The following is a 62,243-nucleotide window of genomic DNA, read 5'->3' on the forward strand; positions in this document are numbered from 1 at the left end:
CTCAGCACCTAGTCTTTCCTCTAGTCTTTTGATCACCTTTGTAAACTATTATTGCTGTTAATCAACATGAGGACCAGAGTTGTGCCAATGAAAGTTAAAGAAGCTATTATGAGACTGAGAAACAAAAATAAAACAGTTAGAGTGAGACATTGGCCAAACCTCAGGCTTCAACTGTTTGGAACATAACTGAGAAGAAATAGAGCACTGGTGAACTTACTAATCGCCAAAAGTGACTGGCAGGCCTTCTATGTTTTTGGAGAGTGGTACAATTTCTGTGCCCTCTTTCTTCTTAATGATGTTCTAAAAATGTATTTTGGTAAGCCTATTGTTTGTTCTATGCCTCTGAATGTTTTTGTCATCGTGTTTCTCAGCCTCAGAATGGCTGACTATTATCACAACTCTAGTCCTCATGTTGACAAGCACCAATAACAGACTCCAAAGGCAATCATAAAACTAGACTCAAGACTAGATACCGAAACGCAGTCTTAATCCTGCACTAAGGAAGCAATTGAATACACCTGACTAATCAGAAACAGCTGAGAAAACAACCATCCAATTATTTTTGTCACCCAAAATGGGGGGAGTATGTATAATAAGGCACTGCTCCATAGGTAGGATAGTATAGTATATAAGACGTTTTATTAGAAAAGCTTTGTGAATGGAAAAACACCTATAGTAGGTTCACATGTTGCTAAGGAAGTCCAGCACAATGTGGGAAGGTCTTATAAACTGCTGCAGACGAAGTTCCATAACACAGCATAGTAAGTCCATTAAGCACAGTGATGAATTTAAATACAGACTATTTCACCAACAGAAAACATTCCAGGTAGAGAACAATGCTTTCCTTGCATTACACAGTAAACATGTTTCATCCCAGGTGTAAAGGTAATTTTTTATTCTGATGTCTGTAAATGATAAAAGCATAAGAGTATCCAAAGATGAAAAAGATAAGGACAATAAGATCCATTGTCCTCTGGACTAATTCCGCCCTTACGTGCAGTAAAGGTGACTTCTGGCCGGTGACATGCTCCGGTGAGTTGGCAGTACTGGAAAGTATCAGCAATATGTCAGTCATCAGTGATTTAGAAATATTTAGACAATTTCTGACAGAACCGCAGCACAAAGAATGCTTTTGGGAGGCGTATTTCCTCCAGGTTAGATGACCTCGTAGGACGAATAGGCACTGGATAAAGTATTTTTATCGTCCTTTGGCAATCCTGTCCACAGATTCTACCCAGATTCTCTCAAATGCAGTTGACATTAGGCTTAGGATTTGGTAGGGACAGATTCTGGGTAGGGGATGGGGCTCTGTTCTTAACTACTGTTATTTAACATCATACGTAAATCTGTAACAGCAAATATCTAGGTTTCATGTCCTTGAAAAATGAGATTTATTTCATATGAATTTTAGTGAGTATATAATGATTTAACCAGGATTTTTACATTTTGATATTGTGTTTTGGTGCCAAAAGTACTATATGTAGCTTGTGGATTGTTTGTGTGTGTCCCTGAAGTCTCAAGTCTGAAGTCTCATGGGTTAACAAGTAATATGTGGTGATAATTCCTGATTGGCCACTGAAGAGTGAAAATGAAACAACCGTGAACATCCTTGTTTCTTTGGAGTTCAGGATTCTAAAGGGAAAAAAGACACACAGTGAAAATGCCCAGAGGCCACGGCACAGACCAAAGCCCTACATCACCAGTCAGTGGCTCAAACAGTCGTTTCTATGCAAATTAGACGACAGTGTCAGCCTGACTACAGTAGACACAGGGAGAGAATGGCTCTTTTTTTCCAAGTTGTCTAATGAAATCCATCTTGCGCTTCCTCATATATCGTATGATATTCAATCACTGGACCAATATCTCTCAAGTTTTCTGTTTGTAACTAAGCAATGAAGACAACGCAAATAGTACGCTGACGTAATGGCCTTGACCACCTGCACACATTTGATATTGGCATATATGATATTGTACACTGTTCCTGCCATGAAAATAAAAAAGACAAAATAAAAAGGACGATTTGGGAAAAAAAAAGTGATTTATGAAAAAAAAAAAAAAATGATGATGTCCATTGCACAGTAATCTGCATCCAGTCACTTCATTGACCCAAGTACATTGGTTTTCAAGAGTTAATTTTTATGGTTGTAATTTTTATTCATGAAATAAAATGACAGTTTTTAATTGCATATGGCAACAAGAGAAATGGATGGCTGGATTAGATAGATCAGACCTAGTTATCAAAGAATATTCTTGGTGCCCTCCGGTGAAGAATTACCGGTGAAGAGTATGTGAATAGCTAATAGACAGGATATAATAGCTGACAATGACAGGTACTTTGATATATTTCCCAAGTGCATGTTAATTGTAAAGGTCAAATGTTTTCAGTGGGAATTACTTTCCTCAGGGGATTCTCAGCATTAATTGCTGAATGCTGCCCTCTGTTGTTTCTAGAGTGAAAATAAAGTTTTACAAAAAGAAAAACGCTAGAGGGCAGCAATATACAAGCAATATACAATTAACATGCACTTTAGAATTTAGCAATAGACAAAGAATAACATCTAAGAGAAAGAGCTCACGGTGACTCTTTGTGTACTCAAAGTGAACGGTAAATGGTTGGCATTTATATAGCGTCTTTATCCGAAGCGCTGTACAATTGATGCTTCTCATTCACCCATTCATACACACATTTGCACTCCAACGGCGATTGGCTGCCATTCAAAGCACTAACCAGCTCACCAGAAATTATTTAAAAAACGATGTTGCAATACATTGTCAGACTGAAAATTTTAGGCTGATATTGATGGGTACATACACCCATATGAATAATTCAGAATAGGCCTAATAGCATTAAAAAAAAGGCAGATAAATTGAGAATGGATGTTAGGCAACAGTATGTTTACCACCACATAGTTTGTTTGAAAGATATTAATTGAAGGAGTTCCAGCAACCTTATATTACATTATATTATCCATCATATCCAGAGCGATATAAATAATAAAGTGCAAAGCATAACCTTCATATCATCAGCCTTATGCTTATGCTTATGCTTGTTGCTCATCCCAATCCCTTGTTTTTCTCCTCTTTTTCCTTTTCTTTTCTCCTTTCCTTGTCTATCGGGAGAGGGCAGGAAAAGATGAAAGAAAAGGAAGTAAAGACGGGGAAGTCCAGAACGTGAATTAGGCAAACGGAAAGTCAAAACTCCATCCGCTCCGTCAAACGTCAGTTGGTCAAACTTCAGTTGGTCAACCGTCAGTTGGAACCCGCTTCAGTTCCATACGTGGCAGACGCGTGGCAGATGGGGAGAGCTGGATCCACAGATTGATCGTCAAGCTTTAAAAAAAATAATAAATACTTCCACAAAAGATATTTCCTTGCTCAAAAGAAAGATTGGCAGTTCTTAACTTCTCCTGGAAGGAACATTTAAGGGCTTGGAATGTCCTTAAAGATGGCGGAGCTCAATCAATTACTGGGTCGGCAACAAGGAAAGGAGAAAAGTGGAGAAAAATAAGGGATTAGAATGAGCCAAAACTTCTCAGGGGTCCTTTGAAATATAACCTTTGACCTTTAGCACTGTGACCTTAAAGTTTTACTTCTGGTGGAGGACAAACACAGCACAAACGTCTCGATGCTGCCACACAGACCTGTCAGTCAGTAGCCCGTGCTGAATCCTTTCAGGTTTAATCAAAACTTTAATCAATCTTCTCATCAATAATGAGAATGAGGAAAAAATATGATCTCACTGTGACAGGCTGTATTTCGGTATCTGCTGATCTCCTTGGATTTCCACGCACAACAGTCTCTACAGTATACGGAGAATGGTGCGAAAACAAACGACAGGGTGACAGTAACGCAAATAATCATGTATTACAACAGTATGCAGAAGAGCATGTCAAAAGTGGATGGGCTACAGCAACAGAAGACTTAATAAGTCTATAAAATAAGTCTAATAAATAGCTTATAAAGTGCTCACTGAGTGTATATAAGATAAGAGACAGCTTCTGTTTACTGGTTTCATAGTTTCCAGTGGGAGCTGCACAATGGTGCACGAAGCCAGTTCATGGAAGGTGCCATGTTTGACTATGGGGTTTTGGCATCAGAGCATGCACACTGGCTCCCGAATTGTGAAGGGAATATGAATTTAAATAATCCCATATGTTCTTCTGTGTGGCTCAGAAAAAAATGATCCGTGGAGAGGAATGAGTTCAGTGTGAAGAAATTTTCAAATTTAAAAGTATTGTCCAAAATAGTATAATTTCACCAGGGTAGATTAATTCATTCATTTTGATTTCAAAGGCTAAATTTGCTTTTTGGCACCAGGGCTTAATAAACTGCAATACCTCTGCAAATCGCTGGAGTTTGCAAGTGTCTGGGGAAATGTCAATCCCTGGTCCCCACTTCAAACTGCTTTATTAGGCAAATGAATGAGCAAAGGACGTTCCATTTGCCTAATAAATGATTTCACGCTTCCTTTCCCCGCCTACTCCAATGTGTGGAGCTAGGAGCCAGGAAAGGAGGCAAGGAGGCAAGGAAAGCAAACGAGGAGGTGTGATTGGAAAGAGCCCTCGGGCCTAGTGCTTGAGATCCAGCCACCAATCAGACCCCTCTCATGTGTTAAACTGTTAGGGAGAAAGAGATTCAAGCTTATAGTAGCTAATGGGCATACAAGGTTTTGCATACAATCCATTCCTGACTTCCAGGCCTTTTCTTAAAGAGCACAGGGGTATGGCGTTCTAATCACTATTTGATAAACAGTGCAAGAGCCCCACCTGGTGGCCATTGCTATAGTTGCTTGTCTATGCAATACTGCTCATTTCTCACAGGGAGTTACAATTCCCTGTTTCATAACATACATAGAAAATTGTACTGTTGCTAAGGATGCCAACAAATAATTACCAAAAACATTGTGCCATTTACTTGGCAGACTGCCTCAGGTTAAACCCATCCTTTTAAACGGCTCTGCTGAAGTAATTCATTTTAATAATCTTGCTTGAGGGTACAAGGGGAGTTGCCCCAACTGGAAATCAAACCAGAAACCACCTCCCACGGCCTGAGCCCGACTCAATAACCACTCTAACCACTCTCGTTAAAAACTAACGTGATTAATTTTCGGAGGGTCACGCTCGGTTTGCATTTCACGGAAAACAAAACGAAATCGTTTCCATTGCAGACTTCCCAGACACTCCCTGACACGCATAAAAAAAGAAAATAATATTGTTTGAAAGTCTGCGCGTACAGCTAATGAAATAAACACTGTGGATAGAGTCTTGTGTGGGGGAGGAGGAAGAGAGACGGATGTGAGTGAAATTCCCAGTAAACTCCCGGCTTCTGGAGGGTGCGTACAGATGGCGGGTGACGCAGAACACACAGTGATGTCACACCAGTATTCTGCGGCTCTATCTTCGCAGCACACAGAATAAACGTTGCCCCTCTCGCTCAAAATGTCGCTTATGCTCTTAAGCGTACCGTCTCTGGAGGAAAACGATCGGTTAAAAGGAAAGCCAACACATTTTTGCCCTGCAGTGCAAAAAGAGACTTTTATTCTGTCCGCTCAGGACAAATAAACATTTATATATATAATCGTACAAATTACTTCATATTTCTGTAATCACTCTTCACATACTTTTTTTTTTTTTACAAGACATTTTATACAAAAATATGTTTATCCGTGGTCTGTGAACAAGAGCAACATGTCTCACGTGTTTAAGGCACTTCCCATAAACAGAACGGTTAGTATATATTTTTTGTTCCCAGAAGACTGCTTTTTGCCTTTTTTGGTTTGACAATATATAAAAAAAACACATAGACAAAAACAAAAACAAACAAACAAAAATTCTGATCATCAAAAATGATCCCAAGACAAATTAGGAAAAACAGAAATGAAATGATACATTTTTTTTATATTTCTTTAGTGTAAGTATTCTGTTACGCTATAAATGGAGACATAGAGTTCTAATCACCATGTGAAAATCAATACATTGTGAAATTATTATTTCCCTGCTGGGTGACTACTTGATCCTGCCTGAGACATAGTTTCTGTTTACAATCTTCTGCAACAGAAAAATACGCAAAAAACTTCAAACGCTCAAAATAGTATGTAGTGGGCTACGTGAATTACAAAGGACACCATACAGACAACACTCTTCATGACAAAGCATCTTCAGTTCTTAAACATTATCTCCGTTCAATCTATGAAAGAAATGCCTTCAGTCTCAATCACACGGGCACAGCAACAAGCTTGTTTGTGGCAAAACTGAATGTGCCGTATTTCTTGCAGTCGGCACCACCGATAAGCTGAGCGTTTTGCTGGCACAAAGTCCTAAAGCTGCTGTATGGCTGCTGGTTGTACACCTGGGACAGCCAATTGAGCAAAAGGAAATTAGCGATAAACTTAACAGTGCACATCTAATGATGAAGGCTTTGCATTGTACTGGCGACAAGCTGAAAAGTAGAACGGTGGCATTTTCTCTACAAAAATCCAATTCGGGTAGAATCGGAGGAATTCTGGGGTGCATGTGTGTGGCTGAGAGACCCTGCGTGTGCAGACGTGAGCACAGGACCTAATGCAGTGTCCGTGCTGCCGTTTCCAGGAATGTTTCCTCAGATGGCGGTTAGTAAGAATGCGGATTCATGCAGATGGCATTGGCCAGCCTTATGAAGGAAATGACAATGTGTCTGGGAACGGGGGAGAGGATTATTCTGAAGACTCCCGGTTTATTACAAACCCAGCTCTGAACTGTACCACTTGGACAAGTAACAGGTAATTATTTGGACAGGAAGTGACCTCATCTGGTGTTCCAGGTGCACAAGCGAATGGTGAACCTGACACCTCTAGGACACTTGGCCAACAGGCCCAGACAGGCCTCTGTTGCAGCACAGCATTGTGGGTATTGAAAGAATAGGTGTCCCTCAGAGAGCAGAGCAACATTACAGTATGTGGGGCACCTGCAGAACACAAGGTGAAGCTGACAAGGAAGACACCGCCATTAAAGAAATGTAAAAATGTGATCCAAAATAGGTAAGAATAAGGAAAGGGCATAGTACATTGCGTAGTCTTACTGGAGCAACATGCAGCCATTTTGGCTCAGTCACCATTAATCATTCCTCAAGGGAGAGCCAGTTGGAACACATGCTCAATGCCCTTCTCAATCCCCTTACCTCAGTACATGAGGTCTGGCATCTGAACATGGGATTGTGACATAACAATGGCAGGACTTGTGATTGGTTCAGAAATTGTGGGGTTACAGTTCACCTGGACAGACAGACGCCATCACATTACAGGCCCTGTTAGACCACATACTGACTAGTCTGATACTAAAAACGGGTACACCGTTACTATGGATACCCACGTTATTCACCTGGCACGAACACAAACCAGTCTTTCGTGACTTAACAATGTTTCAGAACAAAACCACTTGTGTTAATACTGCACACGAGACAGAAGATCAACCCAGGCCAGCAACGGAAATGCTTTGCGAACTACAGTTAGGGGAAGGTGATATATTTACTTTGTTAAACGTGTCACTTCAGAATACCCTGGCACGTAACTGGGGTAAAATAACACAGACATTGCATAAACAATCATGTTGCTGGCCACGGTCATGTCCAGACAAGCTAGGGGCACTCTCACGAGACACAGATTTCCCAGAGCCAACCTTCTCTCAGCACAATGAGCCAGAGTTTTTATCTGAATGAATCCAAATCCAAATTGCTGTAGTTGTACTCAAAAGGTTAGCACTTCACTAATTATCTTTCCCGGCTCTCTCTTTTTCTCTTTCTCTTTCTCTTTCTCTTTCTCTCTCTCTCGCACACACGCACGCGCACGCGCACGCACACGCACACGCACACGCACACGCACACGCACACGCACACGCACACACACACACACACACACACACACACACACACACACACACACACACACTCCCTAGATGTATAAACATGACAGTCAGACCACTGGGCAGACCTGCTTGATTAATTCCTTGAAAGCATTTGGTCCAACACAAGACAGGTGACTGGACAGCGCCCAAGACTGGAATGCAACAAGCGGAAGACATGGTTAAACCAATCAGCATGAAATGTATGATCATGTGACCGACACCTACTATGATATGCAGCTGAAATAGCCAAGCAAAGTGAAAACGTTTGACTTTTTCAGGAATCAGCGTGGACGGACCCTCCAACCTGGCTATAGAAGGTACAGTCTTAACACAAAGCTGGGCTTATTACACACACATACCGTAAAACAAACATCTCAATCACATTAATGACAACAAAAACAACAGAACAATTTCAATTAGCAAAAAAAAAAACAAAAAAAAACAAACATTTCTTTATAGATGATACTATCATTGTATTCGGTGTTAAAAAAATAAATAAGACCTGAATTAGAGAAGCTTTAAGGCAAATTACACTGAGAGAGAGAGACAAATAAGAGCAGGATTTAGCTTGGTAAGTTCAGCTTCCGTTCCTGCTGGACTGACCACCTGGTACCCCTCACCTGTTATTCTCCCCCCTCTCTCAGAACACACGGAACCTTCCTCTCTTTTGTGGCTCTGGGCGAGTGTGTGTGGGGTACAGACCAAAGGCTCTGCCCTTTGCACCTGCCCTATGGGAATGTCCTACAAGAACAGAACCAAGTCCATTCATGTTAAGCAGTTTCACATACAAAACACAGGGTGGTTAAAAAAAATAATTGAGAAGTGACATTTCAGTAACATCCAAACACAGCGGTTAAGAAATAGCCAATGGGAAAGCTTCTCTGATGGAACTCGAGGAGGTAAAATGCAGCCAATAGGAACTTTGCTCTACTGGAACTTCAGGAGGTACTGTAGGCTAAAAGAAAATGGCACAGTGGCTCCAATGGAACTGATGGCCAAACGCAGCCAATAGGGACAGTTTCTCTGTTGGAATGCAAAGTCAACATCAGCCAATGGTGAAGCAGCTCCCCAGCAATCCCAACACTAGGGGGGAGGCGTCCAGCCCCAGTGAGGGGCGAGTGGCTGTAACAGGGGTGGGGGGGTTGGCCTCTCGTTCTGTACCGACCGTCACTGAAGGCGAGTGAGAATCTCTGTCGATCTGACTGGAGTCAGCACTCCCCCTGAGACGCCCCCCTCCCCTCCCCCCGGACGTGGCTACAGAGGGCTGCCCTCGCCCCGCACCGCGCGGTCTGGGAAGGCGCGCGGGGGAACGTGGAGACGAGGACAGGAATACGAACAGGCCGGTGGGGGTGGGTGGGAGCAGGGGGGGAGGGAGAGGAGGTGCCGTTAGGTCTCCTCGTCCCACAGGCACAGCTGACGGTGGGGGACGTAGTACTGGAAGTGGTAGCCCTTGCTGCAGCTCTTGATGCCGCACTTGTAGGGGCTGCTCTTGCCGGCGGGCTCCCGGCTGCGGCAGTACTTCAGCAGGCAGGGGTACCACTCCAGGCGCAGGCTGTAGCTGCAGACGCAGGGCTGCCACAGGTCCCGCACCGCCTGGCAGGCCGCCAGGCCCGAGGCCTCCGCCGTGGGGGGCAGGATCTCGAACACCGAGCCCTCCACACCTGCAGGGGGGGGGGGGGGGCGGAGAGTTTAAACGGGAGCCAGGAACCCTCCACCTACTGACCGCCACTCGCTGTGCATCTCCAACCTGTTATCCATTTTCCCATTTACAGCAGTACACAGGCTGAGCACTGAAGCACATTGTTGAATCTATAATATCATATTCATAAGAAGTGATGTTGTTTCTGAACACTCATACCGCATGCTCTGTTGGTGATATGAAGCAGGGTGAATATTTATGGGTGTAGTTTATAAATAGGTGATACGGAGCAGAGTGTATATTTTGGGGTGTAGTTTGTAAACAGCTGATATGGTGATATGTGACAGTGTGTATATTTTGGGGTGTAGTTTGTAAACAGCTAAAATGGTGATATGCAGCAGTGTGTGTGTTTTGGGCTGCAGTTTGAAAGCAGCTGATATAGACAGTGTGTGTGTTTTGGGCTGCAGTTTGTAAGCAGCTGATATAGACAGTGTGTGTGTTTTGGGCTGCAGTTTGTAAGCAGCTGATATAGACAGTGTGTGTGTTTTGGGCTGCAGTTTGTAAGCAGCTGATATGTGACAGTGTGTGTGTTTTGGGCTGCAGTTTGTAAGCAGCTGATATAGACAGTGTGTGTGTTCTGGGCTGCAGTTTGTAAGCAGCTGATATAGACAGCGTGTGTGTTTTGGGCTGCAGTTTGTAAGCAGCTGATATAGACAGTGTGTGTGTTTTGGGCTGCAGTTTGTAAGCAGCTGATATGTGAGTGTGTGTTTTGGGCTGCAGTTTGTAAGCAGCTGATATAGACAGCGTGTGTGTTTTGGGCTGCAGTTTGTAAGCAGCTGATATAGACAGTGTGTGTGTTTTGGGCTGCAGTTTGTAAGCAGCTGATATGTGACAGTGTGTGTGTTTTGGGCTGCAGTTTGTAAGCAGCTGATATAGACAGTGTGTGTGTTCTGGGCTGCAGTTTGTAAGCAGCTGATATGTGAGTGTGTGTTTTGGGCTGCAGTTTGTAAGCAGCTGATATAGACAGCGTGTGTGTTTTGGGCTGCAGTTTGTAAGCAGCTGATATAGACAGTGTGTGTGTTTTGGGCTGCAGTTTGTAAGCAGCTGATATGTGAGTGTGTGTTTTGGGCTGCAGTTTGTAAGCAGCTGATATGTGACAGTGTGTGTGTTTTGGGCTGCAGTTTGTAAGCAGCTGATATAGACAGTGTGTGTGTTTTGGGGCTGCAGTTTGTAAGCAGCTGATATAGACAGCGCCACATCGCCTTGCGGGCGCTCACCTTGTTCCAGCCAGTGCTTGACGTCGGCCTCGTGGGCGTAGATGGACTCCCGGGCCTCTCCACACACGTTGTGAATGTGGGCGCTGAGCTGCCACGCCCGGCTCAGGTTGACCGCCATGTTCAGGGTCAGCTGCTCCGCGCCCCGCCTCTCCTCCGCCGAGCGGACGGCACGCGGATTTTTCTGGAGGAAGAAACGTAACCTTGCCAACCAGTCCTTCACCTTTCCAGATCTTTCCAAATGGCAGCAGCATCATAGCAGTTTGGGGGGGAAGGCGGGGCGGGGGCCACTCTGAGAGGCCGCTCCGATTGGTCTCACCTGTCGCAGGCGAGCCATCGATTCGCTGGGGATGATCTCATTGTGATTGAGGCGCGTGACGAAGCACAGCGACTGATACTGGCTCTGCCCCCTCTCCAACTCCCCCAGGACCAGGGCGCGGAAAATCTTCACATTCTGCACACCGACAGACAGAGAGAGAGAGAGGGGGGGATGAGAAGAGCGCCAGGGAAAAGAGGAATCAGAGAAAGAGGGATGAAAGAAAGAGGAAAAACATGAAGGGACATTGAGAATGAGGGTGTCAGAAAGAGTGGGAGAGAGAAAATGGTGAACAGAGGGTAGGAGGTGAAAAAGGAGGGCATAGAGGAGGAGGGTGAAGGGGACTACAGCCCCACACTCATAGGACTACAGCCCCACACTCATAGGACTACAGCCCCACACTCATAGGACTACAACCCCACACTCATAGGACTACAACCCCACCCATAATTACACACCACTGCCACCCCGTTCAACAGCATCCCCTGCAGAGCTCTGTGCATTAGTCCCTCTTGTGGACCAGTACTGAACTGCATATCGCTTCTGAGGCTAATCAGATTTGTCCAGCTGTCAGGGGCTGCAGTGGAATTACAGGCTAAGGGGCAATGAATAGGGATCCTGTCTCTGCCAGACCTGGGCAAACAGCGCAGGATCATGTGACAAACGAGATGGTTTCACGTGCAGCTTGTTTCACAGTGCAGTATTAGGTCCTCATGACCAACAGGGGAATTTTTTTTTTAACTCTGAGCCTGTTGTTTTGGGATTAAAGAATTACCATGCAAACAACCATTTTACACCAACCATGTATTATGGGATTTTGAAAAGGTAGGCGCACACACACACAAACACATGCATACAGAAACACACACACACATCGAAGTTCTAGAAAGGACAGCTGGCAGACTGGCCTTCAGCAGACTCTCCAGTGAAGGGGAGGCTCGGAGATGAATAGTAAAGCCGCCAACCCAAACTCTGCCCTTTAGAGCACTGGCCATCCCACCCTGAAAAGAGCATTGTTCTCAAGTCACTGGGGTCGGCAGACACGGAATCGCATGCCCACCAGTTCTGAAGGGGAACTTCAAGCCGAACAAGACGGCTTACTTATAATAAAACGCGATGGAAAGAGTGAGAAAGGGAGAGGGAGACAGGGAGAAAGAAGCTCTGTCTTTAATTAGTGTCTCATGTGTCCGTTACCATGGAACAGTAATAGGGAGGGCTAAAAAACTCTCTTTGTATGCATCCGTGTGAATCCGCACACACATGTGGGGAAGTAGGTTTTGCGTGCGTGCGATTACACGCATGTGCACGCACACGTGAGCGGCGTGGGGAATAACGTTAACAGCTCGAGCGTAATGAAAGCGCAGATAAAAACGGCAATGACATCAGACCGGCGCGGGTGTGACTGACAGGGGAGACAGGAAGAGAGATTCATGTTATTCCTCACCCCTCTGGGGCAGAGGCAGTAAAAAGTGGGACCTCCCAGCCAGCAGACGCGCGGCATTCCTGACGGGCCCAACCAAACGCTCCGGGCTCCGGTCTAGAGCCGCTCTCCCGCTGATTACCACGGCAACCCGCTTCCCGGCAGGGCCCGACGGCCCCGGTGCTAGTCCGCGACGCTACCGCGGAGCGCGACGGCTAGCACACACACACACACACACACACACACCTGACCCTGAGTACAAGCACCACACTGAGAGTCTGCGTCAGACCAGGTCCCATAATCTAAACTGTGTCAGCTCGGCGGTCAGAGCAAGATACACAGTGGAGGACACTGTGCAGACATACAGACAATACAAACCAAACCGGCTTAAAGTGATGCCTTTCAGATTCTTCTAATACACCCTTATGCTAAAAGAGACAGGCCTGCATGGCTGGGGAAGAACAAAATAAGACACTTTCCTTCTGAAGACTCTCAGAAGAGTTGAAAATAATGGCTTTGTCTCCCCTCACCGAAATAAGAATAGTGGTCCTCCTCAACTTAACAATGACAGCCGTTTAAAAAAAAAAAAAAGCGAGCGTATGTGGAAATGCGGGCACATCCGGAGTCCGACTCGTCTGCCTGGAGGACCTCGTCCCAGAAGCCTCGGCGTGTCGGGGGGGGGGGGTGAGTACCTGCACGGCTCCCCCACCCTGGCTGCTTCACGGGCGATGAGACGGCATGGTAAACATCTCTCACTGACAGACGGAGACGCGCCGTCGCACCCCGATGACAGACGCGTCCCGGCTTTAACCGCGACCCCGCAGCTGGAGACCCCCCCCCCCTCTCTCCGCACCGCGCTCACACACCTCCTCCCGCAAGGTTTCAACCCCCGCTATTCCCGTTTTCCCCACGTGAACGTGGGGATTAAGCAGGAAGGCTGCAGACTTCGGGCTGTTCTCCGTGCAGGAGCATCTCCCTGGGGCAGTGCTAGGGCCACCGCGTATACAGCTTAATTCAATCACCGGGGGTGTTGCCAGCGAGAAAAGAAAACTACTTCTTTTTGAAATGTTGCGTTCTTCTTAAAAAGGGTCCAAAGAAGCGGGCTATATTTAGGCGTAGTGAGCAATGCGCTCCTTCCTCCTCCGTCTGCGAGCGGATGGCACCCGCTTCACTGAAGAACACATTATGCAAGCAGGAACATGTGTTGTTTGCTTTTACTGGACCACTCCAGATAGAGAAAATGCTTAAATCTGCCTGGCTCTGAGATGCTTTAGACACATAACCACACAGACTCTCTCTCACAAACACACACACACACACACACACACACACACTTGCTGCTCTCACCAAGTGTCAACAAATGCTTAAAGGCTTCGGTTTTAACTTGCCTCCTCAAAGCTGTTTTTTTTGCACCCAAACAGAGTGTTTGTCAGTATCTTCCATTTAAAAAAATGCCAATGGGTGCCGTCTGGGAGAAAGTGGCTACCCAAACCAAATGCCACTGATCCTCCGTGGCGGAAGGATGGCAGTTTCCTAGGGTACGGGTGTGGGAGCGATGTACAAACCATGGCCAATGCTTCTATTTGCGTTGCATTTGAGTACGAACCAAGGAATAACAGTTCAGCAGAAGCAACAGAACTCTAAATACTGTAAATGAACAACAAAAAATTGGGAAAGGAGAACAGGAAAGGACTCAAGAAGTGATCCGATCAGCGAGAGGAGGAAGCGGACAGATGTGACCACGGGCCAAATCTCTACGCCTTTCATGTTTAATATGTGAAATATCTGGTAAATGCAGGCTGCGTGATTTTTTTCATCATTCCTGGAAGAAAACCGGCACAGTGCGTTCTCCTGCCGTTGATGTGTGTGTGTGTGTGTGCATTGGGCTGCTGCCAAAATACCCCCCGCCCCCCCAGTAAAAAATAAATCCACCCCTAACAGTTTCTTGTTAAGCTTTCCAACTGACAGTTTAATCTATAGGCCACGTGGAAAAATGTGGATAGTCATGTGCATATTCAGTCTCTACAATTGCCTGGAGCAACAGGTCAATGTGAAACAAAACTCTCCCAAAAGGGTACCCCACACACAGCAGATTGTGGGGTACCCTTTGTAACTGTAGTGTACTAGGCACGTTTGTCTGCATTTAACTGAGATAAGCATGCAGAGAGCACCCCTATTTGCAGGGCAGTGCAGATCTCATTGAAAATGATGCTTGCTACAGAGTTATGTTGAATCCCCTGCAGCTGCTGATGGACTGGCCTTTAAGCAACATCTCCGCTGGGGGCGGCCTGTAGCCTAGTGGCTAAGGTACGTGACTGGGACCTGCAAGGTTAGTGGTTCAAGCCTTGGTGTAGCCACGATAACATCTGCCCAGCTGTTGGGCCCTTGTGCAAGGCCTTTAACCCCACATTCCTCCCCAGGTGCTGCAGTGTGGCTGCCCACAGCTCCTACGTAACTAGGATCGGTCAAATGCAGAGGACAAATTACCCCACGGGGGTTCAGTAAAGTCGATCTTCTTCAGTTGAGAGTGTGAGTATCACTGAATGAGTGTTGTCACACCGTTTGTTAAGCGAGAATGCCACAGTCAGGGTGGTTAACGAGGTGAGAAGTGTCAGACTTCCTGTTGGCCCGCCTCACTTCCTGTGTGCCCGGGGGAGAGGCACCAGCCCTGCCTGAGGGTTACAGGCCGCAGCTCAGACACACTGCCCAGGTCATTAGACCAGCTCCAGTGCCACAGCAGCTGAATAAGCTCTGTGAAATCGTGTGTGGATGGGCCAGAATGTCGTCAACCGCAACAACCAATTTCTCCTCTTTCGTCTTTGTTTACAGTGGAGCCTAACTCAAAACCAAACCCCGATTCTATTTCCAGAGCGCATCAAAATAGGTACATTTGCAGGTGAGCAGCGGGCGGGCGGAGCGTGATAACGTGCAAAAGCAGTTCTGAGAACACTTTGAAACTCACTGAAAACAATGATTAAAAAGGCACCGCCAGCTGTTAAAGCTGTGCTAGGTGTGACTGTCCTCTTAGTCAGTAATAAAGAAGACATTGTGCTGAAGAAACGTAAAAACCAATGGAAAGTCACTTATTGGGTCACCAAACAAGTGTGACCACTATGCCCTTTATGTGCCATGTCAGAGGGTTTTCCATTGGCTGCCCTTAAAACCTCTACCTGGTACACTCTAGCCGGCATGCAAATGACTGATATGCAAATGGTACTTGCAGTCGTGGGCGGTTTGCACAGTGCAACATCACACATTTGCAGGCGAATTCGCTACCTTACACTGAATTTCAAATGGATCGTTCCCGGCCAGCGGGCTAGCGGAACTGGGCTAGCTGGGTCATGGGTCTAGCTCCTAGGATTTCTATGTCCAGATTCTTGTGAAAGCAATCGCTGCCATGGCCTAGAAGCTGGGCACACAACTTGAAAAACGTCACACACGTACAACTGGACAGCGCCGAACTGTAGGAACATACGCGTGTGAAATGTGACGGTATTTGTTAGCCCGGGGAAGCGTCTCCGTACACTTGGGACCCAAGCGAGGACACACGCCTTCTGACAGAGGGAACATCCTGTGCCCTCAGATATCAGGCCCTCCTCAGACAGCCAACGGCAGATTCATACAGTTAAGCCTCGACTAGTACCATTCCAAGATCAAACAGAAGGTGAAGACGCCTATAATGACCTACTTCTGGAATAGTATAAATATTTATACCGCACTACATCAAAGCTTGGCGCCCAAAATAAAACTCATGGAAAAAAAAATAAAAAAATCATAAGGTGGAATAGAAATAATTACTTCATGTTTAGAGGATGAGGTGCTCTCCCCAAAGACAAGAAACCTTTTTTCCCCTCACAAAATATATAGTAACTCATTTCAACAACACCGTTAACAACACAGAGAACTGCTCACAAGCCCTTTCACACCATATAAAGGGTCCTATTATTTAGAGTCAAAGATGATCACAGGAAAGTTCTCTGGGAAATATGACACCTTTTCTCAATGGCCACCTTGATGTGTGAAAGGACTCATGCCGCAATCAACAAAGCCGTGGGGGTGGTGACGCACTAGGAGACTACCCGTCTCAGAAACGCGGCGTGACAACCCAATTAGCCCACTCAATTCTGCAGTAGCAGTGTCTTCAAGAATTATGAAGTGTGTACTTGGCCCTCATCAGACCACAAAGACAAGAGAAATAAGATCCATATCATGGTGAAAAAGCGTGAAGTTAACATGACAATCCCACTAGCACGCCACAAGAATGATTTTTTTTTTTAACATTACTGAAATTTAACAAAACCTTTACCAGGCAAATTATTCTGACAGCATTCTCCATACACCCGTTGATATTACAACTGCGCAATAAGGTGCAATTCAGCTTTGCAACTGTGGATGATTCAGATGCCTGAGCAATTCGACTACAGGTCATTAGCTGCTAATGGCTATCACATTTCCTCACTTAAGAGGATGGAAAAAACCCGGGAAATGCCAGACTGAAGTACACAGTAGTCAAGACTGCCAGCAGTGTTTGTTAATGACTCTGTGCAAAATTTTACTGGCACTGTGACATTCGAGAGTCCCCCAATCTCACCTGTGGCACAGGCCCTATGTTGCCCACGCCTCCACCGCAAGCACACGCAAGACAAAGGGTCCATTTTAGGTTTCCTTTGCGCTAAACCACCATTTGTTTTGCTCGTTTAGGGCTGGAGCATCAGATTTCTCTCCTGAACCATATTTGTCCAAGTAACGTGCGCTCTCCTTCAGGCTCATGCATTTCACACTTTGACAAAAACAACAAGCCCCCATTGTGATTTACCAGAGGAAGTGGCATTTCAGAGGGATTTAGACCCAAACCTTTCTCATAAGAAATGAATTATAGCAGAAATTGTCTTCCTGCGCCTGCAGGCGTGTTACGACTGGATTGGTTCCATTCATTCTATTAAGTGTAGCTTTCCTGCGGAATACAGATTATTTCCGTTCGATTTACGCCTCGATGACTATATAAAGTACTGCTTCCTGAACTTTTCGTGAGACAATAAGAAGGCTTCATATAGCTGAATGCAAATTATGTACCCAGTCATGACATGTTGGGAGAAGGAGGGCTATCCCAGTGCTATGGATGTGAAATTTGGACACAAAATGACAAACAAATCCCTCAGAAAAATGACTCTTCTTACATGATAAAAAATGTTTTGTTACTGCATATTATCATAGCACCCACTTGACTGAGGAGAAGGGCCAACACTGCATTATGGATATTATGGACACATCTGAAATGCACACTATTTGACTATCTACTTCCCAATCAAATGTTATCATAACATTTGTTGTCATCTGAAATGGTTCTGAATGTCAATTTTGACATTGAGAAAAAAAAAACCTGTGAAATGGTTTTGAATGTTTTCATGATGGTCGCCAAATGGAATTGATTTCAATGGTAACGTTTTTTTTTTTTAAGGATTTTCCTGTTGTTAGTCAACATTTTATCAGATTTCAAAATGGTCATAATCGACTGTTTGGGACATAATACATTTAATTTGGGAAGTAAATATGTTTATTTTTCATTCTCAGGTTGACATTACTGTGGAATTGGCCGTAAATACACAACATATATTTAATATCCAATATACATGCTCCATATACATATATAACACAGAAATACCACTTTTACCGAATGTTATCTTTTTCTGTCCTTTCCTTCTATATGGTGGTTCACATTCATAAAGGTAACGCCAAATGATATTGTTAAAGATTAACCTCACCATCAGTGGGGATTTAGCTTTGTTTTGTGATGTCAGAGATAGCAGCGCTTACACAAACCTCACTCCTTGGTGAAGCTCTGCAATTTAATTCCATGCAGTTAACACAACAAAAAGGAGAGAAAAAGAAATTCACAAAAAATGTCTTTGTTTTCCAAATGGCAATTATTGTCAATCCTGTTCAAAGACTGCAGTCTAAAACTCCACTACTTACACTAATTAGCTATAATAAACTAGAGCGAAATAGCCGCATGGCGTTTGTATGCCTCCACCAACCAGTCAAGTTGCAATTTACATCCGTGTCTGTCCAGCAATAACAAATAAGCAAAACATTATGTCACAGTAAAGTTGACCTTTGACCTTGTGGATAAAAAATGTTATCACTTCATAATTTTTCCTATTAGACATTTGTATGAAATGTTGTCCTAATTAGCAAATTAATTCTTGAGTTATGGCCAAAAACGTCTTTTATGTGGTCACAGCAACCTTGACCTTCGACCACCAAATTCTACTCAGTTCATCCTTGAGTCCAAGTGGACATTTGTGCTAAATTTGAAGACATTCCCTCAAGGCGTTCCTGAGATATCACGTTCACAAGAATGGGACAAACGGACGGACAATGGACGGACAGACGGACATGCTTATGCTATACTTTCCAAGAGCGAGAATCACCCTCATTTGCAGGCACAGCACAAGGATACAAAAGGCACATCTTGGTACACAACCGTTTCCACATATTTAATTCATTACAGTACTGGCTGTGCCAGATACAGTGGAAATCATAGACATGTCTGACCAACGGAAACAAGCAAACCTTGTGGCTTGAGTAATATTATGTTTTTCATCATCAGCAGATGTTTCTGTGGGATTGTCATTTATGTACCGTATATATTTTAGATGGCTGAAATTGGATTTCACTGCTTGGTAAATATTTTTTCCCCCCATTCGATCTCCATGTCAGCTTCAGTTAAAGTAAACTGCCCAACAGCCCCAGCCTATGAGGGGTGTGTTCACCAGAGGTCAGATGGGCAGTAGCCAATGTTCTGAAAGTGCCACAAATTTATGTAAACTTTGCTTTGGACAACATTCAAACATTTAAAGGGATGGTTTTGCAAAATGTAATTTAGGCTATATCTGAGAGACGTGAAAAGGTTCAGGACAGTGTGTCAAAGCTCTGTGGAAGTGTAGCACACACAGAACTCCCTAGACCCCAGCCAGACGCCCATACTCTCCTCGCAACACAGCTACTCCAAACAAAGTGTGAAACCTGCTGCAACCAGTTGCTCAGCCAGTTTTATTTATCAATCTTGGACATTCCCGTTTTAGCCAGTGGCAAAGACTGCAGTGTGACAGGGTCCCAGGTTCATAAGGCAAAAGCCGGCAGTCAGCCACCTGTACAGACCTAAACTGCTGCTTTTTCACAGAATCAGGTTCTAGTCTCTAATCTAAAGAAGGCTTTATTCCATATGCCAGCACAATGTTGCAATGTTGCAACTAAGTGAAATCCTTTCTATTAGTTATGGTGCAGTGACAGATTATGAATTATATGCCTACTCTCCCACAGAAACTCAAGTGAAAATCTGTCAAATCAGATTGGAGCTAAAAGTGTAATTTGTGAGCTCATTTGTCGAAAAGGCATAGCTCGCAATCAGACTGTCAGTCGGAATTTCAGACCGTCACAATCAGAAAGGCGAAGGAAGCATAGAGATGTCAGAATTCAACACAAATATTGTCGATATTGTCTGGAATGAATGGTATCAGGAAAGCAGCTGAATCCACCAGTCAGAGGCAACATGGACTTTAGCACCGTCTGAGCAGAGTGGCAAGGTGTGTACACAGGGCTTGCATTTCCTCAGAGTGTGTGTGTGTGTGTGTGTGTGTGTGTGGGGGGGGGGGGGGGGGGTATGATAACTGCACCCACACGGAACAGGAAGCTGGCAAAATTTCAAGCAAAGACGTAACATCTCCCGAGCAGGTGTCGAGAAGATTTCCCAGCAGACCACTACTTCCACAAATAAACAAACCCACCTGTAAACTTGAACCCTGTCTATCTGCAATGGAGGATTTTCCCTTGCATTTCAATACAAAAACCTTTATCTAAAATGGACACAAGGGTTTCAAATAACATCCTTACCCTTTACAAGTGTTTAAACAAGCATAGCTGCTGATATTTCTTCCCAAGCTTCTCATTTCTACTTCTGATAAGTATCAACACACAGTGTCAACATGTCAGATATTTAATTTGGTGGCACTTGGTGGTATCTATAATAACAAACATTTTCCTGTCACAGAAAGCGGTGTGGGGGATATCCTTTATTAACGATTGCCCTGAAGATGTGACACCACTGTGAGAGGAATGCTTTTATTGGGTTAAGGAGGCATATTTAGGAACATTTGGTGGTGACACGGAGTAGTGACGCTGGCTGACGTGCGCTCCACCATCCGCCCCCGTTCCCCGTCTCCCATCCCCCGTCTGCGGGGACGCTCACAGATTGTGGGAACAGCCGCGCTCAAAGCCACCCAACATCTGCCCCTGTTTGCGCTGAATAAAAACAGGGGCCCGCGCCATTGACCGGGGGGGATAGTGCCGTGTGACGCACAGGGGAGCTGGAGCGGTCTGTCCTCCACACTACTGACCCTGGAGGTGCGCCCACACAGCCCAAGGGCACACGCGCAAAGAAAACGCACAAAATGGCCACCACAAACACGTTCAATCAGTACAATATTCGATTAATTTAATTTACATTTAATTTATACAGTTTTTGTTTTACTACTTCAACTCGCCTACTTCTAAAAATGAACATCAAAGCAACACTACTAACAATGCTAATGCTAATAATAATAATAATAATAATAATAATAATTTAATACTTAAAGTACTTTCCAGCAGTAGAAGCCTTAAGCGCATGTGGGAAAAGCGGGAGCAAAGTCAGCAACTGCCATGCTTAATGATTGTGAACAAGAATAACCAATGTTGAGATTAAAACGCAATAACGATGAATAAAAAAGCAGATTTCAAAGAAATTACCGACATAAAGATCTGAGGAAGAAAACCTGTTAGTCAGAATTCAGTCAGGCAAAGCGTTCCAGGTATCTGTACAGTGTTTAGCAACAGTGTGCCGATAATAAGGTGTGTCATTACGTTTCTGGGAAGGGGGGGGGCGCTGCCAAAAACAGAGATCATTACTTGTGGAAGTATGAGGCGCGGTCTCGCCCAGCCCACAGCTTAACATGATGTCACTCAGGTGCCGTGTCAAAACAGCACACTCGTGTGAAACAGTATCGACCGCATCATCTCCGCGGCCCTGAAGCAATACAGCGGTTACTGAAAAACCCACAGGAAATACTTCCTCTGGCAACACACAGATATTTCACCTCAAAGCGATTGAGCTATTATGAAATAATACTAAGTTTCATAATCACGAATGAAGCACCTGGTTTTATTGGTAATGCACAGCAACCGTTTTCCATTAATGCCATGAAGGATTACATGCCCTAAGCTGGATTTGTAATGGCGCAAGCCAAGACTTCAATGAAGAAAGCCCCAGCAAGTATTATGAGCCAGTGTAATAACACTGCATCCACACAGAAACCCCCCCCCAAAAAACAATACGCAGAAGTCCAAAAGTAAAAGTTTCAGCTCAATTCAAGTTGGTAGACAGCCAGAAATAAACCAGCTCAAGGTTAATATCACATTTGCAACTGTGCTGAATGGATCAACTACAGCCAACTGCCAAACTTGTAATGAATCCTGGAACATTCTCTTGATACAGTGGGTGTGTGAAACGAATAAATTGCCTGGGTTTCGAGGCCCCTCTGCTGGGGTGTGCACGGCGATGCGGTCCCTGTGGAAAGAGGACAGGACTGTTCACCGCCTGTAGTCTCAGGGGGCAAGGGCAGACAATGGCATTTGAAAGGAGAGGAAAACAAGAGATTTAAAGTACACTTTCAGGACTGGCCTCATTGCCATTGTGTGGTGTGATAAGTGACTCTTTTTATTGATGGATTCAGAGTGGCAGAGAGAAAGACGGAGAACACTCTACATCTAGTTTTCCCAGAACCACTTGCTCCTCCCACAACCTACTTGGGAAAGGTCATGACAAAAAAAAACCAAAAAAAAAAAACCTCTCTTCTCCAAACCTCTCTTCACTCTCAATAATGGCAGCGGTGTAGCAATACGGCCAGAAACTTGACTTGTGACCAGAAGGCTGCAAGTTTGATTTGGTAGCTCTTTTAGCCAAGAACAAGTACTTAACCCGAACAGCTTCAGCAAAGACAACACTGTAGAAAGAAATGAATATCATTTACATTTACATTCACATTTTTGTCATTTGGCAGATGCTCAATCCAAAGTGACTTGCAAGTGCATAGGTTCTTCCACAAGTTAAAGCATCACATTCATAACTAGTAAAATACACATGAAGTGCTGTTATAAACAAATTTTTTTTTTTTTGGGGTATCATATCAAACATATTGGGTATCAATATCAAACATAAACCATGCGAGCCACTGTGGATAGCATTACGCCAATTTTATAAAAGTACAAATATGAATATTCATATAAATACTCACAATGACAATGGCATCATGGAAACAGGCAGGCAAGATCAGACGCATAAAAACCTGCGTAACTTGTCAAAACAGCAATAGATCATGTGGCACTTGGGGACTTGGAATCAGTCCTGACATTTTACCTTGAGTCACCACACTTGCAAAACCTGCTTTTGTGGCAGAGTGAATCTTCAAGAACGGGAAAAGGGCGTCTGCCGTACTGACAAATCAGACTGAAACAGCTGGGCCAACAGTCTGTTGCTCTCCGACTGCAGACGGTATCGGTCGTTTAATGCCGTAGTAACAGAAATGCACAGGGCCATCTCTCCTTCCCCTTGGACAGGTTTTACTTCCCAACAATAATAGCCGGAGCTTTTGAATGACATTTCAGATAACATCCCCCCCCCCCCCCCGACTCCAGAAGCAGTCTGGCGCTCTGAGGATTCCGTTCAGCATTCCCAGAGAAGTACATGTCAAACGTTTATCGGAATGGGCCGTAAATCTAATTGTGTGGTCCCAGGCCATATGCCCGCCACATGGCAAATTCCAGCATTTCCTAGTGTACACATCCCAGAGCAGCGAGAGAGTGGACAGAGACCAGGGGGTCCCAACGAGTCTGCGATTCTCTGGCAATCCGAGCCCGAGATGCTGTTTAAGCAAACCCCATTACCCACTTTCTGAGGCTTCTGTGCCGTGAATAAGTGCAGGATCTACCGAGAGGCCGCTCCTTTTCACAGAGAGGAACATTCGGCTTCCCTTGTTCAGCGAGATCTTATGTACGATTGTCTTCATGACAATATGGCACAAAGATTTCTCACTTAACCTGCATCTGTATACCATTAACACTGCTATATGAGCCAGCATGGTGGAAAATAACCGAAAGGGATTTGAACAAACTAACTTCTCGGTGAAGGCTTGCGTATGTCACTTGGCCCAACAGAATAACAGCAACTTCCTCAGACAAACAAAACAGGAAACGGACACAATACTCGATAACGATATTCCGCAGGAGTAGGATTGGACACATACCAAGATAAACTACAGACTTCCCCAAGAATGGCTCTCCACTAGAATCCAGAGGGAAGACGTGGGGGAGGGAGACCAAGGAGGAAATAAATGATGATAGCACGCCACATCAGCAGAGCTGGGATCACAGCAAGAGAAAGACGGCCAAAGACTAGTCAAAGTGGAGAACCTCTGCTGCCGCCCTGTGTGCCCCTGTGGGCGGGGACGACCGAATGGGTTCCATCAGATAACCGGGTACGTGCAGGAAAATGACTTCTTCACAGTCTGGGTCAGACTGAAACCTCGTTGAGCGGTGAAATGCCAAACCAAACAAGAGACGACGCGATGTGAACACGATCGTTCCCACTGGCACCTCCCGCCGAACTGCGGGCGAAGCGCTGGCTCTGGCGACGACAAATGAAAACTCCCTCAAGCTCCCGGTCAGTCACTCTCAGGAAACAGACTCGCCTTGGGCAGGCTGTCAACAGCCTTCACTGCTAATAATCGAAAGAGACACCCCTCAAGAAACCTTAAATATGATGGGAAAATCAACACAGCCACTTGAAGAGTAAAAAAGAAAAAAGAAAAGGCTGGCACTAACTGTGATGGCTCAGACACAGCTGTTGCCTAACAACCACCAACCCGGTTCCTTGTGGAAGCCGGGATCTCTCGCCAGTAACATTTATTTTTATTTTTTCGCCTAACACTCATTTAGTTTCCCTTTATGGATGGTTCCCTCTACAAGAAGGCAATACTCAGCGGTCACAAGTTCTCCTCTGGCCAAGGCTGTGTTCGCCGTCGCAGTTACTCAGACTTTCCATAAATCTGCAAGGCACCGAAAAGGAGAGGATGATCGCATGCAGGCAGAAATAGAGATGGGAACATCCAGAACGGGAACAGATCAGGCTGAAGACGACGGCAGGACTTCATCACCAGACAGCTGGACTTTAACAAGATAAAGCTTACGAGCCAAGACGTCTTGGAAAAAAGGTTCACCACAGCTGCAAGCACTCACAGCATCTGAATGAAGGGGGGGGGGGGGACGGACAAAATGCGACAGTATTTTAATAACCACCACCCCGCACCCCCCTCTGACAACCATCATTATAATACTCATTTTGAACAGGAAGGAACATATGCCATCATAAATGCTTCTAGACGCATTCATAAACTGAGGGACTGAGGGAGGAGATGACCTCCTCAATACAAACAATACCATTATTCTAACCAGTTTAATACTGGGCAACTTTAACACTGACTCAAGATGACAAGTTTAATGGTCCTTCCAAAAAACGAAAAACAGAGATGGATGCGTTATAAAGAAAACAAAGCATTTTCGCAACAGTTTTTGCATCAGAATGCAGAATCTGACCCCCGGAGGCCCTCCCACGTTCATTCCAATGCATCTCATCACACCCTCTGACATTTTTTTATACAACATTCATTAACAGAATTTCCATGGGATGTTTGACTCATTTGAACTCCATCTGATCCATTGCCCATATAATTTAAGTCGAATAAATTTCAGGTTTAACCAAATCCTTGATGGGCTCTTTTTTTTTTTTTGGCATTAGAAGTTCGATCCCATCCATTATCTGAACCCGCTTATCCTGAACAGGGTCGCAGGGGGCTGGAGCCTATCCCAGCATACATTGGGCGAAAGGCAGGAATACACCCTGGACAGGTCGCCAGTCCATCGCAGGGCACACACACCATTCACTCACACACTCATACCTACAGGCAATTTAGACTCTCCAATCAGCCTAACCGGCATGTCTTTGAACTGTGGGAGGAAACCGGAGTACCCGGAGGAAACCCACGCAGACACGGGGAGAACATGCAAACTCCGCACAGAGAGGCCCCGGCCAACGGGGATTCGAACCCAGGACCTCCTTGCTGTGAGGCGGCAGTGCTACCCACTGCACCATCCGTGCCGCCCGCATTAGAAGTTAAAAATTTGAAATATTCGAAGGAAACCTCGTCTGTTGAAAGCTACGGGGGTACAACAGTTTGACAGGTCGAAAAGCACTGCTCTTGATTTTGTGGCGGAAAAGTAACAAGATCGATTTCTGAAGGCAGTTCAGAACGTTGGCATCAGATCGCCAATGTCCACTCAGACATTCTATTAGCAGAGGCTAGACTGCAGAGATTCCTTCCTTAACTGGATAAGACGCAGGACTCATCAGTCATCCCAAGACGACGTGATGTTTATGCATTTAAAAAAAAAAAAGAAGCTGAACCTTGAAAGACATCTTCCATCTTTGTTTCCAAACACGCTTGACTCCGACGCTCGCCCCGTAACTGTAACTGTAGCGGTTCCCACGCAGGAACCGCGAGGCCCCGCTAACGACAGAACGGCTCCGCGGGTCCCGTGTGTGTGTGTGTGTGCGAACGAGCGAACAGAACGCATTCCTGTTCTAGCAGGGGAGAGAACTGGCGAGCGAGGCAACGGGAAAGAAGAAAAAACCTTGGCGGCTGCACAGCGAGTCGCAGAACGACTGCGGGGGAGTTCTTTTTGGAAGATGAAGTTGACTATGGTTGAAATGCGATTTTTATTATTAAGCTTGAGAAAAAAAAAAAAAAAAAAATTAATAAAAAACTGTCTTTGGCAAGGGAGGCACAAGAGCCGAAGTCTCCAGTCAGGCTGAGGAGATATCCATTTCATCCCACGGAAAAGACGTTCCCCTCCCCTGATCCCACTTACCGCCCCCCCCCCCACTCCCCCTCCATCCCCACATCTGGTCGCGAGCTCTCCTACGCGTGCAGAGAGCACGGGCGCATGCCTTCCCCCTGAGCAGAACCACACATACCTCGGGAAGCGGCTGGGGTCCCGGGCGCCCCTGGTCCTCAGCCGTTTAAGAGCAGGGAGCTGGGGAACGGCGGTAGCAGGGGGAACCCTGCCAGCGTGCGACTCTGCCAATGTCGGCCCAATCACACACCCGTATAGCACGACGATCAGCATTCCGCGCTGTATTCACAACTGCACTACGGTATGCCCAGTGCATGTGTGAGAGCGTCTACCTTCCCCCAGAAAGACTTTGGGTTCAGTTCCACCATCAGAGCAAAGAATTTAACATTTTAGCAGTCGGATGAAAGGTTCAAACCCATTGTCTCCATGGTCAACAACTTTACTAGACTAGACAGCATTAATAGACATGGGGAGGGGGGTACCTGTACAGACTACAGCAATTTCCACCCAACACAAACACACACACAGGTCCAACTGTTAGAAATCTAGGCTACCATTACCATTTGGAGCCAACAACACCAGAGCTGCACATCCCTTGTGTAAAGTAACACTCTCGAGAAGATTATCAGTAAAGATTTGTATGGAGAGAGGGAGAGGGTGAGAGGGGAGAGAGAACAGACAGTCCATACTAGTAACAATACAGATTGCCACGTTCAATTAGGTTACCTGAATGATGAGGGAATGTCACGTACCCCTGAAGTTTCATGGACTTTAGAAAAATGGGAAAGTAGGCTAGGCAGCATGCTTACAGACTTGGAGTCCAGGGGGTCATAGTACGGTACAACAGCACAAAGATAATTCCACAAAGAAAGTCTGAACAATGTAGTGTCTGTGCTTGTACGTTATATTTTCGTTTGAATCGCATTACACAGTTCCCATTTCGGATCGTTTCGGTTACGCGCAAGATGTGCAGAACTCTACTAACCGCCTCGTTAAAAAAAACCCCAGATATAACAAGAAATCACAATCAACATCATCTGGAAATAGATGACTATGTATGGATTCAATGTATACAGACCACAACCACTTGTGGACCCACCCCCACGATTCACTTCGCTAGCTGTAGCCTATAGAACGAGCACAATTTCCAAAACACTGTCCGAAATTGTTTTTTTTTTTATGCAAGTAATACTGGAAGCTAGTTAACACAAAAATACTCACCTGTTTAAAATCAGCTACGAAAGTGATGAGCGTGCCATCCCCTTGTTTGAACTCCACTGTGATGGAATCTCTCTCGCTGTCTGCTTCCAGGGTCTCCTCGGTTATCTGTCCATCGGCTAAACGAACTCGCACCTTCAGTTCTGAACAAACGCTGAACGATATCAGAAGTGTGAGTGCCACAAGAACTCCAATATTCCGAACTGAAACCGGTAAAATCCACCTCGCAAACATTCCAGAAAAAACACAAAAACTTAATGTACCCGAATTCATAAGAAGAAAACTCGTGTATGAAAGAGCCAACGGTTCCAACACTACTCTACAGGACACTGATAGCTAATTTACATGAGGTTGTTTCGCTTGGTAAAGTTTAAGAATTGCGTCTATAAATCCATGCGAAAGTAGAGTCCAAGTGATTGCACGTCTCCCATTATTTTAAGGCAATGCGTAAAAGGTATCATGCTGTTAACAGTAACGATTCGATTCTCCGAAAAAAACTCCTCGTCTGAAGTAAAGTATTGTTTGTTGTAGGACTGCAACCTCAGTTTTTCTCTCTGTCGCCCCTTGTATGCAGGGACAAGTTCTCTTAGCTAGCGAGGACGAAATCTCATCATGGCTTGTGAATTTCTTTCTCTCCCCTGCAAGATCTTCTAGCACACGTTGCCTTTAATGTTAGTTTCTGTTTTTCTCTTTAGCGTTTTCTTTACCCCCGCGGATTTACTCATTTAGTCCCGTCACTTCCTTCAGGATCCAAACAGTGGACGCTAGTTGCCTGACTTCCCAAGTTCCAGGGACAGCGCAGCGAATGGGATCACCAACTCTTAAAGGAATATCACTCCGGAAAAACTCCCACCATTAATCTTTTTCATCTATTGCACAAGGCCAACGTACTAACGACGTACTAACGTTAGGAGATACACGTGAATATTCATGAATGTACCCGTTCAATTCTTCGGCATACTTTTGTCATACTTGTATTGGGAGAAATGCTTGCGGGCAACTGGAACTATCCCAGTCGAATCAATCACTCCTTTTAATGAGCGATATCACAGCAGGACTGCATGCCGCAAGACCTTCATTCATTAACTATTACTATGTAACCATAAAAAAGTCACCAGCATCTTACTTATGTGGCTTATTTGTTATGTAACGTGTGACAATACCAGTGGCCACTGTAATTTTTGTAATAGCAGTGGACAACTTATATATATAAAAAAAAAAGGTTTCAAGATTTCAGTATTAGTATGTTAACAATGACTGTTTCCAGAAACACCCTCTGGACTTCCTGCCATAAAACCTTTGATGTAATTAGCACTGAGACGTGCAGTGTTTACACGTCAATAACCATTAACCCTTGTGTCCTCAAGTGGGATGCATACTGTAACTGAATTGAAGTAATTAAGCAACCTTTATCTCCTTGTAGAGGTGTCACTAATCTTACTTTGTATGAACAGGGACACAATTACTACATAGTTGGTAAGCAGAATACTGTCCATGTGGACATAGCCATACTTAGAAGTACATGGTACTCCTGGAATATGTAACCAGCCGCCTCCATGACAGGTTGCATTGTAAATCGGTGTTGGATGACCTGTTGGACGCCTTGATCACTATTTACTCAGATATACAATCACTGCTAGATGTTTTCCATATTCTGAGGCTAAAAGACAAAGTCTTCGAAAGCAAAGCGCATCCTTGTGCATACTGACTCAAGTTCCATAATTCAAGACAGGGACAACTAATCTGGATGAAACGCTTCCTCTCTGGGCAAACCAGTGGGTAATTATGTTCTGACTTGCAGGGCTGCCAACATTGGACTTGATTCCAGCGCACGTAAGGCATCACTATATTTGTGTGAGATGTGACTAGGTAATTGCCATTTCACTGCTGCAGTCCCTTAAAACTGGATACAATATTTGTATGGTTGCTGATAATACAGACTGCTGTCATGTTATTTGTTGTTAGAAGGTGTTACTGCTTTTGGATTTTACGGCTAAAGTTGCTGAGCAACAATTACTTCACATTATCAAGAAATTATGAAGTGTGTCTCACCGTTGAGTCAAAGTAACACAGTGAGAACATTGTGTTAGCTGTGCTGAGCATTCCCATAGATTTCACTGTAACAATGACCAAATCTGCCAAAACATCTTCAGATGGACAAACATTCACACAAAACGCACACAAACACATGCACGTGTGCAGAACACTCATCACGTAAGTGCTGCTAGCCATCAAAGTCTCATGATAAATGTAAAATGACTTTTGAAGGCAGGGGTGACATTTTCCAAGTCACTGTTCCTCAGAATTATTACCTCCCCAGGCTACTGAAAAGTCTGCTGGCCTCTGTATGTTCCTGACCCTACATGAGAGGCCATGCCCACCACTGGGGCCAAGTGGACAGGCGCGGGGAAAACAAACACCGACTCTGAACCTGAGCAAACACTACCAGCTGTGGGCAGGCAGAAGATCAATCATGGGGGAGCAGGATGGCAGCGCAAACAAAATCCAAAAAGAAAAATGAGCCCATGTCTTCCTCTTCAGCAGTTTCGCTCAACTGCTCTGTAACTATATAATGTACGGTCAAAAACTTAGATTTAAATAAACTCAGGATCAGATTTTGCCTAAGCTGCCTTTCAGGATTTGGCACCGTCCATTTGCACATGTGGGTTGTGCGTATTTGCTTGTGGAACATGTTCTTGTTTACCAAAGGTTAATATTCAAACGCTGAAAGTGACCACCTGTTACACAAATATAATCAATTTGAAATGATTTAGGCCAGCGAGCTTGTAAAAATTGAGAGAGAAAAACAAACTGTTGCCAAATCTTTGCTGAAGGATTATATCTGATATGGTGGGCAGGCCTAAAATCTCAGCAGAAGGAATTTGACACAGAGCTTGCTCGCTCTGGGAAAGGCTGAAGATGATACAGGGGGCAATATCCGTTACGTGGGCTTGGCTTTGCTTTGGCAGGCTGTTGTGAGCACGTACGTCACTCTTTTCCCCTTGTCTTAATTGCTTTATTGTGCTCCAGTGCTTTCAGTGCGGACCCTGTTTACGGTTGTTTGGCTTGGTAAACGAAGAAGTGATTCACGGACCGGGCACCGAGTGTTTATGATTAACCACACAGTCAGTAACACAGCACTCATAAAAATGTACAAGACCAGAAACCCCTTTTCATGAAAACCAATAAGCATGTTGTTCCAGAAAGGAGAGCCAGCGAGGGTTTTCTCTCCCTCTCTAGAACAACGGGGCACTTTCAGGCAGCTTTTGGCACCATAAAAGTGTTAAATTATGGGTCTTCGAGGGGGACATCAGCAGGACAAAGCCGGAGTGTCTGTGTCACCTGCTGTGTGCTGGGTAGAGACGCAGGTCACTCGTAGTTCTCCGCAGGAGAGGCCGGGGAGAGCGAAAACAATCTCCGGCGCTCCCCCGCGTCTCTCCCCGCCGAGCCGCAGAAGGCTTTTGTTGTGTCACACAGAATTTGTTCCATGTCACTTTTTTTCGCTACGATGCCTATGGCAGAAGTCTAGTGCTGATGCGTCATGGCCCCTATTGCAGAGGACATGTGAGGAGTGACAATTTAGTCACGCACATTTCTGGTGCCGCTGCAGATGCTCTTGTTAATTCCGTGAGCGCCCGAAATGCCTTGTTTTGTATTCTGAACGGCCGGGGGACGGTTCGAGGAATGCCTTGTTCGGACGATTTAAGACCTGGACGGCGACACAAAAAACGATAAATCTTATTTTTATTGCACGTGTAGATGCGAGGAGTGAGCAAGCGGTGCGGCAATGCAACGGGAGCCCGCGCATTTTGGGAGCGGAGAGGCCGTGTTAACTTATCACCCTCTCCCCCACACTGTAAGGAATTTAGGATTCTTTCAGCGATTGGAGACTGCGTTCTCCCCGCGCCCAGACACTCAGAGGCTGCTGGTCGTATCAACGTCTCGCATTTTGAGAATACGTCACGTTTCGAGGAGGCCCGAATGTGACATTTGTGTGGGGAAAGGGCCCGCTTTCTACCACACGGTGTTGAGGCAACTATTGGGATTGTTTTCATTCCATATGCAAGACCCGGGAGATCACACCCTGGTGCACTACCTGACTTGCAGGCTCACAGAGACAAATCTTTGCATCTTCAGAGCCATAACACAGCTGTGGCTGCATGCTCTGTCCTCAGGTAATCCATTACTATTCTCATTTTTCACTTTACTGGAGAAGCACAAAACTATATTTTGCAGTTCCATGTTTGGGGCTAAATATTATGTATAGTATGGGGGCCTGTCCAGCTGACATGGAGTAGTGGAAACAATCGAATGAGTGTCCTGAAAAAAAAAATACTGTAAGCCTTGATAGTGTACAAACTGTTGAAGACAAAAATATGTCTAAAATATGCCTGTAGAAAAATTGAAATTAAATGTATGGACACGTGGGTGTAATCTTAATGTAGATGCACCTCACAGAACAGTGTTCTATAAATATGGGCTTCTTTGATGTAAGATTGGGATTTGATGCTTAACGGTAGTCAAGTATTTAAAATGCTGATTATTTTGAAGCAGAATACCCTTTGTGCCTCATTCCTAATAACAAGCAATCTGAGAGAATGAAAAATGAATGTGGGGAACTGATGTATGAGTAAACTATAGGTGAACACCAGGAACTGTGTGTTCTGAACTCTGTTCAGTACAAATGGTGCATTGCTCATCACTGCTTGTACAGTATACACTCTCAACGCCAAAGAGCACTGGAACTAACAGCAATTAAACCACACTAATCAAGAGTTGGAACAACACCACTTAACAACATAAAAACCTCACAGACAGTAAAAACTGCATTAATGATGTGAAGCCTGGGGAGCTGGTTCGTCAAACAGCTCGAGAAGCGCTGCCCACTCACATGACGCTTATGTTTTAATGGGAGGGACATTTACATTACATTACATTACATTGGTATTTGCCAGACACTCTTATCCAGAGCGACATAAATGGTCGATGGTAAATGGTTGGCATTTATATAGAGCCTTTATCCAAAGCGCTGTACAATTGATGCTTCTCATTCACCCATTCATACACACACTCACACACCAACAGCGATTGGCTGCCATGCAAGGCACCGACCAGCTCGTCAGGAGCATTTAGGGGTTAGGTGTCTTGCTCAGGGACACTTCGACACAGCCCGGGCGGGGGGTCGAACCGGCAACCCTCCGACTGCCAGACGACTGCTCTTACTGCCTGAGCCATGTCGCCCCTGTACATGCAGTTGATTAGACTAAGCAGGAGACAAAGCAGGGTTAAGGGCCTTGCTCAAGGGCCCAACGGCTGTGCGGATCTTATTGTGGCTAGACCGGGATTAGAACCACCGACCTTGCGTGTCCCAGTCCTGCACCTTCACCACTACGCCCTATACCAGTCTTACCTGTTCACGCCTTTGCTCATTGCTCTCTCTGCTATCTCTGCTGCGGCCTTCACTTGGCTTGCCCTGCTCGCTCACGCACACACGCCACTCCCATCACCACTCCCAGCATACACCTGTGGGCTCTGCTTGTCATATGATCCTCACGGGGGTGTTTGTAGGGGTCACTCCCCGTTGTAATTTTGGCTGGCTTATAACAGGGAGAGATAAGGGGCAGAGCCTTGTTGCCAATGTTGCGTTCGCATAAAACATCAATAAACATTGCGTCATTCAATCATGAGTTGTCCGACCGAACTTTAGAATGCGCATCAGGGAGACACTTATTCCCTAGTATGGTAACAAAAGCAAATAATGTCTGAGATTCTCCCAAGGCGATTCTTAAGAGTGTACATTTACGGAAAGTTACATGTCACAAGTGATTAATGGACGTCTACCGTTTTATTCAATCTAAAAGCTGAAAATGCTAAAAATGCGAGAAATGCTCAAATGAGCTGAATGGGTAGGGGCTGTGTGTGTGTGTGTGTGTGTGTGTGTGTGCATATGTGTGTGTGTGTGCGTGTGTGCAAAGGGTGGGTTTTGCCAGACCTCTCTGAGCCCTGGTAAGGGCCTCTCTTCCAGGCCTGGGTGAGGAGGAGGGGGTACCCCTTTGTGTCACTGATTTACAGCAGCTGTCTGAATGGTAGGCTGGGGAGGGGGGGGTTCCTCTGGCACACCAGCATTACACCCCGAGACAGAGTGTGACCTGTTTGAACTTGGCATTTCTGCTCGGCGCAACGTGTATATTTAACTTCTACCACTGTAATTACAGATTAGCCGGCCAAAGACTCTTATCAAAGAGGCGAAGCATGGCGTAATGTTAGGCGGTGAGTCATAGCCGTAGCATTACATTGCAGGGTGAAGAACGCATACGTGGGCTACTGTGGGAGGCTGCATGATGGCAGATACAGAAAGGTGAGAATTCAGAAGAAATCAAGAATTAAATGTATACGCGCACGCATATATACACACACGCATAGTGACACACGCACTCTCACACACGCTCCGTGGGTGGGTGACCGTACCCTTTCGCCCTTCCCCCCTGAATACCCTTCGCCGATTATCTCATCTTTACAAAACCAGGACCTGAAGAAACTGAACATGTGGTCTACCTCAGTAACAGGGATTGACACCTTTTTGGGGGGGGCATTTTGCACTTTAATCAAGGTATCAGAGTCATCGCACAGTCATCGGCCCACCTGCAGGTAGAGTAAGGCCTCATTAACTATCCAAATGAATCTGGCCCCAAAAGCTTTTGAATGTTTATGGATGTTCAGGAAATTCAGCTGATTCAGTGGTACAGTACTGTGCAGAAGTCTTAGGCACCCTAGACTTTATTATATAGCATATTACTGTAAGCAATTGACTACTTTTTACATAAAACCTTGATCAAGGCTGTCTGAGATCGGAAGCAAGGAGCCAACCAAAGTCTGCAGAAGAACTGTGGCAAGTTCTCCAACATGCTTGGAACAACCTCCGTTTTGTCTTATCGAACTGCAGGACAGCGTTGGCTCTCTCAGAGAAGTGATGCAGTTTTAACGCCGAAGGGTGGTCACAAAAAATATTGATTTGATTCAGTTTTTAACTATTCTGCCAAATTACGAAAAATGTAATAAAAAATGTATAATACGTTTATTTAGGACCTTTCATTGAATTATTTTTAAAAGAATCTCATCTGTACAGAATGTCATACAGGTGCCTAAGACTTTTGCACAGTACTGTATGTGCATTTAAACTCGGGAATCCTGGCACCACATTCCGGCGTATAAATCTGGGACAAAGACGTCTTCTTGTGCTGGAAGCCCCTGCCTCCTCTGAGAAATGGTCCCTCAAAATGTCAAAGTGCAGATTTCTTGGCTAACGAGATCTTAGAAAAAAAAGAAAAAAAGAAATCCTCGGCAAAACAACTCGCAATCCGATCTGTGTGCGGAGACTTTATGACACGCGGAAGCCTCTTAAGGAAGGAAGTCTAAAGGCTGACACTGCAATTAGCGCGGTGCGGCGCAGTTAAAGAACCCGGGGCCTGTGTGCCCGGGAGAGCGAGTGCAATTCCCAGGTGGATCGACTGCTGCTGAGCCCTAGAGCCAGGTGTTAAACTCGAGGTGCCTCGGTAAATCATCCAGCCGCGCTGGAACGGGATCGCACGTGAGGAGTATGACCTAGGACCAGTCCTTCCAGGGAGCCCTTTTGTTAGGCCAGCGAATGAACAGCGCAGCGCGAGGATGGGATGAGGAGACGAGTGGTTTTCCGAAAGCGGTGATTTGCGCGAGGGCATGCCCTCGGGGAGTTGTCCGGCGTCGGGGTGCCGATTCCCCGGCCCGGCCGCCTAATGACCACCGTGCGGTGGGGGCGCCTCCTCTCCGTCCAGCAGTCTCTCTGACGGCACACCGCTCGGAGTCTGGGCAGATGCGACGTTTCGGCAGCGGAAGGAGATGCGTGTCGCTGGAGGAGGCCCGTGTGGGTAGAGCACGTGGTGGGAAAAACAACAAAAAAAACCCAGCAACCTCTAAATCTCATCCTCTGACACTTACCGAGGAAGTGTTTATGACAGGAACGCTGAGGGCTGTCGCATGGGTGTGCAGACAAGAAGTCACAGCTCCTGCCTCGGCAAAACGGCAGCGTTCCCGATCCGCGCCTGTCAACCTCAGCCGCTCGCTCTCTGTCCTGGGGGCACCAGCCCAAGCGAAAGGCACGCGTGATATCTGCAGCTTAGTCATCTCATCTTTGTCGGAGCTCCAAACATCCTGTCCATCTACCAGGTTGCCTCAGGTGACAAATCAAAGTTTATGCACACATGCGTGCTATATGATGTCACAGTTTACCATGCGGTTATTTATTGATTCATTTCTGTTACATAATTGAGAGAGATCAACTTTAGCACAGTGAAGCCTCGATTGCATTGGAATACAGAGCTTCAGAGAAAAATGAACTGAATTTGGCAGGGTTTGTTCTTCTGCTTCAACCCCCGAGAGTGAGTCTTGGGCTACTGTAACAGAAAAGCATGTGGTATAACTGAGTGCCTTAATCTCTATTCCAGACTGTATAGGGAGAGGCAGGAGATGGTACTAAAGGGGGGAGGGGGCTGGTTGATCTTTTATTTATTTATATAACTGTTCCTGGTTCTTTTACATTACATTACATTACATTACATTATACAATTGATTAGATTGATTGATTACGTACAATTGATTAGACAAAGCAGGAGACAATCCTCCCCTGGAGCAATGCAGGGTTGAGGGCCTTGCTCAAGGGCCCAACGGCTGTGCGGGACCGTATTGTGGCTACAACCGGGATTAGAACCACCGACCTTGCGGGTCCCGGTCATTTACCTTAACCACTACTCTATAGGCTGCCCTGTGTCCTTTCCATTGATAAATACGCTGACAGGCTGGAGCTCGATGAACAGAGCCCCTGCGTATCCCAGCCGAGGGGGTTGTGATGTGGGTACGGGAGAGCGCTGAACCGGTCTGAGCTGAGCTGCAGGAGCTGGGGCCTGCTGGGAGGATTGGGAGGAGGCCGGCCAACCCTTCTATCCCCAGCTTCCTGCCAGGAGCCCTGGCTGATGTGGCAGGGAAGTGTCTGTTCCTGTGTCTACCGGCGCGCTAATCAAGGCTGTGTCGGCATCTGCGCTAATGGATTCAACATTCGTCCTTTACATTATCTGACAATTAACTTAAAAAAAAAATCGCAAACAAAGACTGGTACTGGTTTAGAGATCACCAAAACTACTGCTTTTTATTTTATGTTAAAATGTAGAACGAATGTTAATTAAATCCAGGCCTGTTTGTGTAGTGTGTGTGTGTGTGTGCGCACGTGCTCGTGTGTGCGTGTCTGTTGTGTTGTTTTATGGAGACATGAGCTAGAGTTAAATCACATGTACTGTGTCCTTGGCAACTGGTTCTTTACTTGCCACTGGCTTGCACTGCTCATGAGTATGGACAACACATGATGGAAAGGAACAAGAATTACATCACTGTTAGTTATCTGATGGTTTTAGCCAAAGCGACTAACAGTTGATCACACTAAGCAGGGGTCAATCCAGAGTGACGTACAGTTGATTAGACTAAGCAGGAGACAATCCTCCCCTGGAGCAATGCAGGGTTAGGGGCCTTGCTCAAGGGCCCAACCGCTGTGCGGATCTTATTGTGGCTACACCGGGATTTGAACCACCGACCCCAATGGAACCCTTCAGTTCAGTTTTGGGTGTGGAATGAACAATGCACTGCAAGAACAACTCCTTCCCCAGTCCCTTTTCGCTGTACCCTATGAAATCAAAACAGACCTTATCTTATACTATCATTTAGGCAAAGTGCCCCTGAGTGGCTCACTTGGCTAAGGAGCTCATCATAAGCTCTGCCCTGCCCAACAGATGCATTACATTACTGGCATGGCTTAGTTGATTAGACTAAACAGAAGACAGTCTTCCCCTGGAGCAATGCAGGGTTAAGGGCCTTGCTCAAGGGCCCGACCGCTGTACTGATCTTATTGCGGCTACACCGGGGATTGAACTGCCTACCTTGCGGGTCCCAGTCATGCACCTTAACCACTACGCTACAGGCCGCCACGCTACAGATGCAGATTCAAGCCCTGGCCATGGCAATTCCAGCAGCCATCTTTGTACAGGGGGCTGCAGTGCTGGAAGACCCTGGGTATTGTGGGATTAGGTCGGCCAGGGTTCCTCAGGGGACTGCTACATTTGTTTGTTCAGCTGACCCCCCAATTATCCACAGATACAGCACATGAGATTCACTGAGAGAGACCCTGGTGTGTCGGAACGGACGATGCGGCGGTAACCTTTTAGACACAATTACTGACGACAAATTTGAAGAAAAAGAAAAAGGGAAATAAATCTGCCCCTACACCCCTTCCTCAAATCCTGTTTGTCGGAGGATCCAAGTTTACTTTAGCCCCAAGGTGCCCATTAGGCATCAGGAAAGAAGATCACGTTTTTTTTAAATGGCTGTGTTTATAGAGTATGGTATTTCTGCAAAGCGTGCAGAAGTTTCCGGGTGTGTGCCTGTCGGGGGAAGGGAGATACAGGAAAGAACGAAAAGCTGAAAAACAGCTGGTAATGGAAAGACATTAAGAGCAAGGTATTCTGGGTAGAGTGCGGCGAAAGTCCAAGATTAGTGTGATAGCCCGTGTGGCATGGTTCCCTGAGGATTGTGGGCCTCGATCGGCTTCAACTGCCATCCTGTGAAAGTATCTGCTCTGTGAATGCGCACGCACGCTCTAGTGACTCTCAGTGCGTACAGCGCTCACCACCCTCCACTGGAACTGAAACCACAAGCACCCCTCCCGTCATAAAAAGCAAGAAAATAACGTTTGAAGATGACAGTGTTATCCTATGGATATCTGGCCACATGTTCACAGTGAACTCTCAGATATCTGCACATCTGATAAGGGTACTCCCTTTAGCATGTTGTAATGCGATTACTGTGACCTGTCTCCTGTAATGCCACCACACGTCAGCGCTGAGGGTGGTTAGATATGCAGCACTGTGAAAAAGTCTCAGGCACCTGTATGACATTCTGTACAGATAAGATTCTTTCAAAAATAATTCAATGAAAGGTCCTAAATAAACATGCTATACATTTCACATTGCATTTTAGGCATTTGGCAGAATAGTTAAAAACTGAATCAAGTCAATATTTTTTGTGACCACCCTTTGGCGTTAAAACTGTATCACTTCTCTCTGTATCAAACTGTATCATCTGATCTCAGAGCCTTGATCAAGTTTTTATGTAAAAAGTAGTCGATTGCTTACAGTAATATGTTCCTTTTTTAAAATGAAATACAAAAATGCCTCTGTAAAATTAAATCGTTTGGAAAATGAATATTTGGAAAGCTCCAACGTGTTCTTTCATACTAACACTAAACATATACACAATACAGTGTGGGGTGCCTAAGATGTCTGCGCGGTGCTGTGAATGTGAACGGGCCGAGGCTTCCGCAGTCCGGTCAGCGGCGAGGGTGTTCTGGACGGCCCGGCCCTCTTGGCCGCCGTGCGGACTGTAAATCCACCGTCGGGACCGTCTGCAGGCCCAGCCCGCCAGCCGCACGTCGTTCGCGCGGAGGCTCCCGCTAACCGCTTCCAGATGCGCTCGGCCGGGGCCCAGGAGTTCAAAGCGGAGAGAGCGGGAGGAGGGAGGGAAGGGAGGGAGAGGGAGGGAGAGAGGGAGAGAGGGAGAGGGAGGGAGGGAGGCATTTGTTGTGGCGGTGACAGAATGCAGCCCGGCCGTCGCTGAAGGGACGTGGACCATTTTGAGCCGGCTCTTAGTGTGTTCCCTTCCACGAAAAAAAAAAAAAACCCTTAAGGGAAGAGGTAAAAAAGAAAACTGTTTGGATTACGAAAATAAACAAACGTGTGGGGACCGCTTATAATTTATCATGTGAGAAGTCATTTTCCTACTGTAAATTAAAGATGGAATAAAATGCTGATTTAGCAAGCCAGATGCTTATTAAAATGTAAGGCACTGCACTACTTGCCACAGCATGACTTTACTTGTGTGCGTTTAGTTCCATTTCAGTGAAATTACCTTTGGAGTATTGAAAGCCTTCAGTTAGGCATGTGGAGTTAGCACATCTGGAATTTGTCTCACGATTCCAGAACTGATTACATTTACTGACATCAAAAGTCCCAAGCAGGCTCTGAGACTTTAAACGTGGCCACAGCAAGAGCAAAGCCCTCTTCTCCAGCTTTCTGGGAACCCATCAATTTTGCGTGCTCTGTCTATAGGAAGGTATTTGCCATGACACTCAATCTCAGAGAAAGCTGTGCCAAGAATTTACCGCAAACTGTGGGGTGTCCTTGACTCAAGTGGAGTTTTCTGCTGCCGTTCGAGCCTGCTCACCTGCGATGCCACATGAAGATGAGAGACACTGCGCTGCTCTTTCATTTTTCAGTAGTGGACCCCTATTTAAACTTAAGAAGGGCTTATGGCTGGGTTAATCTACACAAATTAGGCAGGAATTCCTGTATAGCTACTCTGGCCAACACAAAATAACCCCCCCCCCCCACACACACATATACACACACAAAACGGAAAATTACCTTTTTCTCTCAGCTCAGGACATTTTCCGCCTGTAATTCTTTTTCATGTCTAACAGTGACTGAAGTGTGATTCTGAGAACCAGGGATGTTGAGTTTTTATTAGGCATCCCAATGAAATGCGGTTTTCAAAGCTGAGTCAACACAAAGGGAAAGGATTCGATGAGCGTGCAATCCCCTCAGCGATAGATGCAAGGCCTCTATTTTTAAACGTCTCGTTGCATTGTGCTTTGATATGTTTCAAGATCATTAATAACAGTTGGATGTAAGATGCGATCGTTGGATGCAATAAAGGGAGGCTTCGGAGTGGGCAGGGCTATTGGCTGAACAGGCCCACGTTTGGAGCAGAGCTACAGTCGCAGGAGAACTACAGGAGGAGCAGGGCCACAGGGTGAACGAGGTTATGCCTGGAGTTGGGTTGCAAGGGAAGATGAGTTACAGGGGGAGCAGGGCTATTGGGGCAGTTGGGTTACAGGCAAGGCCAGAAATGAACTTTTTTCTCACCAGTCATTATGGCTCGTGGTTTTCACTGAGTCACGAAACACAGCATTTTCACCACACAATTCAGGTTAGATACTGAATTGACAATGTAGCTGCTGAACTGTCTACGTGTGTATGTGGAGAAAATCAGTTTTACTCCCTAAAAATATACACACCACTCTTAAATACCGTATTAGCTTGTTAAAGATAAGGCTCTCTTTAGCAAAACATGCACTTCAAGATTGTTTCAATGATAAAACCTGCACATTGCAGATTCTTTGCCATGAACATATTCCAGTGTCAGTCTTGATAAAATAATGTTTATAAAACGTGCAGAGTGTTTTTTACTGGCCTGCAGGTGGAGTGCCTCTAAACAAACACTTTGAAGCCATTTGTATGCGGCACCATGTTTGCCGTTTGATTTTGGCCGAGTTCACCTTCCCCTGCTGAGGAAGTTACCCTGCATTCAAGTGAGGTCGGGTGGTTTGTTCTCTCTTTAAATTTGTAGCTGTGGTTAAATTACGGCTTTATTGTAGCTAGCCCACGACATCTCTTAAGTTCACAGAGGACTCAATATTTTGTTCATTGCATTATATTAATCCAGAGCGACGTACAGTTGATTAGACAATCCCCCCCCGGAGCAATGCTGGGTTAAGGACCTTGCTCAAGGGCCCAATGGCTGTGCCGATCTTATTGTGGCTACATTGGGGATTGAACCACCGACCTTACAAACCATCAAACCGCAACCTTAACCACAATGCTATAGGCCGCCTTGTTCCAACATGTTAGCAAGAGCAAGTACATCACAACTCGGGCAATTCCTGCTGCATCTAGAATCCCTATTTCCCCAAATTAATCATTCAACATAATAATTTATTCATGACGGGCCTTTTCGGTGGGACGCTCGAATAGACTGTAAATCCGACGCTATTTGAAAGCAGGGATAGAACGAGAGGGTAATGCAGATAGGTCAATAGATCCAGTCGGTAACACGTCATGGTCATGTAGGCGGAGCCTTCCAAGGGGGAAAACAAACCTGAATCTGCCATTGTTCTGAATAGGCGGCCATCTTAGATAGTCAATTTTAATATTTTAATAAATAACAATCTTGGGTGCTGTCCTTATGCAGTTACACAGTGGATAGATGATCCAACTATATAGCTTGAGGGTATCACCCCCCTGGAATCGACTAGAGTCGGGCTATAGGGGGAGCTGGGCTGTAGAGGGAATTGTCTCTCATATAACTGTCTGTAACTGTATGTCAGTTTTACAGCAATGGACAATAAGGGAGCACTGGAGTAGAAGAAGAATGTTTGCGCTGTACTGTAAGCCCAGCTCCTCCACACCACTCACACGCACACACACACACACGCACACACACACTCACACAAACACACACACACACATACACACACACACATGCACACACGCACACACACACACGCACGCACGCACACACATACACACACACACACACACACACACACACACACACACACGCACACACACACACACACAGACACGCCATACTACACTGCATCACCCATGTGAGTTTTGCCCTCTTATAAATGAAAGACTTATCTCCACGCCTGCAGCAACACAGATGTGACAAGTTTTTTTTTTGTGTGTCTTTCCTTCAACCGACAATAATAAGTACCCTCACCGGTGGGGCTGCAATTACACATCTTCTATAAACAGCACCATGGCGGCATCTGTCATGCCCTCTGCTCTGAGACAGGTGAAGCACCGTGCCACCACGGTGATCTCGGGTTGGGCTTTTAATGGCAGAGGGGTGCCAAATATTGAGGGTCTGATCTGAGTCTCTTATGAGGCAATGATCATAGTGCTGGCACAACATCAATCCAGCATTTCAGAGGGAAATCTTTTACGAGAGATTGAATGGATGCTTGTGTTGTCCAGGATGGGACGTGTGGAAACCTCTGTGTAGCAGTAACTTATAAAAGAGGGAGAACTTGCAAGAGGTAGACATCAGAATGTCTAGTATTAAATCAACTTTGGTAGAGTACATTTCACTGGGTTTTTTTTTTTAGCAAGAATGAAACAAAGTGCAGGAGGGAGAGAGAGGGTGTGTGTGTGTGTGTGTGTGGGGGGGGGGGGCGCATCTGGATTCAATTAATATTTGTTTATAACTTCTTTGACGTGTGAATAAAAACAAATATTAGTTATTTTCATCACAATTACAGATTCAGACAGATACAGATACAATTCTGCCGTCTGCAAAATGAAATCGCCAAACTTTTTTGCTGAAGAAAAAAAAGAACACTCAGACTTTCTAGCGTTCAAATGTTTATTGAATCCAAGCCAGAAACTGAGGAACGAGGAAAAAAAGCAGATGCAAGTACAGTGTGAGTGAGAGATGAAGATGAAGAGAGTGAATGTAAGACTAATGGAGACGTGGAAAGAGAAATAGAGAGATTGTGCAATGAGAGTGTAACCCCATCAAACTAAAATAAAAAACCTGTGTGTGAGTGAGAGAACGAGAGAAAGAAAGAGAGACTGTGGATATAGAGAGGGAGAAATAGAACAGAGAATGAGCGAGAAGAGGAGGAGAAAGAGAGGGAGAGCAGTGAAATTGGAGAATTGGTAAGAGTTTGATGCTGGCCCATTGTCGGGTGAAGAGCAGGTCAAACAAGATTACATTACACTTCATACTTGAACTTGAGATGACATCAAAGCTTTTGAAAAAGGCTACATGAAAGAGAGGGACCCATTGATTTTAATAGCAGGGATATTGACAACAGCAACAGAGAAAACGAAGCTTGTTCTGTCTTTTTTTTTTTAACAAAGCAAACCTTTAATGGGTCTTGTGATATAATTTAATGGCTCTTGTGATACCATTATAACCCCCAAACCAAAAGATAAATACATCTAAAATATGCACGACGTCTCTGTGGTGGTAGAATGTTTGGATACTCATTAAATATGAGATTTATTTTTTCCTCTTGGGGGCATGCCAGTTCTTCAGCGAGAAAGAGAATGCTTTAGCTGTATTTACTTAACATAGGAGCCTCATTACTGCCCAGCTGTTGAGGCTCTACTGTTGGTCCACTCTGTACCCTGAAAGCAGCCTTACCCTATCCTGTCCTGCTTGACTGTTCACTGTCTATCCTGCCCTGCCCTACACTGCCCTGTCCTGTGCCCTGACTGTACCCTGACTGTACCCGGCTCTACACTGCCCTGCTCCACACTGCCCTGTCCTGTGCCCTGACTGTACCTGGCTCTACACTGCCCTGTCCTATGCCCTGACTGTACCCTGCTATCTCCTGCCCTGCTCCACACTGTCCTGTCCTGTGCCCTGACTGTACCTGGCTCTACACTGCCCTGTCCTGTACCCTGACTGTACCCTGCTATCTCCTGCCCTGCTCCACACTGCCCTGTCCTGTACCCTGACTGTACCCTGCTATCTCCTGCCCTGCTCCACACTGCCCTGTCCTGTGCCCTGACTGTACCTGGCTCTACACTGCCCTGTCCTGTGCCCTGACTGTACCCTACTATCTCCTGCCCTGCTCCACACTGCCCTGTCCTGTGCCCTGACTGTACCTGGCTCTACACTGCCCTGTCCTGTACCCTGACTGTACCCTGCTATCTCCTGCCCTGCTCCACACTGCCCTGTCCTGTACCCTGACTGTACCCTGCTATCTCCTGCCCTGCTCCACACTGCCCTGTCCTGTACCCTGACTGTACCCTGCTCCACACTGCCCTGTCCTGTGCCCTGACTGTACCTGGCTCTACACTGCCCTGTCCTGTACCCTGACTGTACCCTGCTATCTCCTGCCCTGCTCCACACTGCCCTGTCCTGTACCCTGACTGTACCCTGCTATCTCCTGCCCTGCTCCACACTGCCCTGTCCTGTACCCTGACTGTACCCTGCTCTACACTGCCCTGTCCTGTGCCCTGACTGTACCCGGCTCTACATTGCCCTGCTCCACACTGCCCTGTCCTGTGCCCTGACTGTACCTGGCTCTACACTGCCCTGTCCTGTGCCCTGTCCTGTACCCTGACTGTACCCTGCTATCTCCTGCCCTGCTCCACACTGCCCTGTCCTGTACCCTGACTGTACCCTGCTCTACACTGCCCTGTCCTGTGCCCTGACTGTACCCGGCTCTACATTGCCCTGCTCCACACTGCCCTGTCCTGTGCCCTGTGTGAGTGTGGGACAATGGCAGCTGCTGAGCTGAAAGAAGAACACTTATACTGATTATTGGTCTCATCATGTTACTTGACAATATATTGATAATTCACAAAATCCCCAATACCATCAGTAGCGGGTACTTGTCCTTGATTATGGTATTTAGCGAATAATCAACGTATTTTTAAATTGTGCACATTTTATCAACATTGCATAAAACTGTGGATACATTTTGTGGTTCGGTGACGTCGTGCTGATCACATTTTTGCTGGCTGAATGTAATCTTGTTTGACGAGACCTCTGACCACACCCCGTGCACCATGCAGTGATGAATTAGATACAGACCCTCATAGACCTTCTTCTGCTTAATTCAAGACAGGAGGAGACGTCTCTTGCAGCATGATTTCACTCTTGACATCTCCATCCCACCCTCCCACAATCCAGAATATGTGAGAGGAGATGGTATATGTGGTATATACTCTTACACATATACCCATGTGTAAGAGTTTATACCAGCACACACACACACACACATACAGGAGTGTGTGAAGACAATCACCACCACGGATGCAGTTCTAATACATTACATTACATTAAATTACATTAATGGCATTTGGCAGATGCTCTTATCCAGAGCAACGTACAGTTAATTAGACTAAGCAGGAGACAATCCTCCCCTGGAGCAATGCAGGGTTAAGGGCCTTACTCAAGGGCCCAACGGCTGTGCGGATCCTATTGTGGCTACACTGGGGATCAAACCAGCGACCCAGTCATGTACTTTAACCACTACGCTACAGGCCACCCTAATACAGCTGCTGCAGACTACAGGTGCCCCATGAACTAGGAAATTATACCTTCCCTCTTGTGGAGCTGGCAAAGATGGTCTGTGTCTCCAGTCTGTGCAGTCAAAACACAAGCAACTTGAATGGAGAGAACAGGCTATTCAGGCCATCCAGGCTGTTTTGCCCACAGTATAGAATGTATTCAGCATTATGTAAAGACTGTTATAGGACAATTCAACAGTTTCCGCTACAAGTCTTAGCGAGCTTTTTCACGCATTAATAACTTCGTGAATAGTTCCCTGTGTAGTTTTAGTTAAAATTGACATTCAATAAACCTCTACCTGTGCGCTCTTGTTCTGTTGAAAGAAATATACCTATCTTTATTAGACATATCATTGTTCATGGGAGATATTGCATGAATGCCCCTGTCCATTAAAATTATTGGGGCAGCTGTCTTAACCACATCTGGTTGCGCTGGCCCCAGGCAATGCTTAACCTGGGTGTTAAAACAAAACTATAGCTTGCTCAATATGTCACACCTGTTTTCTTAACCCTGGTCCAGCACTCAGTCAATGGCAACAAAAGCTTTTACATTTATACATGTGGATCCCAGGCAAATATATAATCAATATTCATGAAATGGCATGGATAAATGTGATTAAACATGCACATTTCTAATGGTACACCGATAGACACCAGGAACCTCTGCTCATTGGTATTTCAACACCTAAGGGAAGCATGAGGAAAATGGTTCCACAGGGGAATGGATGCTATAGGTGAGTTTTTGGGTTAATTATGATAAACCTTTGGTATTTTTGCCCTGACCAGAAGGTCCTATGTCTGAAAACACAGGTGTGGATAGAAAAGGAGTCTCAGTAAAAAGGCCCTCACCCTAATTCAAGCCTAACACACACAACCAGGAGATACCTTCACTTGTATCTAGTAAATCATCTTTCATCCATTTTTTTGGGGGGTAAATCACCATGTCCAACATTTGACCGGAACTTTGATTTGCAATTAAAATCCATTGTTAGTTACTTTATTATTCTCAAACACAGTTTGGTGAGTCCAGCTGCAGTTGGATTTATCTCACCAAAATGTGAACAAACAGCAAAACCTTTCCCTTGGATTTATTTGCAAGTCAAAGCTAAGACTTTGTGTGTTGGTTGAATCCCAAGGCTAAGAGTACAGAGGGGCCAGGAATTATTAGTGTTCGGCAGCGGCTCCAACAAGCCAAAAACAGCACAATCATGAATTATTTCCCAGGACCAAGACTGAGAAACCATGCTGGGTCATAACCAGCCATTATAATGCCACTTGATGTTGCTTGACGTCACTGGCACGCTCAGCCAGGAGGACCGGTGGCTGTAGACCCTGCTCAGAGGTGGTCTCATGATCGCTTTCCATCTCCACGCTCCACGGCCGAGATGAACCCTGCTTTTCCACACTAAATCAAGCGGAGAGTCTTCCTGAGTCACCCAATAGCACGTCGGTGCCGTGCCAGGCCTGGGAGGGAGGGGGCGGGTGGGTTTTGGGTGGCTGGGGGGGTGGCTTATGCATGCTGGATGCCCGCAGGGTTCATCGGTCCGAGGAACTGTTACCGTGAACTCAGCCTTCCACAGCTCCCCAGCGGGCCATTACTTTTACAGTCTGAGGAACTGCGGAAACTCGCAACATATTTTCTGGCTCGGTACAAATTCTTTGTGTTCCCACTGCAGCTGGAAAGAAACTGTGAGTTTTACTGCAGTGCACCTTTTGCCAAGAAGTGATTATGATAAGACTGGTTGGTGAACACGTAAAACTTACACTCCTCTGTAAGAGTAACATACCCGTATCATATTCCTATGCACGTCGCACACTGTTGACATGGGTCTCCTGGGTGGAATAGCCTACTAAAGCATCAGACCTTGTTGTATCAATACTCTGCATGGCCCGGATGCCAACGCTGAATTGGCCAGGGCTGACTGCGGCTGGCAGGCCTGCAGGATGATACATACTTGGCCAGTGTTGCTGAGAGTGGGTATTTGTCTGCAGGGTATTGACATCCTCAGTGCATGACAGGCTTTGGGGCGAACTGGCACCCCCAACCTGCCTACACCTATACTCTGATACAGGTTGGAGACCTGGTTGCCTGTAACAAACGAGAGTTTGTAGTGATACACAGGAGAGTATCACTACAAAAAACAATGTTTTTGGTGAGACGCGGTGAGATGAGGCGAGACGTGATTCTTTGCTAATACAAAACCCCCCCATATCTGGCATATGCTTAAATGACAAAAACATCGACAATGTTGTGCAAAGTTCGCACACCTGCTTATACCTTTTGTTGGACTACATAGCAATTATGCGTTGATTGACTCTCACTCTGAATGAGCTAATGGTAACATAATAAGCGAAAAAGTTGCCAGCAGTGATTACATTTCCCCGCCCTTTAGTAGACGTTTATTACCGGAGGTAAACTACCTGAAAGGCAGGACACACAGGTTTTCTTTCAGAAGACCGTAGACCATATGTGAAGCTCGCGTGTGGTCTCCATGTCTCATAAAAGGAAGTTATAAAAGTTGTATTAGGGAAAACTGAATGGGACCTTGTTGTATACTTACTAAAGAATCTCCCTGAAGCCCAGGTGGAGGGCATATCACACAACCAGAAGGGGGGCAGGAAGGGGTGGGGGTGGGGGTAGGTCAGGGGTTCCTCCCATTCAGGCTGTGATCACCTGCTGTTGTTTTTTATTTTTTTTAGACCTTCGATTTCCCAGAATCTCAACGGAAAAGGAAACTCATAAAGTAGATGGACAGGCAGGCATATAAAGCAGAGGGAGTAAACATGTGTTCACAGGTTTACCTGAGGCTCTTTAAGAGACAAACTTCCTGGTCAGATTTAGGAGTGGTGCACATGTGATTTACACGCAATGCCTGCCTACACTCTCACAGGAGGTTTTAACCAGAAAGCATATCCAATAAAAACCATGGCTGCTGTGAAACAAGAGTACATATAGAATCTACATGTAAATTGCTAGATAATTATACAAACACAAGTTACTGAAACAAACAAAAAAAAGGAAATTTGGGATGTTGTGTTGTGTTATGCAAATAAACAATCATGTGGTACTCAAAGACAAAGTACCTTTCACAAAGTTCTGGTTAGCATAGCCCACTTTCAGCACTCCTACCATTTGTTCACAGTGCGTCATATGAAGCTGGTGTTTTCCATGCAAAACAGTTGTTTCCAACAGAAAGATAATGGAGAATTTACAGGCTTCACCAGTTATGTGGTACCAGAGCCATTGCCCATTTGAAATTTGAGCAGAGTTCAGAATTTACTAAACAGATTTGAACTTGGACGAGCAGGGCAATGTTGTAAAAAAAAAGGCTTAGTATTGGCACTGAAGCCCTGGTATTGCCTTCAAGCAATGCTACTGTCACTACATTACTACACTATATACAGATTGTCTAAATTAAAATCATGGCTGAGGCTTCTCTGGCAGTAGTTATTCTCATGTAAACTTTTTTGAACCGATGTAAGGGGGAGTGGCTAGTCAAGCCAGCAGAGGTTCTGAGGAAAACAACATGCGTGATGATTAAAGCAATATCAGTTTACAAAGTCATACCAATGAATTTTTTTTGAAAAACAAAGAGCTATCATCATCACCATCACTGGCATCATAATCATCATCATCATCATAACATGACCAAAGTAATAACAGTATTATTTCACAGTCGGCCTGTTTTTGTGTAGGCACTTGTGTATTCATTGTGGAGTAGTTCCATGATGCAATACCCTTTTTAGATCTGTTATCATTTGAATTCCAGAGAACTTATCTTAAACACCCCTCTCGTTGACACGCAGTTGAAAGAGCTAACGTCTCCTGATAAACCGAGATAATGATAAGGAATCAGGAGCGGTTTTTTGGGGAGGTCGGATTACCATCAGGTTATTTTTCACACTTGTATCTTAGTTTTCATTTGTGTCATTGGGCTGCTGCTAGGAGAATCGGTCCACCTTGTTTGGGTTACCTTTGGAAATATTTCACACGCAAAATGTTTCCTACTCCCAGGTGGATAGACAATGAAGATAATAAACAGATTTAGGGGATAATATTCCCAGGTGAAAAAATAAACCAACAATGTTTATGTTTTATTCTGTAAATATCAGGACCCACAAATACAAAGATTGTATTTTTAATATAGATACAGAGAAATGTTTGTGATGATGCCCTTCTGCATGAAAAGTAGTATTGTGGTAACTTTTTGATCCCAGTTATTATATTCTGTAACACGTCACCTCCCCTTTTACAAATACACTTCTTGGCCTGGTTATGATTTAAAAATAAAATTAATTCAGCATTCACTGTTCCTCTCACATACCACAAAATGATAATCACATGGAATGTGCATACAATGTCCCATATCCAGATATCTCACAAATGTCTGTTAAGTGTGATTAATGAGACTCCAGGTGCCCCATGATCCCTAAAAGAAAACCAATGGCCAAATAGTGTTTCACTGTTTGGTGAAGTTAAAATGTTTGCCATCTGTCAAATTTGACAAACATTCAGCCTCAATTCACTTCAGTGGCCACATCACTGCAACTATCTCTCCTGAAATCAGCCAATTGCCCATATTATATTATATAGCCAGAGTTATGCCCTCAAACCAAACCCATCACACAGTATCTCACTATTTACGAAATCCTGTGTTTACCATGTCAACATCAGTCCATTTGCCAAAGAGGGATTGTTACTAGTGGATGTTTATTGGTGCAGCCATTTTCTGATCATGGAAATTTCCGGTCCAGAATGAGAGAAATTATAAATGACCTCATCTCCTTCTTTAAGGAAAATTGGGAAGGTGAATGCAACATTAGACCATACAGCCCTAAATGGACATATACTGTATGTGAATTCGAGAGCACTTACAGTATATCACATAAGGGGGCATGGTCTGCTTTACGGATAATTAAATGTATAGATTAGTTTACTGTACTGCATTGTTGGCTTTTTTATAGGAATGAGCGCTGATGAGAATCCCAGTGCATGTGTCACTGTTTCCACACACCTTTATCATTACTCCGGAGCTAAGCAAGAGGAAGACTCCCGGCGGCCTTATCACTGTGGAAGTTCAGATAAGCCCTGTTAAATGATTTGTCGGCGAGACCCAGCTTGGCGCTGGCCTCTCGGCTCGTGAATCCGCTTGGCAGAAGGCCTGGTTTTGGCGCTCGCTCCAGGCAGTGTTCCTCCAGAGGAGACAGATTGCTTTTTAATCTCTCATCAAACACTTCCATTCGGGTGGCCGTCTCGGGAACAACAGTCGCTGTGCACAGACTACGTGTACGAGGACAAACACAGGCTAGGGCTGCCCTCTCCGCTTTGTCCCCGACGCGGCTCGAATGGCGCTCTTTAAAAAAAAGCCGTATCTTCCGAGCCAAAGGAAAAAGAAGGAAAAACACATCCACATTACTGTGAGAAAGAATGTATCCCAACTCCCCCCAGCCCCCTGCCCATCCCCCAGATAGTTTAGGAGGAATCCCAGCTCTTTTTTTCTTTAAAAACATTTGTGAAAACAAAACACGTTTCGTTGGCTAAAAGATGGTGAACACGATGTAAAGTCACCAAATGAACAACAAATGAATCAGACCGCGGTGGACCCACAGCTGAGATTTACCTGAGTTACTACAGGCTTACTATAACACTCCTCTCCGGAGCCCAAGATCGCAATTTGGAGGATTAGAGATAATTTCTGTGTAATATCAGCTGGGGCCTGACTGGGTGTATATTGCCCCCAAGTGAGCAGTTTGGGGAAGTGCCAAGCAACAACAAAATGTATTCAAGAGCCTGGGACCTTCTCTCCTGAGACATGGTGATGGAAAATTCCTTCAGAAGTATTACAGTGCAGAAGCCACAGCAAAATATACAGAGACATGTAAATTACAATTTTATTTATTCTAGTAGAAAGAAATTTGAAACAGAAGGTCAACAGCAAAAATGCATTGGAGAATTCTCAAATTTAAGGCCATTTGCCAATTGACTAGATTACATATGTTCTCTAATAAAGGATTCTTCATTATTACTTCAACAACTTTATTACTTTATTCTTTATTACTTTTACAACTTTTGTTTTGCAGAAAATAAAAAAGTAAAGGTTTCAGCACCTGTGTAATGGGATGGTATGTTCCAACTTTGCCGTTTGTTCTTGAAGTTTTAGTATCAAGATACAAAACAAATGTTACTGGCAAGCCAAAACAAATGTTACCGGCAAGGGGGTGGGGGAGGTGGGGGGCTGAGTAAGGGCGGGAGGGGGGTGGAAGTTTGGGGGAAGGCGTCGTTGTCATTGCTAATTATGATATGCCTGAAGGTTAGTGTAAATATACCCGACACACAGGAGTGGGTGGGGTGGATCATTTACATGCATCCCAGGAGATATGCCTAACTGGAGACTTTGTTGCTGTTAAAACGCCATCTTCATGTACCTGGGCTCTGTGCAAACATTTACATAGAGATTAACCTTTGGACTTACAAATTCTTAAAAAAAAAAAAAAAAGATATTTTGCTAAAAGGACGGAGTAAAAATACACAGATTAGTTTTTTTTAACAAAACAACCACTGAGGATATAAAGAATGTGGCGCCTTTACGCTGAAAATGAGATGTTATCACCGAAGGTAAATGAGTACACATTTAATAAATTATTTATAAAAGTTAAAAGCTAAATAAACTTTATAGTATTTCACAACTTTAAGGCTCACCGTCCCCTTCTCTTCCTCTGTCTCCCTCTCATAGAGCACTTGTTTATTATTAAAAAGTCTTAGTGGCTGTGGGCCTGCAGTAAACGTTAAATAGCACAGAAGCCTTTAATTTCTCCAGATTTATGAGGGCTATATATCAGCCCTAATCTCCTCGGAGCTGAACGGCTCTCCGGAGCGGGTCTGTAAGGAAAGTACAGGCAGATAACCCCCGGGCTTTGGGAAAACAGTCCTAGCTCTCAGGAAGAGGTGTGCAGCACAGCACCTTAAAGTTCGTAATGAAAAAGGACGGAAAAAGATGTTTCTCCAAATAAAACCACTGCCGCCCTCTTTTTTAGTACCTAGGAGTACAAACGGCTACCTTACACCCCCCCTGCCCCCCCGCACAAAGTCTCGTGCGTTAATGACAACCCCAGGTGGGTCGGGTACGCATAAAAACACCAGGCGTGTTTCGACACGTGAGGCTAGCCGACTGAAATCGTGCCTCCTGCTTACGGGTTCCCTCCTGAAAAAAAAAAATAGGATATCCAGGAACGGGAGGGACAAGAGATGCTGGTGTTCTTGAGAGAAAAAGACGCGCAGTATGAAAGCAAGGGGCGCGGCCTGTTTTTCTGACCCTGCGGAACAACCCTCCAGACCTTTCAAAACCACCTCCTTTTCAACGCCGAACAATGGCGCACGCCAAATCCACACAAACAGCTATTTAGGAGTCATGGCAACACGGGCCCGCCGGAACTACTGCGAGGTACATCCCAGCCACTTGTGTCAAAACATAATGCTTTTTCAGCAGGTAGCTGAAGTGCACTGAATAAAGGATACTTCAGGATGCAGTTGATAAATCAAAATAATTAGACAGCGAAAGTCAAATGAACACTAACTAAGCTAGTATTCTCACGTCCTGTGTTTTCCGTAATATAAATATTTTATTTGAATCTACTGAATGAGGTGATGCCAGCTAGTCAGTAACTCGTCCCGAAAGTACCCCCAACGGCAAAATACATGAAGTCATGATAAGACGAATGAAGACCCTGATTCTATAGTAGAACAAGAACGCAATGGAAGAAATATTTTAATCAACTCACTCATAAAAATAACAACCACAAAAAAACCACACAAACCCCAGAGAAGTTATGAGCTGTGTCGTCTTTGAATAGTTAACTGTCTTTGGGCTTCTCGTTAACACTACTTAAAGAATAACAGAGTAATTGCAACATACGTTACATGCTAACTAAAAATATTCAAAAGCTGCACCTTTAGAAACAGGTCGAAGTACTAAATGAAAAAGCAAAAATACAAATATTAAGGAATAGCACTTTTTCAGTGTATCAAAATACACTGTGAGGCCTTTTTTGAAACATGAACTATTGCTACATTCATAACTGGAAATGAAATGCATGTATCAAACAACACACTACAGAAGTACTCATATTGCAAATGCATTCCATAATATGTGTACAGTCAAGATGTGTGAAAATAGAAAAGGCCTATGAAATTGGCGGCCACATAACTGACATAAAGGATATTATGAAACATTTCTTGAATTACATTATATTGCTTTTTATTGGGGTAGTGCCCGTCACGTCAGTAAAAGGAAATACATGAATTTAAATCAAACTCCCTGTGCTCAGGACAACCTTTAGATTAAATACGAAGCATCTGAACAGCAGAACTACCTGTCCCTGTTCTTAAAGGGAAGAGATCACACACTGATAACTTAAATTCGTCAAGACAAAGAATTCTACGCAACAGTGAATGAAGGTTGTGTGGATTATCAATGGATAAATAATGGAACCAATGGCCGCTTGTCCATCTATGGACAATGAAACCGGTTGTCACATTCAGTGACTGATTACATGGTTGATCAAAATTAAGTTCATGAAGCTTTACTCTCCTACATACAAACAAATCTGAGGTACACTGCTATACTACCCCCTGCTTTCACCCTCTTCCACAAGCTGGTGTGGTCAGAGGTGACCGTGTCCTCCTGGTGGCCAGAGGCAGGAAGTGGACCCACTGAAGGATATGGCTGCTATACGGGGGAAAAACCTGCCTGTGACAGCCTCCCTTTCTAAGGCTGTCACACTTAGCTTTTCATTTATCTTAAAGTACTCTCAACTGAAAGGGGACTGAAAATATTCTGTGCGGTACAATGTTCTACCTGTGAACAAAAAGATGGGCATCAGCAAGTACAATGATGCCAGGTAGTGGGTCAGGGTGTTAGTTAGGGTGTGGGTCAGGGAGTGGGTCAGGGTGTGGCTCAGGGAGTGGGTCAGGGTGTTAGTTAGGGAGTGGGTCTTGGAGTGGGTCAGTGGGTGGGTCAGGGTGTGGGTCAGGGAGTGGGTCAGGGTGTTAGTTAGGGAGTGGGTCTTGGAGTGGGTCAGTGGGTGGGTCAGGGTGTGGGTCAGGGAGTGGGTCAGTGGGTGGGTCAGGGAGTGGGCCAGGGAGTGGGTCAGGGTGTTAGTTAGGGAGTGGGTCAGGGTGTGGGTCAGTGGGTGGGTCAGGGAGCGGGGCAGGGAGTGGGTCAGGGAGCGGGTCAGTGGGTGGGTCAGGGAGTGGGCCAGGGAGCGGGCCAGTGGGTGGGTCAGTGGGTGGGGCAGGGAGTGGGCCAGTGGGTGGGTCAGTGGGTGGGTCAGTGGGTGGGGCAGGGAGTGGGCCAGTGGGTGGGTCAGTGGGTGGGTCAGGGAGCGGGCCAGGGAGTGGGTCAGTGGGTGGGTCAGTGGGTGGGTCAGGGAGCGGGCCAGGGTGTGGGTCAGTGGGTGGGTCAGTGGGTGGGTCAGTGGGTGGGTCAGTGGGTGGGTCAGGGAGTGGGTCAGGGAGCGGGTCAGTGGGTGGGTCAGTGGGTGGGTCAGGGAGCGGGCCAGTGGGTGGGTCAGTGGGTGGGTCAGGGAGCGGGGCAGGGAGTGGGTCAGGGAGCGGGTCAGTGGGTGGGTCAGGGAGCGGGGCAGGGAGTGGGCCAGGGAGTGGGTCAGTGGGTGGGTCAGTGGGTGGGTCAGGGAGCGGGTCAGGGAGTGGGTCAGTGGGTGGGTCAGGGAGTGGTGGCAGCCCGATTCTGCAGCGCTGCTGCCACCATCAGGCTGTAAGAGATTCACGATGCGATGTAAAACGGGGCTATGGGCACGTCTCAGTGGAGGGACCGGACCGGGGGGGCGTGGGCGCGCGGGTCTTTCAGGTGTGAGGCGAAGAGTAGAAGTCGGGCCCCAGCAGGTGGCTGGGTCTTCGGGGCAGGTGTGGGATGGGCGTGAGGCCGCAGCGGGAGACGTCCCCCCTTTGCAGGCGCGTGACCGGGCTCATGCGAGGACACAGGAGGACAGAGCTGGAGGAATTCCGGGGCACCTGAAATCAAGGCGACAGCACAGCACAGAGAGGCGGGCTTACACGGGAGGGGTCCGTATCCCACAACACCCCTTACCGGAAATACTCTCTAAGAAAGCAAACGGCATGCAAAGTCTACGCATAAAGGACGTTTCTCGTGTGGTCTCATTTCGACCGAAGGCCATGCATTGACTGTGCGGAGAATGGTACCCAGCCAACCCAGCTAGCCATTGATGGTAGCTTTTCTTGTGATTATTTTGTCATTTATATTGTGTTACTGTAGGGGGGGCAGGATACTCAGAGGACCCTCTGCTCTCAAAGCGCTCTGACAGCACACATTTTCACCACTTTGCTTTATTCAGCCCGGAGTGCGAGTCTGCTGCAACAAAAACAGGAAGGAAAGTAGAGGATCTGTAACTTTATCCTGAAATGAGAGACCAGTCATGCTGACATTTTAAGCACTTCTAGTAGATTCCAAGTATGTACTTCCAAGTCAGACTTTGGTGAGTCAAGTGTAAGCAGCTTCTAAAATGATGGTCGAATTGTATCTTAATAGTGGCTTACTTATAAAACCATGACTAAGTAGTTATTTATGAAATCCAACCTTGAGAGGTTATGAGTGTATCCCCTGCTGAAAAAAACAGAGGGGATACAAACATCCATCCATCCATTATCTGAACCCGCTTATCCTGAACAGGGTCGCAGGGGGGCTGGAGCCTATCCCAGCACACATTGGGCGAAAGGCAGGAATACACCCTGGACAGGTCGCCAGTCCATCGCAGGGCACACACACCATTCACTCACACACTCATACCTACGGGCAATTTAGACTCTCCAATCAGCCTAACCTGCATGTCTTTGGACTGTGGGAGGAAACCGGAGTACCCGGAGGAAACCCACGCAGACACGGGGAGAACATGCAAACTCCGCACAGAGAGGCCCCGGCCGACGGGGATTCGAACCCAGGACCTCCTTGCTGTGAGGCGGCAGTGCTACCCACTGCACCATCCGTGCCGCCACGGATACAAACATACTGAACAATATATTATAGTTACCAGCAAGCTCTCTCGCTCTCTCTCTCACTCATTCACACACACACTCTCTCTCTCTCTCTCTCTCTCTCTCTCATATACACACAAGGAAGTGCATTGCAAAGTGATGAAAATGCTGTGCGTTGGATGACACTAGTCAGATGGTTGCGGTGCTCCTTAGTCTCTGGGTAGTGGATTGGGGGTTGTTCACGGGAAAAGGGAAAGGGAGAAAGATATTAACGGCGCTGAAGGAAGCAGAAAACAGAGGACACGCAGAACTGGCACTTACGCACCTGCACTGAGCTCACGGGCGAAACTATTTCTTCTTCCCTCCTAATGACATGTTTTCAGATTTTTTCTTCTGTGCCTCACGTAGGACAGAAGACACACCATTATGTTAGTATGCAGAGACCAGGGGGCCTGACTTTCAGCCGAGCAGGCAGGCAGATAGAGAGAGAGCCAAACTACGCGCAGCCCCTGTGCTTTTCGGACACACGACACGCCATGTCTCAGTGCTATAAGACGGAGAAAGCAAATAAGCTGTGGCTGCTCGCGTAGCCAGGAAATGCTGAAGGGTTATCGCCGGCTATCCCTTACAGATGGCATGCACAAACTACCACGAGCACGCGTGAGCACCCACACATACACACTCGTGCTTGTGCATACACGTGCTCATGGGCGCACACACACACACACACACGCACACGCTGAACACTACAGGAAAGTCATCTAGCACTCTGTGTGTGGGCGGGGGGAAGGAGTAGAGAGCTTACCTCGGTCATGGCATCATCGATCTGCTTCAGCTCCTCGTAGTGGTCGCGGGAGTCCCTCAGGGGCTGCACCATGACCTCCTCCACCTGAGGGAAGAGCTGGGGAGACGCGGAGCCGTTTAAACTCACGAGTCTCGCTCGCTGCCAAATCTGGACCTGCGTCTCATGCCTTTACCGTCTAGCAACCGAGCATTTTTTATGAAATGTGTAAGTCTAGAGCAGAGCAAGTTGTGTGTAGCGAGTGAGAAACGGCACAGGAACGAGAACGTTCCGGGCGCCAGGACAGGCAGCCGTATTGTCGAGCCAAGTATTTTGCACAATTAACTTGGAAGATATTGGAAGCAGTCCTCCATGAAAGAGAGATTCTGCCAGGCAATTGAATAATGAAAAAAAACATTTGTGAGAGATGTTTTGCATCTCCTACCCACACACACACACACACACACACACACCTTCATGACAGTCTCGAACATGGGGATGAGCACGAATTTGATGAAGCCGATCTGCGCCGTGGGCTTGGTGACTTTGTCCCGGTCCATGAACGGAGCGACAGGCAGTCCTTCGGCTTTCTCTCTGTCGCTCTGACAGACGGCGCGGCGGGTCGAGAGCAGAAACAAAGCCGTGTTACTGAACCCTGCTCTATTTCACATTACATTACATTAATGGCGTTTGGCAGATGCTCTTATCCAGAGCGACGTACAGTTGATTAGACTAAGCAGGAGACAATCCTCCCCAGGAGCAAGGGCCTTGCTCAAGGGCCCAACGGCTATGCGGATCTTATTGTGGCTACACCAGGGATCGAACCACCGACCTTGCGGGTCCCAGTCATGTACCTTAACCACCTGTAGCATAGTTTTGTCTTTTTTACTGCGGACACACACAGAATCATCTGTGGAATGCGTTCACCTGTAAGAAGTACTCCTCCAGCAGGCAGTCCACCCAGGGCTCAGCCACCTCGGTCGGCCGCACCTCGTTGGAGATGTCACAGCACTTGATCAAAACCATCTTCAGCTGTGCGTGCATGCAGGCGGGGGTGCATTCACACATGCACACACACGTATGCACAAATACACATATGAGTGTGTACACGCACATGTATGGGCACGCACACATATACAGTGCATGCATATACACAATAAAGCACACACACAGACATAAAGAGAAAGATAGAACAATATGATTTTCTCACCACTACCAAGGCAGTGATTGGCTGGATCTTTCATGCATGCTAATTGACCCTTGTGTTGTCTTAAGGGTCAAAAATGACCCGCCACTATGTTTAACAGCAGATAAAACCCCCCTAAATGATCTTTTTTCAACTTGAAATTTGATGACAAAGTTACTCTTAGGACAAGGGGGGTATAACAGAATGTTCAGACTACACAAGGGTTAAATCATTTGCTGAATTATTTTCACACAGTTGAATAAGAGATGGGCCAGAAGCGACAGGTCACATTACATGTTGGAACCAAATAAATATTTAAGCGTTGAGGTAGGCGATACGCACGCATCTGACATGCTCCTCGTTGGTGAAGTCAAAGTTGTCCACCTTCTGCTTAAAGGAGTCCAGTATCTCCCCATGCCTGGCCATATCAGTGGCCAGAATCAGAGTAATGATGGCCTGCCAGATTTGAACCAAAACACACCCCCGCAACTTACATAACTCTAATGGTCAAATCTGGTCATTACACACAGCTGTCTAGATCAATAAACACACAGCTCTTAAAAGAATGTCTACAATTTTGTACTTCCACAATATTTTTTAAAATAAATAACATAAACACAGATTTGTAACAGATTACAAGCAAACATAGATCGTTGTCGTCCACTGAATATTATTTAAATCCTTCTGCCAGGTCGCTCAGAATGCGACATGAGGATTTCAGTCCAAAGAATGCAGAAGGCAAAGATAAGCAATATGATACAGAAATATAATGCTGACTGGCAGCTTAAAATTCACAATCAAAACAATATGCAGTTGCTGTACCTCCATAACAAGTCAATTCAAACCGTGTCTTTATAAAGGACGATAAAGGGGGGGTGGGGGGTGGGAGGGGTAGCTCTCTCTCAGCGTACCTGCCTGATCTGTTTGAAAACCTCCAGCTCGACGTTGGCAAAGATGTTGCACTCGGGCAGGGAGATGATCTGGAAGGCCACGGCGCAATGGTGGTTCTCCAAAGGCGAGATATCGTTGTAGCGAACCGCCAGCTCAGTGCGAGCATTTATCTGATACCTGGTGGTGGTGGTGGTGGTGGTGTGTGTGTTATTTTTTTAAATAATTACCCTCTATTTTTCCCTTAGAAACATTACATTACATTAATGGCATTTGGCAGATGCTCTTATCCAGAGCGACGTACATTTGATTAGACTAAGCAGGAGACAATCCTCCCCGGGAGCAATGCAGGGTTAAGGGCCTTGCTCAAGGGCCCGACGGCTGTGCGGATCTTATCGTGGCTACACCAGGGATCGAACCGCTGACCTAGCGGGTCCCAGGCATGTAACTTAACCACTACGCTACAGGCCGCCCATGCAATGGTATTTCCATGGCTACGCACCCTTCACGCAGAACACTTCACAGCCCTCTTTCCATTGCAGCGGAGACTTACGTGTTGTTGTAGCCGGGGTGGTCCAAGTCGTGACACACAGCAGCGGTCATGAGAATGCCCATGTCAGTGAGGGTGAGTTTCTCCTGAGAAACAAAAGCAGCCCTCATTTTCTCTCCTCACTTCCATTGCCCTCCCTGCCCTCCCTACCAACCCCCCACCCCCCGCCTCTGCACAGCCCTGGGCGGACTCACCTGCAGGTTGCAGAGGTGGATCATGCCGTACATCATCTGGCTGACGCAGAAACAGTGGCGGAAGTTGTGGAATGGGTTGCTGCGATAGTTCTCCTGAATGCCAAGCTGGTACAAGGCAGAGGCACAGACATAGCAGACAAGGGAAGGAGAATGAGAGTGCAGGCAGAGGTGATACGCAAATCTGTGTTTGATGATTTCGGAATGTGTCTGTCCTTCTCAATGAGGTATTGAGGAATGCAGTTGATGCGTTGTTTAACCGTTTCTTGACCGGATGCACTCCCTGCTGTAAAATACAGCTATGCCAGCTTGACCGGTTGGGTATGAGTTGGTCAACCAGCTAGTGCTGGTAGAATGTCGGAGCTGGTCAACCAACAACCAGTTTTTTTCAAAACATAGCTTGAGCTGGTCAAACCATGTCAAGATGGGAGCTATTCTAAACTGGCAACCAGCTAAACCATGTCTGGTCTGAATTGCTCAACCAGCTACCAGCTGTTTCAAAACCAGCTTTCAGCAGGGCTGTTTAATGCTTGCTTGGTCATGGGAAAAACAGCAGTGTGGAACTTACCAGCCAGCGCTTGAGTGTGATTGGGTTCATGTTAAATTCTTTAACCAAGCCCAGGTCATGGTACATATACTCCAGGCAACTCAGCATCTGAAAACATATCCAGCCACATCAGAATCAAAACAAAAGGAACCAAATATGACTGTGGTCAATGCAGGATTGAAAACATGCACAACACAATCAATGCAAGATTAGAACCAGGCACAATAAGACCATGGTCAACTCATGTTCAAATCCATTATGTAACACTACAATCATGGTCAATACAGGAAAAAAGCCATGCAGAAATATAACCACATTCAATGCAACATTAAAACCAGGTATAATAGATTAAATCACCATGACTCATGGCATGAGGTCACCACAGAACTTAGTTCCGGGTGGATAAGGTTGAGGAATGTGAATAGTAGGCAGTGTTTTCTGGGTCATTTAACCAAGTCAATGTTTGAATATAAAAAGAATGTGTGAAAACTGAACAAAACTGTTTTATTCATACGATTTATATGATGCTAGCTAATGTAACGTTAGTGTTAGATGTCAGCACCCCGCCCCCTACTTTTAGCTAGCCAACATCATAAACTGAATAACCAGTGCAAACTAGCTACATAGCTGCCAACTCTCACGCTTTCGGAGTGAGACACACGCATTTGCCTGTTTTCACACGCACATGCAAATGCGTGTGTCTCACGCCGAAAGCGTGAGAGTTGGCAGCTATGTAGCTAGCGTTATTGGAACCCCTATTACTATAAAGTTATCACCAATACTAGCTAGCTAGCTAACTCGTTTTACAACAGGCAAGGTCCGGTTTAAAACGTTTCATGTTTGTAAAATCATCCTAGCGTTTTTCTGTACGGCCGCCGATGAGCATTAGTGTTTATTAGCTAACGTTAGCTGCCAACAACATTTGTTAAGGACATGAGCAATACAATAAGAAGTTGCCGGTTTTGTTTTTTCCCCACATGTTTCTGACACTTTTAAACTTATGTCGGGCGTCTCTGTGTCGCTGTCATTGACTGTGTCAAGCACCTGAGGCCGCCCTGTAAACGGACTCGGATTACTAGGATTACTAGCCCAATCCACTGTGTGCCAGATTACATTTGGCATTACAATCCCAAACACAACACTATTTCGGCATAGTTAACTATTTCTAAACAGCTACAGTTCAGTCTATTTTTAAGTAACGTTACTTCATTCCGCGGCTGAGTGGCCACCCGGAAGTATGTTAGCGACCTTTGTTTACAAACATTCTGATTTAATTTATAAGGCCAGGGTCAACTCAGTGTCAAAAGTGTGTACAGTACGACCACGGTCAATGAAGGATTTAAACCATACACAATAAGAGCATGGTCAACTCAGGGTCTAACCCTTGCACAATATG

General features: G+C 45.7%; 2 protein-coding genes across 2 annotated transcripts in view; both read right to left on the reverse strand.

Annotated features, from left to right (window-relative positions):
- Positions 1–7,848: 7,848 nt before the first annotated feature.
- oafb (OAF homolog b (Drosophila)) lies at positions 7,849–28,556 on the reverse strand. Its single transcript, XM_061248464.1, has 4 exons — positions 27,752–28,556; positions 11,110–11,244; positions 10,794–10,974; positions 7,849–9,538 (listed from the first exon to the last, which is right to left on the reverse strand). The coding sequence occupies exons 1-4, from the start codon at positions 28,019–28,021 to the stop codon at positions 9,264–9,266; spliced, it is 861 nt and encodes a 286-aa protein (XP_061104448.1). The 5' UTR covers positions 28,022–28,556; the 3' UTR covers positions 7,849–9,263.
- Positions 28,557–55,387: 26,831 nt separating this feature from the next.
- pde9ab (phosphodiesterase 9ab) overlaps positions 55,388–62,243 on the reverse strand; it is a 13,822-nt gene continuing 6,966 nt past the window's right edge. Inside the window, exons 10-18 of the mRNA XM_061248871.1 lie at positions 60,869–60,955; positions 60,304–60,408; positions 60,113–60,195; positions 59,583–59,739; positions 59,014–59,127; positions 58,413–58,517; positions 57,959–58,087; positions 57,510–57,605; positions 55,388–55,726 (exon numbers count right to left, since the gene is read on the reverse strand). Of these exons, the coding sequence (XP_061104855.1) occupies positions 55,559–55,726; positions 57,510–57,605; positions 57,959–58,087; positions 58,413–58,517; positions 59,014–59,127; positions 59,583–59,739; positions 60,113–60,195; positions 60,304–60,408; positions 60,869–60,955 (1,044 nt within the window). The 3' untranslated portion in view covers positions 55,388–55,558. The remainder of the gene's footprint in view (positions 55,727–57,509; positions 57,606–57,958; positions 58,088–58,412; positions 58,518–59,013; positions 59,128–59,582; positions 59,740–60,112; positions 60,196–60,303; positions 60,409–60,868; positions 60,956–62,243) is intronic.

The sequence above is a fragment of the Conger conger genome, chromosome 7, assembly GCF_963514075.1.
Source record: "Conger conger chromosome 7, fConCon1.1, whole genome shotgun sequence".
Classification (NCBI taxonomy): domain Eukaryota; kingdom Metazoa; phylum Chordata; class Actinopteri; order Anguilliformes; family Congridae; genus Conger; species Conger conger.

Excerpts from the sequence above, each read along its gene's own strand:
- oafb (XM_061248464.1), bottom strand. The coding sequence starts at position 28,021 with ATGAATTCGGGTACATTAAGTTTTTGTGTTTTTTCTGGAATGTTTGCG. Across the intron at positions 11,245-27,751 it reads TCGTAGCTGATTTTAAACAG|AATGTGAAGATTTTCCGCGC; the intron begins GTGAGTATTTTT and ends GTCGGTGTGCAG. Across the intron at positions 9,539-10,793 it reads CAAGCACTGGCTGGAACAAG|GTGTGGAGGGCTCGGTGTTC; the intron begins GTGAGCGCCCGC and ends CCCCCCCTGCAG.